At 37.8% G+C, this 69,447-nt stretch overlaps 1 protein-coding gene and 1 pseudogene across 1 annotated transcript in view; one reads left to right on the forward strand and one right to left on the reverse strand.

Moving 5' to 3' along the window:
* LOC109048314 (beta-1,4-galactosyltransferase 5-like) overlaps nt 1-16,301 on the reverse strand; it is a 24,920-nt gene extending 8,619 nt beyond the window's left edge. The window contains exons 1-4 of the mRNA XM_042712532.1: nt 15,921-16,301; nt 1,079-1,198; nt 668-781; nt 166-293 (exon numbers count right to left, since the gene is read on the reverse strand). Coding sequence (XP_042568466.1) covers nt 166-293; nt 668-781; nt 1,079-1,198; nt 15,921-16,026 — 468 coding nt within the window. The 5' untranslated portion in view covers nt 16,027-16,301. The remainder of the gene's footprint in view (nt 1-165; nt 294-667; nt 782-1,078; nt 1,199-15,920) is intronic.
* Nucleotides 16,302-18,686: 2,385 nt separating this feature from the next.
* Nucleotides 18,687-48,112, forward strand: LOC109091058 (annotated as a pseudogene).
* The last annotated feature ends 21,335 nt before the right edge of the window (nt 48,113-69,447 follow it).

Raw genomic sequence — 69,447 nt, forward strand, 5'->3', positions numbered from 1 at the left:
ACACTCACACACACACACACACACACACACACACACACACACACACACACACACACACACACACACACACACACACACACACACACACACACACACAGAAACAAGTAAGAGATAGCAGGGGTTTTTATTTTCAATGTGCGACAGCAGCAGCAGTAAGTGACGCACCTTCCAGCGTGGGAGACAGTCGTGCGGTTTCCAGTGGCCCCCGCGTGACAGACTTGGATCTGCCTGCTTGAGAAGTTTCTCAACCTCCTCTAGAGCCATCTCACTCATGTTCACCTTCAGCTGGCCCTCTGACGGACAGAAAGCACATTCACTGTAATTACAGCTAGCGACACCAGAAACAAATCTGTACAAGCTCTATTCCAAAACCACTTTCAAATTCTTCAAGTGCATTTATGTTTTATTTGGTAGCCATGTAATATTTAATGTCTGTTCCTTGTTGTGAAATAAACCCCTTCACGGTGACATGAGATGGTTCTGTTAATGGTTCTTCCACGGCTGCAGTCTTTCAGCAACAAATGCAAAGTGCAACTGGAGGATTCTCATTAATGAAATGACTCTTATGAGCTTTAACAAGTCACTCACTGACAGAACTGATTGCACAGTGCTTCTGAAGTGTGCTTCCCCAAAAGTACCGAAAGAAACATTACGTTCCTGCACTTACTCATGGAGGGCAGTTTCTCGGGGCAGACCTGATCAGGCATGTATGTGAAGCCCTCCGGGAGGTACGGAGTGCTGGGAACATCTGTCTCACTCGAGTTAAACTCATATGTATAGTCTAGAAAATAAGAGAATCAAACATTCACACAGTAATACATGACAGACACCCAACTGTCTTCCCGAGACTCAGCAGTTCTTTTCTGTCCATTGTTTTTTATTTTGTATATATATATATATATAGAGAGAGAGAGAGAGAGAAAGAGAGAGAGAGAGAGATGGTGGGTCTCAGAAGGATATAATGCCTTCATTTCCTGAGGATATGTCATTGCAGCTGACGGGATGTTCTATAGGAAGCGAGATAAGTAGACTCTGCTCTTCACAACAATGATGAGGATATATGAGGAGTATTTCGTACCTGTACTGTTGACGTTGTAGGCACTGCGCACCATCTGCTCAATAACCTGAGCTCCCATATTCCTCACATTCTCGCGGATCTGGATTCCACGGGCCTGAACCATGAACAGGTACTCATTAACTGAGAGAGGAAAAGAGAGAGCTATTATCCTCAGAATAACTGCATACATATTGACACAACACATAAGTATTATGGCCGTCAGTCTGCAGCTGATGTGAGACTGTAACAGTGGACCATCAGCACAGTATTCAGCTGAAAAAACAAGAAGAAGCATATTTCACAAAAATAAACAAAAAACTGGTAATTCCAGTTCTTTCTTATGTAGACCACAAGAAGTGATGTTAAGAAGGATGTTCATGCTGTTCTTTTGCATATAATGAAAGTGAACGGTGACTAGACGCTGTTAAAAAAATAAAAAAATCAATTCAATGTTTGACACTGTCAATTCCTAAGCGCTGGCTTAGCTTTCTTAGCTTCCTAAATGTATTTAGTTATAATAAAGAGTCAGAGAGAGAGAAATATTAATTTCGATCCTGTTGAGCCAACTGCAGTCACAATACTGTACAACATATATTCATGATGGACATATATCGCCATTTTTTTTTAACACATGGTGCAAAATGCAACAACTGCAGAGCTGAACAAATCTGTTAGCACAGTGGTGTTGGTTGGGTGAGAATCCCACAGGCCCTGTGTTCAGAAGATTTCACACACTTTAACATGCTGTAAAACAACAACCTTATTTTTCAGGCATTAATGTTTAATTTTTGCATCAACAAGATAAAATGTGTGCCAGCATACAGAGCAGGACTGCGTCCTTCACGAGTGTGTGTGTGTGTGTGTGTGTGTCCTGCACAGTCACAAGGCCGTGCTGATAAAGCAGAAAACAATGGCTCTTTATGTGCTGATAGGAGCGTCCCTCAGATAACCCACACATCTTTATGCTCACAGTCTAACTGAGTGTATGTGTGTGTCTTAGAACAGATTTATAAATATGCAATTTCTCCTTTAAAAACTACACCCATTTACTGTACATGACCACAAACCTCATTTCACACAGAAACAGTGGGGTAATCAGTGGTACATGAATGAGATTAATACAGGAGCCATCATACAAACAAAGACATGCTACAACAGGTTTGTTCATGTAGAGCACATCTAAAACCTTCTTAAGTCATATTTTCACCACATATATGAGCTGCTGTAAAAAAAAAAAAAAAAAAAAAAAAAAAAAACCCTCATTCTTTATGATTTATAAGGTTCTGTACCCATGGGGACCTCAATTTAGTCCCCATGAGTTGATAGTTAGAAACTTAGAAAGTTTCATTATATTCATGTTTAAGCCCCCACCAGTATAGAAAAACCTGTACACACACACACACACACACACACACACAAACTGCATGACTGGGTAATCAAATTTTAAGGTGGGCATACATTCCTAAGATTGTGTGTGTGTGTGTGTGTGTGTGTGTGTGTGTGTGTGTGTGTGTGTGACTAATGCAGCTCAATGGGAAACAACACTGAGTGGATTTTACGTAATACAGAATTTCCCCTTCAAACATTAAAGATGAATCATATTAGTACTGTATATAATAACATATATTGGGTGTTTCCCAAAATATTTTTAGCACTCATGTTCAAGTTCTTAAATTTAAATTAATTTTAAATTAAGTTTTATCAAACCAACTACTTGTTTTTCTTTTTTTTTTTTATTACAGTGGGTTATGCAGTATATTTACATGTTATACTCATATATCATAAAGATATATAAGTTATCGTTCTATATATATATATATATATATATATATATATGTTTATATATATTGAACGATGTAGTAAAAGAAGCTGGAGTCATTTAAAAAGAAATTGACTTTCTTTCTAGAAGGTAACTGTGTTTGTTAGTGCCTTCTTTTCAAAGCAGAACAGCACACTAAGCTTTTAGCTTAACATATCATGACCTACAAACTACAGTACTGAGCATCAATAAGCTTTTCATTAAGACCAGTTTATAGCACTAAAGCAACAATAAACATCCCCATAAATCTTTATGATTCTGATTGCCTCATCTCATAGCTCACGTATCCTGAATCCTGAAGACCTCGACCCAGCTTTGTGTCCTAACATTTGTGTAAAGCAATATAATTACATTCATGTAAGCATTGTGAGGAGATGTTTGAGTTATATCAGCATGAACTTTATTACTTTACGAGGGTAGATTCGACCGCTTCCATTGATCTATCCTCACATGAACCATCTGATGTGCTGTCAGCAGTATGCCAGCGTTTCAGACTCTCCAGACGGACATAAACTGCCTTGTGACCTCAGTAAGCTGTGATCACATGATCACGTGCGGCTGCAGGAAGAGGGAGCATTTCTGGAGAAAACCTTTAAAAATGTGCCAGCTCAGACTAAATATGGATCTAATGGTCTATTAATAAAAGCACTGCTTGAAAAAAAAAATGCTCAGATACACCACCATTCAAAATTTTGTGGTCAGTAAGATTTTTTAATTTCTCATAAGTCTAATATTGTCACTACGGCTGCATTTATTTGATCAAAAATACAGTAAAAACAGCAATATTATGAAATATTATTACAATTTAAAATAACTGATTTCTATTTTCATTTATTGCTAAATGTCATTTGTTTCTGTGATGGCAAAGCTGAATTTTCAGCATCATTACTCCAGTCCTTAGTGAACAGATTCATAATCATTTAAAATCATCTGATTCGTTGATTCAAAATGATCTGATTCATGTGAATCATTGACCCCAAACTTTTAAGCAGTCGTGTATGAAAAATGTAAAACAGAGACATATGCTAGCATTGACCTGATCTGAAGTGTGCACTAGATCACATGTGGTCATGGGTTACTCATAAGGCATTAGTGTAGCCCACCCGTGCACCACACACACACACACACTCCAATTACTCAGTAACAACACTCACATGGCCAGTGAGATTGATTAGTGGTGCTGAGGCATGCAACACTATAACTATTGTTCGTACTTGGGGGAAGTGATTGTTTTAGTGTGGTATAATGACAGAACGCAGTGGTGGAAGGTCTGGACTTCAGCCAAACAATCAAAGGAAGCCATCAAACAACATCATATTAACATATCAGCTCTTCACACATAGAGCTGCAGTGTGACCTCGAGTCATTCTGGCTCACATACTTACTAACATTACACAGCGCTTGGTAGTGTGTCTTCAAAGTAATGTGGTTTATCATATCACAGACAAAAAAAAAGGAAGCTTGTGTTCATTTCCTTGTTAGTAGTTTCCATTCTCACCCAATTTTCAAATAATTATAATTCTATAAACCGATCCTAACTCTCTCTCTCTCACACACACACACACACACACACACACACACTGTATGCTTGCTTAAGGTGGTTAAGGTGGTTTTATACATTCCAATAATTCCTGTGTATGTGTGTGTGCTTTTAGGTTAGAGCTCTGTGTGTGTGTGTGTGTGTGTGTGTGTGTGTGTGTGTGTGTGTGTGTGTGTGTGTGTGTGTGTGTGTGTCTGTGCTTGTCTTGAGTTATGATCAAAGATTAGAAGTTATTCTTTTTTCAGGTTTTTAATGGGTATGCGTTTGTATGCTGACTTTACCATATTTTGCTGGCAAATATGTTACCTGAAATTAGTTAAATCTGACGAAACCTCCCTTTGGGGACATCCTCATTAACAAAAAATAAATAAATAAATAAATAAATAAATAAAGAAAGAAAGAAAGAAAGAAAGAAATAATAAGCAAATAAAGATTTTTAAAACTGTTAAAATGCATAACGTATCTATAACTAGCTGTATAGGAAAACAATACAAGTCTATGGAATGTTTCCATTTGATAGCTAACATGTGTTTGTACAGGAAGAAGTTTTTTGACGCATGTTAGGAAGACAAAATCTCTTCCTGCTCCATTTTTTGTAGTTCTCATGCCTTCAAAACCACACGTGCTATTGTTCATTAATACGTGTTTATGGAGTAATACTTACAGTGCCTGGAAGGCCAGTATTGTATTGAAATGACTCCATTCAGACTTTGCAGTCTTAAATGTGCTATTCATTATTGGTTGTTATAAACTTTTCCAAGTTACACTTTCTAAGACGTTTAGTATTAATTAAGGCAATTTAATATTTGCTAAGAGAATTCTATATGAATCAATATAATTTCATTTCACAAGTGCCCTATGATGGGTTTTTGAAAATGACAGTGTATGCATTGTGTAATGTAGCTGAATGTGAATGTAAACAGTCTGCAAAGCTGAAAGTACATCATAAATAAAGTTACTGTGCCTCAAAAGAAAGGGTTGACTCTGAACCGCTGAAATGAGTAGTTTTAAATTCAAATCCCTTTCCACGAATTTCACACATCACAAGTTCTTACATTTGCATAATGCCCACTTACGTTCTGCTTGGACATCCTGTGAAAACAAACATCAAAAGGTGTAGCTGGTTCGTGTAGATAACGTAATGTCGAGAAGACGCTGTGAAAGTGAATTTGGTTTATTTTCATATAGAATGTCTGTTGTCTTGGAGTCATGATAAAGGATGGAGCAATACACTGGTTTACAAACTGCAGTGCTTCATCGGTACTCTGTTCGTCTAACGCATACACCATTATTGTTTGGGTCTTTGATGTGGGTCCAGTCCGCTAACAACTTTTCCCCCTCTAAATTTTTCTTTTTAAAACAGAGTGCAGCTCTATTATTATTATAATAGTGTGTATTATTGATAAGCCGTATTCAAGTATATGTTTTGTATATGATTTTTGTCAAGATTTTCAGTTCAATTTTTTTTTTACTGAAACTGAAAAACATGCATTTCTGTTTATAGTTTAATTATATTTTATGCTTTAAATTGAATTTAATTTGTGTCATTAGCTTAGCAAATTGCTAATCTTTTTTTTTTTTTTTTTGACAAATCTAAGAGACTCTCTTTTATGAAAAAATAAAATAAAATAAATAAAACATATTCATAATTAGAGGACATCACTTTAAAACAGTTTACATTATAAAACATTATCAAAAGTATTTAACTGGTTTATCTATTTTCTTTGCAGCCAAAAGGAAATGTAGGTTAGTAAGCTATAGCTCTGTACTTGTCTATATTCTGTTGTTTTTCATTGTGTTAAAGGACACTAGACACAGATCACAGTGGCGTGTGTGTGAGTTTGATAGTCTTCTTCCAGGCACAGGAATCTAACCAGACAACTGTAAAACCTGTCATTTCAACATATCTGTGACTCTCTCTCCCTCTCTCTCTCTCTCTCTCTCTCTCTCTCTCTCTCTCTCTCACTCTGTGTGTGTGTGTGTGTGTGTGTGTGCATGTGACAATTCAACTGAGACAAAGTAGCAAACTTATGTCTGTCCTCTACAGATACACTGACACATTGAAGTCCCTTATCTGTATCTCTTCCTCTTATGTTTGATATTGTCCACCCCACCAAACTAAGGTCTTCACACAGCTGCGCTTCTACTTTACAAGGTCCCCTTTTACAAGGTTTGTACGTCACCCCCCGCCCCCCGCCCGCCCCCTTTTTTCACACATTCACAGTGCAAAATTTCCCCCAGTCTAAACTATGAGGACGTCAATACATATGACTGTCCACATTGACATATTAACACTAATTCAGTTTTCAGAAACTTGTCCCAAACAGCTATGACAAATATTAGGGGTGCAGTAGAAAAAAAAAAAAAAAAAAAAAACACCACTTGAAAATTCTTGAAGTCGCTATTCACTGTATCAGACATCACATTCACACCGTACAAGTGAAACTTGAGAGTTATGTGAAAGGGCAAGATTTTCAGTGAATAATGACATATGAATTACTTTTGGCCTGTTAAACTCCAAGTAAAAGAATAAATGCAAATGAAAAACAAAATCAGTGTCCTCTTATCTGTGGCATACTTTATACAGTGCAGCTAGCATCAGGTTACCATGTTCTCAGATGGATACAATCAACTGGACAGTAAAACCTGATTTCTGCTGCTTTATTATGACACGACAGGCATGTGACACTGGCTGCCATGATGACAATATTAACAATTAGTGGTCCACCGATATTGACAGCCAATGCCGATGCCGATATCTTGGAAAGCAGGGGGGCCGATAGCCGATATAAAGCCGATATAATTAGTTTTTTTATTTTAATTAATATAAGAAATTTGAAATTATTTGACAATGGATTAAAAAATTAATGCGTAAAATAAACATACTTATACTTTAGATGACATGAAAGCATTTTTCACAAATAAATAAATATTTTAAAAATATATATATAACTAAAAGGGAAGTAAACACTGTAACCAACAGGGCACTTAGTACTCTGGGAAGTTTGTGTGTATTGGGAATCATATTTTTCAAATAAAGCCAGAGTAACACTCATTTTACATACAGCGCACAATATGGCAGTGGGGAAATGCTTAAAGCACAGCATAATTTGAAATCACGAGTTTAAAGTTTAAAGCATTCAATTCACACGGACCGGCCATCACACGGAGAACACACGATCACACTGGATAAAAATACACACTTCACAAGATCTCACAGCTGGATCTGACTAAGTTTGCAAGGTTTGTGAAATTAAATGTTCATTAGTCATTCAAAGATTTGTTTAAATGATATAAATGCGTATTTGGTTAATGCTGACAGCAAACGAGAAAGTATTATAATGTTTGCCTTTTTATTACTAATAATATGCAAACATTAAACAGTTTTATCTGATTATTAGACAGACTTCTATCCATATTAGACAGAACTGTTAACAACGACAGCGAACAAGAGGTAGAATATGAGCTGTGCGCTCAGGCGCTGCCTTTCTCAATGCCGTCAAAATAAAAGTCCCGCCTCGAACAGATCGGCCAAGCAGAAAAAACTTATCGGCCGATGCCAATATTTTAAAAATGGCAAATATCGGCTGATATATTAGCCTTGGCCAATCTGTCCACCACTATTAACAATATCAACAATATCCATATCCCAACTGCTGTAACAACACGACAAAGGTCTCTGCTTGGTAGATCTGCTTGGCAAGATACTGTGTTTAATTAGTCTTGCGCCCCTCCACGTTACCATCTGTGATGCAAATAACTCACCTAGTGTTGAGCAGACACTACAAGAGGGAAACATAAACATGTCAAAGCAAGAAAAAGCAAAGCAGAAGAACGCTATTCTTGCATCAGATGTTCAAAACCAAGCTTCCAGTGAGCAAATGAAAAACTAGATTTTTCCCCGCATAATTTGATCAAGACTTAAAAGCCAAGGTTATACCAACACACTCTCATAACACGTCACAGCTATGTTACATTTTTTGATGAATTAGTGGGAATTGCGGATGATTTCATTTGTAAATACTGCACCCCTCTGTGGGTTAAGTTTACAGGTGGACATTTATGTTTAGTTTTAGTTCATGTGAATCAAATCTTACCAGTTGAATTTACACAATAAAACAGGTTATTGCTTTTCCTTGTCATTTTCCTGTCATGGCACCGTAAACATCACACAGTTTATAGCTATACTGCAGGATGTAATCTTTTCTGTTTATTTAAGCTGAGTAAGCCATTGCAGTTTGCTAGCTGATCAAAGCAGGGCACCAGAGCGTAGCCCAGCCCTCGGTTTATTTTTAGAGAAGTTTATTTGAAAATGTTACTAAAAGGAATTATTTTAAAAAAGACAACTTCTGGTTGGAATATCCAATGTTTGGATCAGATGCACAAACTTACCCGGTATGCATACTCTGTACTAGAGTTTCCTCATTTCTGGATGCAACAGTGGCAGTGAAATAAGAGAAATGTTGCATGTCGCTGCAGGTGAACACCCACACATCTGCACTGAGAGGTGCACTGCCATCATAAACTACACCTCGTCTGTTGTGTAGTTTTCTACACTAAGTTTATGTAATTTTAAGAGAAAAACCTCCTGATTTCAACATACAATTGAATATTCATATGAGTTTGTACAATCTCATTTGTATGTTTCCATATGATATAGTTTTGCCCGAGCAAAACCAGCCAACAAGGAAGTGACTAAAACTGTAATTCATCGACTGGCCGCTTGAGGCTGGCTGCAGAAGGGAGTCAGTCCCATAGACTCCCCGTGTTAAAATGCCCAACTTTACAGCAGAAAAAAACATGTTTACAGCCTGGTGCAAAAAATTATTTTGGTCTATATAGCTAATTTTGCCCTTCATGATAACTGTGAGGGGGTGAATTTTTTTTATAACTCATCCGTTTAAATTATATTGAGCCTTAAAGTTCTGCATAATTAAGGGCGTGGCCACTTGAGTGACAGGTGGATTGCCGCTGCTGACAATGCCGTCGCGCTAGGTGGGCGTGGCTTCAGCAACCAGCTCCCGCCTTTTTGCCCATTTTCGATTGTCTGGGAGAGTCTCGCGGTGATGCGCTGCCAAGATGGCGACGGCCCGCTCTGCACACTTTGAGCTTCAAAAACGCTCTTCAGGAGCCTATGGGTGACGTCACGGACACTACGTCCATGTTTTTATACAGTCTATGGTTATGCCCCAGTGACAGTTCTGTTTAAAACCAGGCATACACTGTCAAATTTTCATCAAATTTAGTTGTACAACTCTTTTTTGAGTTGTACCAAATTTCAGGTCTGTGTGGCCACAGACAATTGCTCTCTCCTGATCCTTCCTGACTGATTTGTCTCTAGTTTTGTGTTTTTTCAGGATCCTTCTCACTATACTATTATACCATGAAGTAGTACCTGCAACCCAATCAGGTTGCACAGGTAGTCCAGCTCCTCCAGGATGGCACATCCATATGTGCCACCACAAGAAGGTTTGGTGTGTCTCCCAACAAAGTCTCAAGATCATGGAGGAGATACCGGGAGACAGGAGAGAGGCAAAATCCCAGCAGCAGGACAAGTATCGGCTCCTTTGTGCAAGGAGGAACACTGCCAGAGCTCCAGCAGGCTACTGGTATGCATGTTTCTGACCAAACTGTCAGACTCCATGAGGGCCGGACGTCCTGTAGTGGGACATGTGTCCACTGCCAAGCACTGTGCAGCTCAATTTGCATTTGCCAGAGAACACCAGAATTGGCAAGTCTGCCGGTGGCGCCCCGTTCTCTACACAGATGTGAGCAGGCTCACACTGGGCACATGTGACAGATGTGAAAGAGACTGGAGATGCCATGGGGAACATTGAGCTGCCTTCAACATCATCCAGCATGACCAACACCACAGACTGTCCAGGAGCTCACTGATGCCCTGATCCAGGTCTGGAAGGAGATCCCCCAGAGTTCTCAGCTAATTACACAATGTTTATAAGTAGGGATGCACTGAAATGAAAATTCTTGGCCAAAGCCTAAGCTGAACAAAATGAAACACTGGGCCGAAGGCCAAATACCGAACATGGTTTTTCACATCCATATGTAGGCATAATTTGTCATTTTGTTTTTTTCAACATTGAACCCTGACACCAGGAGCTTGTGCAGCGCTTTCAGAATACATGCAATTCATGCATGCATTAGAAAATCTAACATTCTGCATTTTATTCACTAATCTATGAGGTAATTTTGCGATTTCAATCATCATACAGTAACCTAACCACCAGCATCAGCCACCTCTTCTTCTCATCGGAGACGTGATGCAGCACTAAACAGTCTGTCTCTGTTAGTGCTTCATGCTTGTAATGATTTCTGCGTCTTTATCTGATAGTTTTAAATACTTTTACACTGCCGACATGTTTGCTGCATTAGTTCGTGCCTCTATTTGATCGGGTTAGTCATTGTTCGGTACATATTTATCATGCCTTTTCATTAATTGAATTTCAGTTGCCGAATATTCGGAGCATCACTATGTATAAGTAAAGATTTTCAACTTGAATATTTCATTCATTGAGATCAAGTGTGTAATTGAAGTGTTCCCTTATTTTTTTAGAGCAGTATACACACACACAAACACACACACACACACACACACACACTGTGTGTATATATATATATATATATATATATATATATATAGATTAGCTCAGTCATTTTTCACGTGGTTAGAAAAAAAAGGCTAAGAGGATAACATGTGGTACACATGACTGTCCTTGGACATGAGACGGTAGCTCCAGCTCTGTCTAACTGTAGGACATGCTTTCAATGTATGTACAATATGTGGTTAATAACACCCTAAGTCTGACAACTGTGAGTACTTCACAAAAGTAGCACAGGATATCACAGTCAAACTGATAATACAAGGGTTCATTCTTTCTAGATGCATCTGATGTATTTCCCAGAACAAATGACACTGCAAGATTTGTAAAAAAAAAAAAAAAAAAAAAAAAAAAAAGAATAAATATTCATAAAAATATTTTTTAAAAGTATAACATCATGAATTTCCATCTACTAGGGGATGTGTCATGTCTACTACAGTTCAGATTTCTCAGGATATTTACAGTTCACCCCAAGTAACTAATTGTTTAATTATTTTACATCCATGGACAGTTTGTTTTTCCTCTTTCTAACATGTTTACCAAACTATTACCTGTCACAAGATTAGACGGTAGATGCTTTTGCCCTTCTTTATTCCATGTTCCTTCTTGTTGCTTTTCCATGAGCCCTAATCTTCCGTAAACAAATGGCCATGCAAATATGACACTAACCAGAGATCAGCTGGAAAGCCCTGCCTCTAAGCAACTACTTTCCATTGTGTCGAGCTGGTCATAGACTTCACTGACTTATACAAAGATAAAACTATGCAGACGTGAGGTTGGTATGATCCTGCATTGTGTCCTCTTATAAACGTCCTCTCATGCCTCTACATGAAATATGTGAACAAACATCTCAGCATATGCTGTTTCAGCACGACTCTAGGTTAAAGGGTGCTTTGTAGCTTTGCAGCATTTGCATGTGTCTCCATGAGGGTTCATGTGAGTAGGTTTTTGGGAATCGTGGTGTTAAACTGCATGTGGTGGCCTACGTGGTTACAAAGTTTAAAGAGGAAAATAGCAAAACTCACGCATACTTGATTGCAAAAGCGTTAACCTTTCTTGCATGCATACTTTTTTTCCCTCCTGAATACACACCAAAAAATAGTAACAAATTATTCAAATAAAAATATATTATTTGATGTCAATTAATCAACCTAAGTACATTAATTTATACCAACAAACAAATTGGTATGGGTTAAATCAGGTAAAAACTGCTCTTTAAAGTAACAATTTCAGTTTACCACATAAGGTATCACTTAAGGTTGGAGCTGAACTCTGCAGTGGGTCTTCAGGGGCAGGGTTGAAGACCACTGGTGTAGGCCAGAATACCATTGAGTCATGGGGTGGGCCTGTTTGACTTGGGTCAGTGCGCAAGCATTTAGCAATCACGAAAAAACTCCCCAGCAACACCTTTACATTCACTTAGAAACCACTCAGAAAACACTGACAAATCCTGGGAAACTTCCCAAGCCAACTCAAAATCAGCGGTGGTGAGTTTTTGATATGTAATGCATTCTGTCTTTGCTGGCAGAGTAATAGAAAATAAACCTATGCAGTAAGTCTTTTCGGTTTGAATCGGGTCCGTTTTTGACCTGATATTCATACATGATGATAAAGATCATGCAATAATTTCAAGCCCACCTTTAAATAGTAACCAATGTACCTGTATGCGGTATGCACATAACCACGAGTCTGTCAGTCTGAACGACATTCTTCATGGAAATTATAGTAGCTTGTCATTTAGAAAGGCCATTGTATAATTTGGTGCAAGATCCTGTGCAGATGTGGTTTGATGAATTACCTTTATACAACCAGACAAAAGAAGGTCACCATATATTCTGTTAGCTGCTAAACATAAAGAAGAATCTGTTATGGTGTGGACCAGATGACTGATTCTTCCAGGGATGTGATCCTAGATCAAGAACATTTCTGTCAAATAACCCCAACCTTTAACTATCCCTAAAATCAAAGGGAAAAACAGACAAATAAACCCCAACACCTGTCCGAAGCCTTACTGTAATTCTAACCCAACAATCTGTGTGGTTTGAATGTTTTCCCAGGACCAACAAAGATGCTTGGCATAATCTCATATAGGAGTCATTGGATCTAATCCCATAACAATTTCAACAATAATTTCATGAACATCAGGATTATGTCAGATGTATTCCTCAGTTTCTCCAATCCCCAGATCTGACCCTTTTTGAACCTCGACTGCACATTCAGGACTGGATGGAAGGCAGTCCTGCAGAAAGACGGTTCCTCGTCCTCTTTCGTCTTCTGTCTGGCGTTCAGTGGTTTGCTCAGAGGACGAACGGAGGCACCTGGGTTTCCATGGGGTCTGCGTCTATAAATAGGATCTGTGTTCTAGTGAGCTCCAGCAGGATTTCTCTAGGTTTGATTCAATAAACTGCAGCAATCAGACACATCTGCGGCCCATGATCCCTCCCCTGAGCTGCGGCGCGTGTGAAATGAGCAGTAAGTGGTTTACTGTAGGTTTCGGTGACCTACGAACCTAATTCCCTTGACAAGCATTAAATACCCCTCAGGGGTAATAGAGCTGCTGCTGCTGCTGTTTCCATGGGGACACGAGACATGTGTCTCCATGGTTCCACTGCATTTCTCATTGGGATATATATAGAGACATACACAATACTCTTATTGTTTGTCTTTGACCAAATTGAGGTCAAGATCATCTACTGTAATTCCTGGCACACTGAATTGTGGATATTGTCCTTTTCAAACCCCTAAGGTAAAACCCTAAACCTAGTCGATATAACACTGATATATTGGCATGCAATAAAAATTCCCCCTTTATTTTTCTAAATGTATGTTATAGATCTTATTGTGAATGATGTATGTGAACAATGTAATGTTTAATTGGTAACCATTTAAAATAGGAAACACTTATTCACTATTAACTATGACTTTTTCCTCAATAAATTCCTAATTTGCTGCTTATTATTAGTCAGTAAGGTAGTTGTTAGTTTAGGTATTGGATTGGGGATGTAGAATAAGGCATAAATATGTGCTTAATAAGTACTAATAAATGGCTAATATTCTAGTAATATGCATGCTAATAAGCAGCTAGTTAAGAGACCCTAAAATAAAGTGTTACCGTTTAATAAAAATGTCATAACTGGATCTTCCTGTGAAACAACTGATTTTTTTTTTCTCTAGTGGCATAAACTGGACTTCTCTAATCATTCAGTCCTTTCCAGCTCACTTTTATCTGCCTCCACTTTTGATTGCATGCCCATATATCTCAACAATCAGTCAACAAGAACATAAAACCAAATCCCGAATGGTTTTACAGTTCTGAATGTCTGTCACAATACAAAATGTCTATTCAAAGCTTTTGTCTGCCAGTAATGTAATTTGAACTGGCGGCATTTGGGGATTTTTCTCAACAAATCTTAAAATCTTTTTTTTTATTATTATTATTAGTTTTTATTTGTGAATTCTCCACTTTGTTTTCTGTGTGAAGATAACCTAAATTCACTGGTTTCCAAAGAAGAGTTCATATGTTTAAGGCCAGAAATATGCCTCAGAATTACCAGAAGCACTATAGGGACTTGCCATTTCCTGTTTCCCTGAACAAAGACGTCTTCCAGATGATGGTATTCCCATTTCAGTCCCTTCACATGTCAATCACCTCCATCCAGGACAAACTTCTGCACAACTTTTCATTCATTATTAACACACTAGAATTACTATGTTCTTTTAAACATAGTACTATGAACCCCACGGCAGAAGGAACCTAAAATGGTTTTTAAAGCATCTTCATTAATAATTAAGCAAACTTACATAGCAATAAGCTGAAAAAATGCAGACAAAGGCTGCAGAGGAGAAATGGGTTGCCTCTAAATGATAAAGGAAAGTTAAGAAAACAAAATCAGGTAGAAGGCAACATATTCACAAGGCGGCAGACAGAAAAAAAAATACACTTGACCACACCAGGTTCCCCTCTAAAGGTGCAATACTTGATCTTGATCTGTTGTGACATAACCACAGCTTTGCAAAGCATCTAACTTTATCTCAATGTTCAGTACAAAGAATGTATTTATTGTTTTATATTATCGCTAACTTTTTCAGGCCTTTTTATTTATTATTTTTTTTTTTTTAACCTGTATATGTCATATGGCTTTAAAAATATGCAGTTTATGTTTCATGTCATTTGTAATTATGTCTGTGTATGTTAACAAATCTCTTATGACGTAGGCTACTATATTGTTGCTGAATGCTTGCTGTTGCTTTATTTAGGAATGAAATAAAGCTAGTGGAGAGTTCTTCGCGAATCAACATTAGGCTACAAATCCTTTTATAAGCTGTATTCAAATTCACGATTTAATAGTTCTTAACAACGCCAGCATATCCTAATAAAATATTCATCACCGAAGCCGTCTGTAACCGGGAAGGCGCGTCTTCGGGGCGGGACTTGATCACAAAAACTGTCCCGGAAAGGCGAAGATATAATATTAGCACAATTCATAATGCGATTGGAACACGCTCTGTAAACGAAGTTCAGAGTTTATAAAAATCAGAGCGCAGTTCAGTCCGAGAGGACTCGTTTATGCTGTGTGCCCGGAGATGTGAAGTCTGCTCTAGAAATGGAGGTTTTCTTCAAACATGCTGAGCACAGTAACATTACACGACATGGATTTGATGGGAAGTTTGACAGAATGCGGTCTCCAAACACAAACACCCGATCGCTCGTGTATTATATAACAATTCAAAACGAAACCAATGATTGGCATTCAATAGTCGCGTCCGTCGGGTGATCATCATCAGCTGACTATAACAGACCCGCCTAAATACCAGATTACAGATGTCACCCACATGTATATAGAGAATCGATGTTATTCATTCTTATTAAATGTCTCAGTGGCTTACCTATGCCAGGAGCTGAATAGATGAAGTACAGTGCAGAAGTGGAGAGCGAGAACAGAAATAAAAGCCCGAGAAATGACCTTCTCCGAAATCTCATATGTGTCGGCATTATACAGAGAGACGCAGATATTCTTCAATATGTCGGCAGATATTTGTCCGGTTAATAGACGCAGATGAGATTCGGGACGCAAACACGTTGATTCAGGTCCGATCCCGAAATTTATCCAACATAGAAGGTCCACTCGTCCTAGTAGAGTCCCATCATCTTCATCCCGTGTGTCTGTATGTGTTGGTCAGGGACGGAGCGCGCGCGCACACACACACACTCACACACACCCTCGCGCTGGTAATGAATGGAAGCGCATGTGGGACTGTGCGTACGCACATACTTGTATCAGGCCAATAATGGGGACTGGCTTTAAAGGAGGGACTGTGTGAAAATGACTGTACATGACTTACTGTACTACTTGATTACGTAACGCTGCATTCATGGTCCATTATGGAAGGATATTCCTGACTATTTTCAAAATGAATTGCAAATTGTATTTTCAATTGCAAACCTTGCATTAGGCTACCTTTTGCGACTGCCAGATTTCAAATGGAAAAGCAAAGTCCATTTGCAACTGTATTGCCCATGTCTTAGGAGTTATGAGGCTGTTACATTTAAATAGCAATATTAATTACCACATCTGCTTTTTCACTCTCTCTCCGTCGCGCATGTAACCTGCAAAACTCAAATGCATAGCATATACCTGTCAACAATTGTACCGAAATCCAGGAGACCTCAGAGCGGGAGTGTTTGGGGCAGTTCAGGGTATAGGCTATCAGCAGGATTTTTAAAATCAAATTTAAGAGTTTTTAAAAGACCTTTTTAAGACCTGCACAAGTAAAATTAATACCACACACACACACACACACACACACACACACACACACACACACACACACACACACACACACACACACACACAGACACACACACACACACAAAAGTCTTATTAAATGATGAACTTCACATTTCAGACTTTAAACTAAAGTAAGTAGGCTACTATATATAGCCTAAGTATTGTATTAGGCAATATATAGGCTAATATATATATATATATATATATATATATATATATATATATATATATATATATATATATATATACCAATTATTAGCAATCAATTATATTCATTTACACTTATATTTACATTTAGTCATTTAGCAGATGGTTTTAACCAAAGCGATTTACAAATGAGGACAATTTAGTAACATAAATATGTCGATCCGCCAGTTCACATCTGCGTGTTTTATGCTTAAAAATATGGGCCGAGTTTCATTTTAGTTCGAACAAAAAATAGTAAGGGCTTATTAAAAATGCAAATTCATTCTCTGCCAGCAGGAGGCACTTTTGGAGCGGCAGAAATACAGCCGATAGATGCGCATGAGCGAACAGATAGTGCAACCCGGGTTTCCTTATCCTTATTTTTCTGTAAGAGCGGGCACAGTCATTTGTAAATTTAATGTGTCTGGCTTCTGGTATCTTCCGCTTCCAGCTATTTTTAGCTGTACAAAACAGATTGTTTTGCTGCTTAATATTGAAACTGGTGTTTCGTACCATATTATTTAACGTATTAACACACTGGTTTGTAGTGCAAAGAGTTTTACCGTTTACTGGAATTTGTTTTTCTTCTCGTTCTTTCCCTACAGCAGCTAATGAACTGGAAGTCTCGCACATTCACAGAAAACGGCTTACTTCAGTGTTGAAAAATGAGGTGGATATTCTTGACAAAATAAATAATTATGTCACTTTTAGCCCAAATGCAGCGGCTATCCCCTAACAGCATGAGCCACAATATTGTAACATTGCACCTGTGCTCTTATTTGACTCTGTGCCCCCTTACCTTATATTGCATTCCTCTTTTCTAATACATAATGAAGCACACGGCACCTAAGCATTTGCACTTTTTGTCTGTTATTGCTCACATTGCCTACAGATCACTTCCTACAGTTGCAAATGTACTTTGCTTTTCTATTAGAAATTTGGCAGACATTGTGCGTTTGCAAAAGGGAAAATACAAACGGTGATGCAAGATTTACAATTGCCTTTAGATTATGTCACTATTAATGCTTCCACTTATGGAAAACATAATTGAAAATACAATTTGCAATTCATTTTGAAAATAGTCCAGAAAATGCTTCCATAGTTATTAATGCATTTGCATATATTTAGAGTATGAGTCCAGCTCAAGACCTTAAAATTCAAATGAGCAAATTAATCTTTCAGTCCTGATGAAAATTGTCACAGCCAATAGAATAGAATAGAGCTTCAAAAAAATACAATAATAATAATAATAATAAAAAAAAACTTGAAATAATGAACCTGAGTATAATAGAACAATGTATTGTTTTACCAGTGAATGTGGAGCTAATGCAAACTATATGTGGACTAAGTGGACAGCCTGTGTTTTCACCAGGATGTCATTCCAAATTGATGCATTACAGAACTGTGCATTGTAGACACGCCCACCTTATGTGAACTACAACTCCCAGCAACCATCACTCTAATGTGACGTCTGCACGTCATTTTTTTAAAACTGAAATTTACTTCTCCACAACCATAATTAACATATTTTGTAGATACTATAAAATTAATTAAACATATATGTAAATATAAAAACACGTTATCTACGTTTTATGCCTTTACTTTGACTAAAAATTACCCGAAGCGGGGAAACTACAAATCTTCGTCTCCCAGAAACTACATCTCCCAGGATGTCCGGGTAAGTAATGATGACGATGAATTTACTCTGCGAAACATGGATTGCGGCGACATGAGTAGTTTAGTTTTGTGTTTTTCCCCCTGTATGTCTAATGATTGTTTGTGTTTGTGAGCACGATGAGTTTGAGGAGTCGCGCTGCTGTGATCGCTGTGTTATCGGTTATATTGACGGCTGAACTCGGGCGGTGTGCGGCAGCAGATGATCAGAAACACAGTAAAAACGATAAAGATCCTGCCAATAATGAAGCTGTCATTGATTTACAGCATGAGAATACTGCTGATGGGCACGGAGAGCAGCTGAGCAGGTATTATTCAGCAGTTTAACAGCAGAAAGAGCGTGTGAAGTGGCGTACAGTGACGAATATATTTAATAATATATATATATATATATATATATATATATATATATATATATATATATATATATATATATATATATATATATATAATTTTTTTTTTTTTTTTTTTTTTTTTTTGCACATGTATATAGTAACCACTCAGTATTGCAGTGTATATATCAAAAATACCATGGTATTACTACCTGAATCCATCACTGTACCACGATACAGCCCCAGTATACACCTGTCTACAGTTATAGGCCTGAATATTATGATGTGAATATGATAATTCTTCTGCCTGGATCATGATCTAGCATTTAGAAATGCTATCTATAGCTGACTAAATTAATTCACAGCCTTGATATGAATGATTAATATATTTCCATTAGATAAACTGGGCCAATTTTTGTCACGGAGATGTATGCTTGTATTATGAAGTAAAATATAATCATATTTTATGCAATACAATATAAAATATATCCCTCTGACAGGTTAAATGACACGGAAAGCTCCAGCAATGACACGCTTCAATCCACCACACCTGTGCCCAAGCCCACGACCCCCGAGCCTCCCAAAGATGAGCCCATCCTGCCGGTGCAGACGGGCGTCAAGGCCCAGGAGGAGGAGCAGTCCAGCGGCATGAGCATTTTCTTCAGCCTGCTGGTCATCGGTGGGTAGAACCAGACGTTTTAAAGATAGACATGACCTACCTCAGTGTGAAACTGACAATGTGTTACATTAATCCTGTTTGTTTGATCTTTTTTTAATTAAAGTGGAAATCTGTTTACTAAATAATGTAAACTTGACTGACTGCTTCAGTTGCACTTTAAGGGAAACTGAATCTGCTAACTGGAGATGGTCAGTGTTTTGATCTTGGTGAGTGGGACACACAGGCCACACAAAACCAGCTGAAATTCCTCTCCAACTCATTTTCTGTTAATCATCTCGAGTCATTATCATGACTTTAAAGAGATGGTTGGCGACTCCGTTGCTAAGGTTCTGTTTTGTGTGATGTCGCAGTGAAACCTGTCGTTTGTGTTTTGTGTCATTTAAAGCTCAGAGGTTTCAGGTTACGTGTTGATGTTTTGGGATCGGCCCTCTGCGGTGATGCGTCTTCCTGTGATGTCATCAATGTTAGAGCTGGATTGTTTGTGATTGAATGAGCTCCACTCCTCCTGAGTGTAGTCAGGCTCTACATATGTTTTCAGCTCTGTTACCCTTGAATTAGTTCAGAATGTCTTGGATACTAGAGGTTTAATCTAGGTTGAAGTGTAATTATAAACCTGCACAACACATCACATCACTACGGGTCACAGTGACGCAGCACCATCGCATGCTCTCTTGTCTTTTTACCCTTTAGAGAACATAGACATATGATATTGTTTATTGAAAAGTCTTATTTATTTGTTATTTATTTATTGCATTTCTTTAATGATTTTAAACACAAAACATTTAAGAAAAAGGGACAAAAAGAGAAGACACTGAAGAAGCATATGTACAGACATGTAAATAAATGTGTAATAACATTAAAACAAAAAAAAGCATAAAGTTGTAATTATTACTCATATGATGCTGTTCAAACGTTGTAGGTCAGTAAGATTTTTTAAATATTTTTGAAAGAAATGCTCAGCAAGATCTCTTTTATTTGATAAAAAATGCAGTAAAATCTGATAAAAGAACAGATTTCTATGTGAATATCTGTTAAACTGTAATTTATTTCTGTGATGCGCAGCTGGATTTTTGAACTAAGTATTTAGTGCTGTACATGCTCATACTTTTCATGTTCATACTTTTCAGTTGGCCAAGATTTCTAAAAATCCTTTCTTTGTATTGGTCTTAAGTAATATTCTAATTTTTCTGAGATACTGAATTTGGGATTTTCATTAGTTGTCAGTTATAATCATCAAAATTAAAAGAAAAAAAACATTTGAAATATATCAGTCTGTGTGTAATTAATGAATATAATATACAAGTTTCACTTTTTGAATGGAATTAGTGAAATAAATAAACTTTTTGATGATATTCTAATTATATGACCAGCACCTGTATGTATTTTTTCTTTTATTTATTTTCTCAGGTATCTGTATTATATTGGTGCACCTGCTGATCAAATTCAAGCTGCACTTTTGCCTGAGAGTGTGGCTGTGGTTTCGCTGGGTAAGTGACTTTTTGATCTCATTCCTGTCAACTTTTACCAAGCAGTTGCGGTAACATTTTAAACTGTTCCATTCAATGCTGGTGAAGTATTTGATTTAGCCAGTCATAATGATAAAAACAGCATGTGTTCCTGTTGCATGTGACTAAACAGTGTGTCTTTAGAAATGAGATCACTCTGTTTTATGAGCAATCAATTAACTGATCAATAATGAATAGAGCTGCATAAGATACAGAGAGGACAAGAACGGGAGGGGACGACCGAAGTACACACACATATTCCATTCATGTGAAGCAGTAAAATAATTAGTCATCACTGAAAATAAACTGCTATCAGGTCAAGAGAAGGTGTGTATGTAACGATTTACGCTCCCCTGTCCTGTTTCACAATGTTGTGCAACCTGAGTCTGAATGAACACGAATCTAGTTCCTCTTAGATTGCATGTGGATTGATCAATTCCTCTTAGAGTGCAAGCCTGTTGATATTCACAGAGTAAACCAGTTAGTCCACCAAAACATCAAGATCCTCTCATCATTTACTCACCTTGAAGTCATTCTAAGCCTGCGTGACTTCCTTTCTTTTGTGGGAAGAAAGAACTGAACAGTTCTGGTTACCATTGACTTTCATAGACCTTAGTCACAGTATATGATGCATTGAATTTTACAAGTATGAAAACGAGGCCATGAGGGATAGACTTACAGACAGAATGGCACACACTGTATAAAGTTTCTAAATTGTGTGTAGTTTTCGAAAATCACAACTTTCAGAACTGTTTTTGTTTACTCAAGTTTTTTTCTGAACATTTGTCTTGTTGTTAAACTACAGAGCAATCCATTTAACACTCAGTTTAGTTCTATCCCTCACAGTTTCATCCCTGGCAGACATTAAAAATGGAGCTACCCTTTGATTTATGAAAGAAAAAAAATCTTAAATAACTTTTTTTTATGTTTCACAGAAAGATTTGGTATGGAATTGCATGATAAAAAATATAAATGAATTTAATTTTTTTAGGTGAACTATCTCTTTATATACAGTTGTGCTCATAAGTTTGCATAACCCTTGAAGAATATGCAAAATATTAATAATTTTCACAGAATAAGAGGGATCATGAAAATTGCGTGTTGTTTTTTTTATGTAGTACTGTCTTGAATAAGCCATTTCACGTAACATATGTTTGTATATACTCCACAAGATAAAATAACTAAAAATGACCCCGTTCAAAAGTTTACACACCCTTGAATCTTAATGCTGTGTGCGGTTGCCTGGATGATCCACGACTGTTTTTATGTTTTGTGTTAGTTGTTCAGGAGTCCCTTGTTTGTCCTGAACGGTTAAACTGCCTGTTATTCTCCAAGTCCTGCTCCTGCACATTCTTTGGTTTTCCAGCATCATCTGCATATCTGAACCCTCTCCAGCAGTGACTGTGTGATTTTGAGATCCATCTTTTCACACTGAGGACAATCAAGGAGCTCCTACATAACTATTACTAAAATTCAAAACATTTAATGATGCCCAAGAAGGAAACAGTGCACTAATAGCCGGGGTGGGGGGGAATATATGAACAGGATGATGATGATGATGATGATGTGTAAATTTTTCTTATTTTGATTAAAGATCATATATATATTTTTTTTTTTTACATTTAGCACTGCACTTCAGAAGCTACATAAATACATACATGTTTCCCAAAAAAACAAAATAAGGAGAATTTACCCTGAACACCCAATTCAAAACGTTTTCACCTTAAAGCATCGTGTTTCCTTCTGGAGCATCAGTGAATGTTTGAACCTTTTTAAATAGCTGTGTTTGAGTGCCTTAATTGTCCTCAGTGTGAAAAGATGGATCTCAAAATCACAGTCACTGCTGGAAAAGGTTCAGATATGCAGAAGATGCTGGAAAACCAAAGAATGTGCAGGAGCAGGAGGATTTTTCTGAAGAACAGCAGGCAGTTGAACTGTTCAGTACAAACAAGGGACTCAAGAACAACCATCACAAAACATAAAAACAGTCGTGGATCATCCATGAAACGACACAGATTATTAAGATTCAAGGGTATGTAAACTTTTGAAAAGGGTCATTTTTATAAATTCACTTATAATTTTGTCTTGTGGAGTATATGTAAACATCTGTTATGTGTAATAGCTTATTCAAGACAGTACTTAATAAAAAAATAACATGCTCAGGGCTCCAAACTAAAACGGTCGACCATAAATATTTATTTGCGAGTGCCGTTTTTGTTGAGGTCGCCACTGGTGTCTACCTGCGGAGGGCTCCTCAGGATTTAAGCCCAAAAAAATATTCTCAGGCGGCTGATTTGCTTCATTCTAGCAGCGCCCCGTCTGTGATAAAACGAGCTCGGGCCGAAGGTTAATACACACAACTACACCGAGTGTGGACCTGCCGCGTGTACAGCAGCTTTCAGACGAGATCGGCCCATAGAGAAAAAGCCGTCTGTCAGCCAGAAGTGTTTTGTAGAGTCGGCGCGGCTCTGGCCCATTATCTTGTGTGTGTTGACACTTTTTAATAAACAAAGTGCCAGCTTTAAAATGATTCCAAATTCACTACGAAATTCAAACAATAAATACAGTTTTGGCGCTCTTTAATGTGGCAGGCGGGGTTGCTTTAGCGTACCTTCTATCATACCTTGCTCTTTACTACTGTAGTACATAATGAACATGAATTAACATCAAAAGGTAGGCTATTTTATAAGAGAGCCTACAGTACAACTTACTGAAATTTCTCATGTAAAAGCTCATTCAGTGTTTCAAACTGCAGAAAATGTGTAAAGCTACATTGCAACGTATTATACGTTTACCTCAGAATAACCATTCAGTGTCCATGAGCTCATCAGTCAGCTAGAAAAATAACTATAAAGAGGAGCATTTTGCTATATCTATGTGCTATTACATATGAATATTTTTACTTAACCTGTTGTCTACATGATTCAACTCCTCCTATAAAATTGCATTTTACTAATTAAAAAAACAGACTGAAAGTGTGAAAGACATACTCTTAAAAATAAAGGTGCTTAAAAGGTTCTTCACGGAACCATTTTTGGTTCCTCAAAGAAGCATTCAGTCAAAGGTTCTTTAAAGAACCATCCCTTTCTCAACTTTTTTATAATCTGAAGAACCTTCTTTTGCCGCAAAGAACCTTTTGTGAAATGTAAAGGTTCTTTATAATACCATTTAGACAAAAAAGGTTCTTCTATGGCATTATAAAGCAACTTTATTGTTAAGCGTGTATGACAACATTTAAAGGATGCATTGAGGAGGAGCCCAAACTACACTCAGTGGCCAACTGATGCTTATGGTCCATAATACTGGTACAGATTCTGTGTAATAAACAGTGCGTGACTGTATATTTCAAGTTGGAAAATGCATTTAGTTCCCACTTTAAGTGAACCTTAGTTCCCAAGTCATCTACATTATGGATTAAAATGCTGATAAAGTCAAGAAAAGATGAAACATAAACACATGACAGTATGATTGAAATGTTAAAATGTAAATAAATAAATAAATAATAATAATAGTAAAATAAATAAAACACGTTTATTCTGTTGCACCTAAAAAAATATTTTTTTCTTATAGGAGCCAATGGATCCTTACTCGATTTTTTTTTTTTTTTTTTTTTTTTTTGGAGCCCTGAATGCTATTTTCATGATTCATAACATTTTGCATATTATGCAAGGGGTATGTAAACTTATGAGCACAACTGTATGTTTGGCTAGCATTGTCACAAACAACAAATTGATGTTCCTCTTGGTTCATTTAGCCTTTTCTTTTGTATATAATTCATATAGCAGCTAATTTCTTGATCACAGGGTAGTTTGTATTTGGCTTTTGTTTTGCAGGGATTCTGATGGGAGCGTTTATCAAGATCATCGAGTCGCAGCAGTTGGCCAACTGGAAGGTAGGATCATCTCGTCATCACTATAAACCACAAGCGATGCTGTTAGCTCTGTCTGAAGGTTTGGTTTTTGCCCTGTTCATTCCTGGTATTAACATCAGCCTTTGGTGATCCAATCACAAGTGTGGCTTTAGACCTGCTCCCATCTCCTGTGATCACTTGTGATGGGATTTCAGCAGGTTGTGGAGGATCTTTTCTTACTAAGCCAGTGTGTTTTTGCATGTTGATGCAAGATTTGTTGACAATGTGCTATGAAGTTTTGTTCATGTACACTACTGTGCAAAACTGTATTTTTTCAATGCTTCAGAGTGCATTCAGATTATTAAAAGTGACAGTAAAGACTTTTACAAATGCAATGCACTCTGTGATAAGCATCAAACTTCCCCTACTAATGGCAACCTTATGCACTCAAATATGAAACAGTGATGAACTATATCTGTTAATGGGAGTGGAGATCAGTTCAAATACACTGAGGAGTGGCCAGTGAGTCATTACCGTTGTGGCCTTGCCTTGGTCTAGACATCGAACCTCTGGTTGACGCATGGGAATGGTATCTGTAAGATAAATATGAGCATGAATATGTTATGTAACATATGATTAGGAAAATAAATATTTGCAGTATAATGACCGCTATGATGTGCATTTTACCATAGTAAACACATTCCATTTGTAGATTGCAAATATGTATTTGTCAGGTATGGCCCACAAATATAAACTAGGGATAATAAGGCTGAATTTCTTAATAATAAAAATAACAATAATTGTTATAATAAGTTGTCCAGCCATTGTCCAGTTCACATGATCAAAGATATATTTATTGATATTTAGAATTACCATGGAAAATAACCATTCTTGACATAGTAACGAGATACATTCATTTATTCTAATGTAACCTGCGCGTTTTAATGAGATTTTCCTAAACATGTTGGAACATTAGTTTTGCAAGCAGAGGAAGTCATTCCATGTGCTTCCCCCTTCCCTTCCTCTCTTTTTTCATTCTCTTTCTGTCTCTTGTTTCGTTCTCTCCACATCACAGTGTCTTTGTTTCTTTCTCTAGCTCTAGTTTTCCTCTCATGCCTGCCTCTCTTTTCTCTTCCTCTCTCCACCTTTTCATCTCTCTCTCTGTTTCGGGCCTTAATTAACATTTTTGGCTGGAATGTGAGGTGATGCCGGGCTCTGTGAGTACAGAGCTTCCTTTTGTTTCAGGAAGTCTAAAGGTCGAGAGGGCCCCTCAGTTCTCAGTGTTTGGGTAACCAGAGACCCTCTCGATGAACCACTCAACTGGAGCGTGTCTCTGCTTCATTCCCTCTAAACTGTGCTTCAACTCTTTATAGAGCACTGATTCTAGAGATGTAGCGTGAGCAGGTGTTTCTAGTCAGCACATAATGTACAAAGCTACATATTTTAAAAACAGACTATCGTTTCAGGCAGCCAACTAGTCGGTTTTGAAAATATGAAATTTTGCAAGACCGTATGTAAATTTGGCTCATCTGAGCACAGCCAGGTGCTTATCTCAGGGCACCGTCACATTAGACATGTTCTTGTGTTCAGGAGCAGCTGGATGGAGAGAGATGGAATGAAACGATGCGGATGATTATTTTTTTAAAAAAAAGTGGAATTATTTGTAACTTTCTATGTACACACTTTCTGAAAAGTGCAATCCTCATGGTATAAGTGACGCAATTTGCCAAAGACTTCCATCTTTTTTATATCTTTGCTTCACAGGGCATCAATGTATAGCTGCAGCTCTCTTTGGGAGAGTTTTACCGTGAACACTGTCTAGCTGCTTAAGCACAGCTGGCTCTTAAAACATCACAACAAACAAAAGAAAAAACACTAAGACTGCTTTTGCAAATTGACTAATTGGCCACTGTAGCTGACAATCATGACCCATCTCCAGCTGCTAGCTAATAATAGGATCTACATTACCACAATTTTGGGGCCTAGTACTCGACCCCCTAATGACTCCAAACCCGTATATTATATAGTACCTCAAATACAGGATTTTTTTTTAAAACCCCATGATATTTCTCCGTTGTTGTTGGTGAATTTTATTTGAATATATGTCAACTAGACTTCAGATTGGAACCTGAAGGCTGACATTGATTTTTCCTGATTTTAAAATGTTTTCATAAATATCGGACCCTTATCTGACCATTTTGAGAACACAAATGAATATATTTTCAATGAAACCTGAAAGATTTCTATCCCTCCTTTGAAAGTCCATTATACCAAAACTTCCAAAAAAGTTCACGAAGACATAATAAAAATAAACTATGAATCCAAATGTGTGTTGTTCAAAGTTTATATGTGAATAATAATCAAAATTAAACTTGTTCATTATATAAAGTTATGGTGTTTCTACAGAAGACTTGGATTAAACCCCTCGATTCATATGCATTTCTTTTAAGGTTTCAGTCACACTTTATTCAAAGGTCCAATTATCTCTATTAACAAACCATTAACTACGACTTTTGCCTCAATAAACTCCTTATTTGTTGATTATTAAAGGGGTCATATGATGTTGCTAAAAAGAACATTATTTTGGGTATTTGGTGTAATGAAATGTGTTTGTGGTTTAAGGTTAAAAAACACATTATTTTCCACATACTGTACATTATTGTTTCTCCTCTATGCCCCGCCTTCTGAAACGTGTTGATTTTTACAAGGCTCATCGCTCTGAAAAGCGAGGTGTGCTCTGATTGGCCAGCTATCCAGTGCGTTGTGATTGGCTGAATGTTTCAAGCGTCTGACGGAAATGTTACGCCCCTCAACATATACTGTTATGTGTCCTGGTCAGAACAATGGCAAGACAGGACAAAAACAATAAAACCCATTACCACGAGGCAGTTGTTGCATCCAGTGGGGACATAATTACTGATTATAATGATTTATACTCTCTTTTTACGTGTTACGTTGCATATCGTGCTGTGTAAACATAAAACCATGTCTGCATTTGTGATCTGAGAAATGGCAAACTACAAGCGCTAACTTACTCTACACTGCTCAAAATTCGCGTTTGAATCATCAGTGACAAATCCTTTACATATGTAAACCTACTTACATACCTTGAGTCAGAAGCGCCAGACTGTCCTTGCAAAGAGTGAGGAATGGCGTAGCGGCTTGAGTGAGGAACAGCCAGGGGCTAGAGTGAGGAACAGCTGGGGGCTTGAGTAAGGAACGGCCCTCGGCTTGAGTGAGGAACGGCCAGTGAGGAACAGCCGGGGACTTGAGTAAGGAACAGCCCTCGGCTTGAGTGAGGAACAGCCGGGGGCTTGAGTAAGGAACGGCCCGCGGCTTGAGTGAGGAACGGCCCGCAGCTTGAGTAAGGAACGGCCCACAGCTTGAGTAAGGAACGGCCCACAGCTTGAGTGAGGAACAGTCAGGGGCTTGAGTGAGGAACAGCCGGGGGCTTGAGTAAGGAACGGCCCGCAGCTTGAGTGAGGAACAGCCGGGGGCTTGAGTGAGGAACAGCCCGTGAGGAACAGTCGGGGGCTTGGGTGAGGAACAGTCGGGGGCTTGAGTGAGGAACAGTCGGGGGCTTGAGTGAGGAACAGTCGGGGGCTTGGGTGAGGAACAGCTGGGGGCTTGAGTAAGAAACAGCCCGCAGCTTGAGTGAGGAACAGCCGGGGGCTTGAGTGAAGAACAGCCCGTGAGGAACAGCCGGGGGCTTGAGTAAGGAATGGCCCTTGGCTTGAGTGAGGAACAGTCGGGGGCTTGGGTGAGGAACAGTCGGGGGCTTGGGTGAGGAACAGCCGGGGGCTTGAGTGAGGAACAGTCGGGGGCTTGGGTGAGGAACAGTCGGGGGCTTGAGTAAGGAACGGCCGGCAGCTTGAGTGTTTAAACGAGGCATTTAGGAGGGCGTGGATGAGGCTTAACTTTTATAAAGAATATCTCTTTGGATTTGAGACTTTAGTCTTTGCAACTTCACAGATCTTCTTTATGCACCAAGAGCTTGTAACACTCCAAAGAGTAAGGAAAACTTGAACTCGCATCATATGACCCCTTTAATAGTTAGTAAGGTAGTTGTTAAGTTTAGGTATTGTGTAGGATTAGGGATGTAGAATATGATATGCAGAAAAAGTACTAATAAACAAACAATATGTTAATAATAGACATGCTAATAAGCAACTAGTTAATCATCAGAATTGGTCCCTATACTAAAGTGTTATCAAGATTTCTTAATTTTGAATTAATTTGATAAATATTTATTTTTGAAGCATCAAAGTTTTGGTGCAATGGACTTTCAATGGAGGAATAAATCTCTCTCAGGATTCATTACAAAGATAATTTCTTTTTTCCCCCAGAGATGACCAAAAGTATTATAGGATTGAAATGACATGAAGATGAGTAATTGGTGTCAGAATTTTCACTTCTGGGTACACTATCCCTTTAAAACACGAACTCTGTATTGTTGGCAGCGTTGTTTTTTTCCGTTAAAGCACATGAACATGTTGAAAGCTTTATTTTGTTTCATAGGTGTGGATAGACCTCTCAGCGACAGTTTTCTATTTAGCCCGGCCCCTTGATGTTAATAATCTTTCCCAAATGTTTTGTTCCACTTTTTTTTTTTAAGTCAGATGTTAAACTAAAAACTTGATAAGTAAGCACAAAAAAATGTTGGGTGAAATAAAAACACTTCCATCCAATTAAAAATCAATTATGTCAGCATTGTTCAGATTGTACAGAACATTTCTACAGAGCCTGTAGCAGTGCATCCTGGGATTGCCCTGGGCTCCAGGAGCGGTTTAAAACCCACTGGTTTGCAGTAATTTCCAGCTCTGAGAATGCAATGTGCGTTCAGAAAAGTGTCAGGCACATTTTTCTCAGCTCAGTCTTGCATAGCTAAAAGTGTTTGCATTCACATACTTGCGTAGACAGTGTTTGTGACTTTATCCATGAAGATTAATGCTTCTGATTGCAGCAATCTTATAAAGCAGTATCATTTTGCTGTCCTCTGATTGTAACAGCTTTGGCATCAGAAGCTTTCCTATCATGCTTAAATATGTTGCTGCAGTCACAACAAAGATTTAGAGATGCGAACAGAAGTGCTATATTATCACTGATTGTTGCAACGTGCTGGAGCTGCTTGGTTAGCAGCCACCAACCGCTTACTTTAGCTCTCACACAGAGCCTTAGGTTTATGTGCTACACGCCTACACAAATCCTAATTCCTCTAATGTTTCTGTGCTGTTCTCAAAACTGGTCCCATGAATTGTTTGAAACTGTTATGAACCAAATAGTAGCTTTTTCCTCCCTCAGTGATTGGCAAAAGTGTTTAAACATTGTGGAACTGAAAGAGAATGTGGCAGAGCAAGGCCTCCCTGCACAGGAACTTGAAGAAAGAGAGCATGCAAATAATGAAATGTGGTTCACTGGTGGTTACATGCATGAAGTGTGTCTTTATGCCTGCATTATTTTCACAGAAACACAGTTCTGCTTTGTACTCAAGTATAATGTATGCATTTACATGCACATGCATCTAATTTGTTTTAATTTAAAATGATAATGTAAAAATAATGAAATTTGAAAAAAATGACAAACTCGCCGTGTCTAGGACTCTATGAGTCATGATAAAGATTTATAACGTTATACATTTCTATTTCAGCAGGCAACTATTTTTACAGCTACATTACTGGTCCAGCCAATTGTATGTATATACAATTACAAATGATTATATATAAATCGTTACTTTGTTGTTTTACATACATGCACACAGATATTTTTTCATACACGACATAGTCGTGAGATGCAAGAAACATATGGCAAGAAATCTGTAGACTCGTCCTTAACAACAAAGACAATACTTTATTGAACCTTTTCTAGTAAGAAGTGTGCGCTGCAAACACAAGTTTCTGTCCAGTCCGCTCATTTTATCACATTTAACCACAGCTGTCATCGTTTTTTTTGTCTTGATGTTGATTTCTGTCAAGTCCGCTCATTCTAATTTGAGGCTGTATTATGCAGATTCTGGCACCCAACATCACAACAAGATGATATTTTAAGCTCCTTACGTAGCCGAATCTGTGCTGGTTTGAATGGGCCGCCTCCAGTTTCCTCTTTGTTTTGCTGCCTCCAGCTAGCGCTGTGACGTCGGCTGACCCTAGTTACCTGTGGTTGCCTGGCCATGCGTCACTCAGAAAACAACAGGCCAATCAGAAGAGAGGCTCATGAATATTAATTAGACAGGCCAAAATAGACCTGTTCTCAGCAGAGCTCCTGAGAGAGGAGCTGTACAAATATATTGAGATGGTTTTTCGGTACTTATTCCACAAATATATATTCTTAAGGACATCAAAACCTAAAATAAAACTCCAGAAAGGTGTACAATATGTGACCTTTAACCACTGATTTCTAGTTGTGTCCTCTTTAGTCTTTTCAGAATGAAGCATCATATGTGAGTCTGTTTGTTCAAGTACACTTGGTCATTTTTCTTTCTTTCTTTCTTTCTTTCGCAGGAAGAAGAGATGTTTCGTCCAAATATGTTTTTCCTGTTACTTCTACCGCCAATCATTTTTGAGTCTGGATACTCATTACATAAGGTAAAAAATACTGTAATTTTAAACATTTTCAAAAAACAACAACAACAAAAAAAAAACAACCATAAATAAGAGAAGAGAGAATCTGAATTTAATGTAATAAAAAGAAAGAAAGAGTAGCAAGAAAGCGTATTTTTCTGTGGCTTTCTCCTCATGGGCTGCACATGAGAGCAAACACACAGCTTGACAAGAGTTTTTCAGTTCACTGCAAATTACTGTGCTCAACCGGTCTTTCAATAAATCAAGTTCATTACAGAAGTTTGTTGGGAAGACTAATTAAATAAAATGGTAACACTTTATTTTAAGAACCTATTCTCGCTATTAATTAGTTGCAAGCATATTGTCTGTTTGTTAGTACTTCTAAAGCACATATTAATGCCTTACTCTGCATGACTTTATTCTAGATCCCTTCATCCATTCCATCCCTAAACTAAACAACTACCTTACTGACTATTAATTAGCAGCAAACTAGGCGTTTATTGAGGGAAAAGTCATGGTTAAAAGTGAACTAGTGTTCCCTATTCTGAAGTGTTACTTGTTAATGGTTTTGTGGTAGTATTGGTTGCCCTCAAGCAATCAACTTCTGAGTCTGTATTCAGAGACATACAGCGATACACATAGAACGGAGATATGAATTGATCAAATTCTTATTCCACAGGGGAATTTCTTCCAAAACATAGGCTCGATCACGTTATTTGCCGTCTTTGGAACAGCGATCTCAGCCTTCATCGTGGGAGGGGGAATCTATTTCCTGGGACAGGTATCTTCTTACTGTTTTGTTAGGCATCAGCTGCGTATTCTCATGTCTTTACATGTAAACAGACGTGTAGTGAGTTCATTAAGTGGTTTATCTAGTTAGACTAGTTGGCACACCTTAACAGCTCCTTTGGTATGATTTCTTAACAATCATGACTGTTATGTTTCCGTGTGTCTCTTGAATAGGCTGATGTTATTTACAAGATGACAATGACAGACAGGTGAGAATATTGCTTGTGCAATTTTGAGCAAAACTATTAGAGGCTGTGTCTTCACCCCCCCCCCCTTATTTCCCCCTCCAGTTTTGCGTTTGGGTCTCTGATCTCCGCTGTGGATCCGGTCGCCACTATCGCCATATTTAACGCTCTGAACGTGGATCCTGTGCTCAATATGCTGGTGTTTGGAGAGAGCATCCTAAATGACGCGGTGTCCATCGTTTTAACAAAGTACGCCTCACTAAATCATCAAAACTCTTCTTCTGTCTTCCAGAAAGTCTTTTAGACGATTTTACAACCCCTGGTGCTGAAACCTAAAAGCAGTCTCATCCTCATTCTACATGTTTCCACTGAAAGAAAAATAGCTCTAGGCAGAAAAATCTGCTCTGCACCGGCCTCTAAAACCTGCTGGTCTCGAACCAGGAGCTGTAAACTACTGTTATTGGCCACAGGTAGTTAATGTCCCCAGAAAACAAAGCGGGTAACACTTTATTTTAAGGACACATTTTTGCTATTGATTAGTTGCTTATTAGCATGCATATTACTAGTATATTGTCTGTTTATTAGTTCTTATAAAGGACATATTAATGCCTTATTCTGCATGACCATTTTTTAGATCCCTTAATCCACTCCATACCTAAAATTAACAACTACCTCAATAACTATTAATAAGCAGCAGATTAGGAGTTAATAATGAATATGTGTTCCCTAATCTAAAGTGTTACCACAAAATCTCAAATGACCTCAGAACGTTGTCAATTCAAATGCAGACTGGTTCAAAAGAGGTTTGTAGACACTGTTTTGAAGTACTTCTGTGTGCTCACAGTCAGGGAAATTAAAGCATTTTAGTTTTCTCCGTGGAAAAGTCATAGAAAGAAATGAATTCTTAAAGGTTTAAGGAAATATTTTTGGATTACTAATATACCAGTAATAGCCTCTAGCCATGCGTGTGGAGTCCCACTCTTACAAGTTCTGTGTGTTACAGACGTTTGTAGGGAGCACTAATTAAATAAAAACACTTAATAGTTTGATAGGGTAGCAAACCATTTGTGAAGAATATCTGTTTTGTATTTGAATTTGAATTAGTTGCCCTCAAGCCATCAGCTTTTGAGTTTGTACTCAGAGATTGTGATTGTTATATAAACAGTCTGATGAATAATGTTCTTATTCTGCAGGGTAAATTTGTTTTTCATAAACATAGGCTTGACCATGTTATTCGCCGTATGTTTGACAAATATTTTGTTCTTTTTTTTTTTTCTTTTCTTTCTCACTTGGCAGCACTAAAACCACCAGAGCATATATTTACTTCTGGCAACCAGCCAAAATAAAAGCTTGCTGATTTAAGGTTTGAAAATGATAACAAAACAAAAAAAATCATATTAAATAAAATAATACTATTAAGGAAAATGTAAATTCAGCATTGTGTTTTAAATGTACTATAAAATAATATTTTTAATACTCACTTTTTAATTTAAAATATAGTATTATTACACTTTGTTGTTTTTTTATGAACAAATTTAACAAAGTGCAATAATATTTTTATTACTATTATTATTTTTTTTTTTTACAGTTTCAGTTGGGGTCAAAAGTTCCTTGAGACATTGCAGAATCTGCAAAATGTTAAAGTCGGCATGAAACAGAAGTTGAGATTGTCCTTTTTTCCCTATTGTGACTTATATCTGAGTGAAATGGATTCTGGAATGAGAAAAAAAATGTAGGCTGGGGCTTGATTTTGTTCTTCGGGAATTGATTGGATGGTTGGAAGTTGGGCGTTAACCAAATGGAGGCAGAAACGAGACAGACCACGATGGCCCCGCCCTCATGCCACAGCACATGACAGGAAGAGAAGAGAAGTCATTCCGAGGGGGGAGGGAAGGTTAACATATTTGATTAAAGATTACACTACAGAAGATACTTGCATGTTTCCAAGAAAACAAAATAAGTTCAATTTACCCTGATTTTCAAATTCAAAAAGTTTTCACCCCGGCTCTGAATGCATCTTGTTTCCTTCTGGAGCGTCAGTGACTGTTTGAACCTTCTGTAATAGTTGTGATTGAGTGCCTCAGTTGTCCTCAGTGTGAAAAGATGGTTCTCAAAATCACAGTCACTGCTGGGAGGGTTCAAATACACAAAAATGCTGCAAAACCAAAGAATTTGTGTGAGCTGAAGGATTTTTCTGAAGAACAGCAGGCAGTTGAACTGTTTAGGACAAACTCCTGAACAAAACAAAACAGCTGTAGATCTTCCAGGTTACAAGATTCAAGCGTATGTAAACTCGTGAACGGGGTAAATTCAACTATTATTTTCTCTTGTGGACTATATGTAAACGTATCTTATGTGAAATATCTTGTTCAGGTCACTAATAAATAAAAAAGAACATGCATTTTGTATGATCACTCTTATTTTTGTAAGATATTTAACATTTTGCAGATTCTGCAAGGTGTATGCAAACTTTTGACCTCAACTGACTAATTAGTGAGTGTGAGCACCAAACCAAATCAACAGGCGTTCTCATCAGAACCAGAAAAACTAATGTGCACCCTTGTCCATTACATTGAGTTAGTTACTAGGATTAAATGTCTTGAATACAATTTTTACAGTGCAAAATAGAGATAATGCACTTTATTATTTTAGTTGTTGTTGTTGTATTTTATTGATGTATTTATGATATTGAAGTGAAATCTGATGGCCTTAAAGAGATCTGCATGCCAGCCGATCATAACAGGTGTTATTTGCATATAGAACTTGCGTTTCAAGTAGCAAAAGCAGCAATTAAATGCAGACTGGTTTAAAAGAGGTCCACAGAGACTCCGGCTGAGCTGCGACCAGCAGCATTTTGGAGAAACTGTTGTGTGACAGGAGTTGGTTGCAATCTCCCTCATCTCATACATTAATTGGTCACACATTGTATTTCAGCAGGCTTCCTTGTAAGTGTGTCAGACACTTTTTTTGTTTTCTGGTTTGTGGCCAAGCTGCCTTTGGCCTTGTGGGCTGCAGACATCCTCATTCTGTCAGTTTTAGCCTTCTGTTCATTTTCTGCCTACACTTCCGGTGATTTATGGATGAAAAGTAAAAGTGTGTGATAAATGCATTAGGATTCAGGCTCTCTGGTCTCAGCTCTTGTGGCGAAACCGGTCTCTTGGGTGAACATGAACCATCCTGTTAGCGTGTGAGAGGCAAATCTACTTTAACCTGCAGAAATACCCATATTAAAATGCTCAAAACTACATATCCGGTACTGTGCAAATGCTTTAGGTGCTTTTTAAAAAATCTTTATTTATATTTTTTGCTTTAAAGAGCCGGAAATATCATTTTTAGGTTCCTTTAGCAAACTCCAAGGAGGCCTAAAACTGAGTTTGGAAATGAATATCTTTTACTGGCACACTAAAGCAAAAGAAAAGTCTTTGTAAAACATCTCTGTGCCTTAGTTGTTTCACAGCACTTGATTTTCACAAGAACTGAGGAATTGTTTGGTCTTCAGGGCTCGCTGTATAATTGGGCTTATTCAGATTGCCACGTTCAGTGAGTTCTTGAGAAGCACACAGTTCTCTAGAACATCATTGTGTGGTGTAGTCTTCACTGGAAAAGCCAAAGCCATTCATTAGAAGGAGGTGTCCACACACTCTTGGCCGTGTAGTTGATAGAAATGCATGGGTGTTTCTTTAGTCCTCTTCATTATTCCACACAGCATCAGCAAGAACTCACTTTATTCTCAGATACTATAAATATTCATTAAAGGTGACCTCATGATACTTTTTTTAATTATTCTGCATATTCCATATATTTGTATTTTATTTTAATTTTCTACACTTCAGATTTTGAGGTGAAATCTAACAGTGTTGAGGCCAGCCAATCATAACAGTCATTTACACAAAGAAATCATACATTTCAAGTAGAAAAACAGGATTTTACATCCACTTTCATCAGAGAGGGTGGAAGAAAACAAACAAACATTACAACAGATTATAAAAACCAAATATATGATGATTCAGGTGTTATAACAGAGCTTTGTGCTTAGTCATTTAGCACTCTATTGTGGAGGTCTCGCCCCATGAATTATTTACGAGCCCTGTTCTTAAATTAGCCATTAGATCCACTTACAGGACACATTGTAGGAAATTACAAGAAGTGACTAATCCATGGAACTGAACACCTTTAGTTGTCAAAACTCTTTTCTTGTTTGGACACGTCAAGCTCGTTCAAGGAGCTCCAGGAAACATGGTTCCTTTCTAATAATGTGCGGTCAGCTCCTTTCCTCCCAGCTCTTGCATGATGGGAGATTATGACTGTGGATTTGGATCAGGGTGGCCGGGCCAATCCTGAATTTGCTGAGCACCACTAAATCAGATCCATATATAACATGAGCTTTTCTATCTTTATAGCCGGCTCATACGCATGTGTGCATCTATTCAGTGTCACATCTCCATTAAGCACTATTTGAAATGACTTTTTTTATTTTTGTGCTTGTGTAGTTTCACATACATGATTAAAATCAGTCAGAGGGAGAGGTAATGTGGGAGGAGTTCTTGGCCTTACGTACTGGACGTGTTTGTAATGTTCTTAAATGTTTTACAGAGCATTTGTGGATGGGACACTTTGCCCTCATGTTACCTGTGTTTTGGTAGACTGACACAGGTGTTCTCGGTATGAATGTGACAGAACATGACAGCTTCATGTATGTGGATGAAGTCATGTTACAAACGAGTTGAACAGGAATGGTGAGACGTGTGGTCACATACTGAAGCTCATGTGTCTTTAGTCGCTCATTGTGGCTTTGCAGTGGCTATATCATGTGTTCTTGACCTTTGTAGTCTCCATCTGTCTATTCTTGTCTCCTCTCTGTCTCGTCTCATTTCATATAGCTGCATCTCTTTTTATTTGTCTCTCTTTTCTGGTCTCACGTCTCGTTTGCTGACTCATCGTCTCTACTCTCATCTCTTGTGTCTGTTTTCATTTGGTCTCATCTCAGCTTGTCTCTCTTCACTTTTCAAGTCATCTCTTTTCTCTTTTTCTTTCTTATTGTTTATTCTCTCTTCTCGTCTCTTCTATTCTAGTCTCGTCTCATGTCTTTCTCATCTAGTCTCTTTTGCTTTGTAAATGTCTTCTATTCTCGTCTTTTGTCTCATTCCTGTCCCTTGTCTGTCTTGTCTTTCCTCATCTAGTCTCTTTCCCGTTCCTCATCTCAACTTGTCTCTCGTTTGGTCTCTTCTCATACAGCTTGTCTTCCCTTGTCCCCTCTTGTCTCTCGTCTCTCGTCTCCTCTCAGCTCAGCTCGAGTGTATGCTCTGGCTGTTTCTCGTGGTCATTGTGAGTGTGTCTCCTGAGTGTTGTCTGGTAAAATGATCTCATTCTTAATTGATGAGTCTGCAGGGCAGCTGTTTGTGTGTTTCCTAGAAAGCAGTAATTCCTCTCTGGGTGTAGTTTTACACTCGTGGGCCAAACAGTCCTGCACGATAAGATATTTGTTGATATTTATAATCAGCTATAATCAGTACAAATTGTATATATATAGCTGATGTTTTGTTGTTGCTAAAATAGTAGTCTAAGTACAAAATACAACTAGGTTTGCATATGCAGTAAATAACTAACATATCCCTTTATGATCTTCCATTTTCAGTTCAACACAAACTCTTCCAAAAGCACTAATTCATGATCATATATACAGTACAGACCAAAAGTTTGGAAACATTACTATTTTTAATGTTTTTGAAAGAAGTCTCTTCTGCTCATCAAGCCTGAATTTATTTGATCAAAAATACAGAAAAAAAAATGTAATATTGTGATATATTATTACAACTTAAAAAATAATTGTTTTTAAATTTATTATACTTTAAATTATCATTTATTTCTGTGATGCAAAGCTGAATTTTAGGATCATTATCACATGATCCTTTAGAAATCATTCTAATATTGATGATTCATTATCAAAGTTGGAAACAGTTCTGCTGTTTAATATTTTTTCAGAACGTGATACTTTTTTAGGATACTTTGATGAATAAAAAGTAAAAAAAAAAAGAAGAAGCTTTTTTTAAAATATAAATATTTTGTAATAACAATATACACTACTGGTCAGTAATTTGGGGTCAGTAATTTTTTTTTCTTTCTTTTTTTAAATAAAATCAATACTTTTATTCAGCAAGGATGTGTTAAATTGATAAAAAGTGATAGTAAAGAAAATATATTATTAGAATATATATTATTAGAATTTTTTTATTTTTATTTTGAATAAATGCAGTTCTTTTTAACCTTTTATTCATCAAATATATTAGACAGCAGAACTGTTTCCAACACTCATAATAAATCAGAATATTAGAATGATTTCTAAATGATCATGTGATAGACTGGATGTTACATGTGACACTGAAGGCTGGAGTAATGATGCTGAAAATTCAGCTTTGCATCACAGGAATAAATAATTTTTTTAAAAGTATATTCAAATAGAAAACTATTATTTTAAGTTGTAATAATATTTTACAATATTACTGTTTTTTTCTGTATTTTTGATCAAATAAATGCAGGCTTGATGAGCAGAAGAGACTTCTTTCAAAAACATTAAAAATAGTAATGTTTCCAAACTTTTGGTCTGTACTGTATATGTATGTATGTATGTATATATGTGTGTATATATATATATAGCTGATGTTGCATTGTTGCTAAAATGGTATTCTCAGTACAAAGTAAGACCAGGTTTGCATATGCAGTAAATAACTAACAGTCTGACAGACGTATTCCTTTTATGATCTTCCATTTTCAGTTCAACACAAACTCTTCCAAAAGCACTTATTCATGATCATATATATATATATATATATGAATTCAATTCTATCACTTTTGCTATCTATGGGTCATTTGCCTTGTCATAATATAAAGGGATCGTTCACCCAAGAAAGAAAATTTTGTCATCATTTATTCATGATGGTAGCCATTGACTTGCATAGTATGTAAAAAAAAAAAAAAATTAACTATGGAAGTCAATGGCTACCGGCAATTGTTTGGTTCCCCATATTCTTAAAAATATCTTCTTTGATCTAGATGTGCATTGATCTACATCATAAGCCTAGCTGATAAAGTCAAGTTAGTTATGAAACACTGAAGAAAATATGGATAAGTGGATTTAAAAGAATCTTACCTGCTACTCACCCTTGTGGTTTTATTATCATTTTGTGTTGTAATTTGTTCAGTATTTTTGTTCCTAGCTGTTAAATGAGCAGAGACATCTGAATGCCAGCTCATTTGATATTGGATGCTCAGGCTGCCAACATAAAACAGTTTGGAAGCTGTTAAATGGACACTCCCATGTTTGAAATGTGTTGGCACCTGTGTACTGTATGTACAGTAGATGAGAGATGTGATTGTGACTCTACTGCCCCCTGCTGACCGAATGCGAGCTATTTGTTAAAGGTCAGGACGATCGGTGGGCCTGTCAGACAAATAAATAATCAGAGGATGGTACAAACAAGATGCACATAATTCAGTTAATCATTTAACAAGACAGCATTCAGTTTTGTGGATTTAAAATATTTACAAACTCTAATTGAAAATGTTATTGTTCTAGTACCAAGCAAATATTGTGTACAGGATGTACAGGCCGTGATTTAACAATTCAGTCCCATTCTGCTCTAAATGTCAGTCTGATGTGTGTGTGTGTTGTGTATTTCAGTACAGCGGAGGGCTTTGTGGGCTCAGATGTCTCTACAGGCTGGGAAACCTTCATGCAGGCGCTCGGCTACTTCCTGAAGATGTTCTTTGGGTCGGCTGCTTTGGGCACACTCACTGGTCTCATCTCTGCTGTCGTATCCTTATGATTTAATGTGTGTGTGTTTTTGGTTTAGTGGTTTTAGTTGTATTAATACATTTTATTAATATAATTATTTATATTGCATAATTAATGACATAATCATTAAGGGATTAATATGTGCTTCATAAGTACTAATAAACAGTCAATATTCTAGTAATACGCATGTTAATAAGCACCTAGGTAATAGTGAATAGTTTTTACTTTCATATCTTTTGTACATAGTCCTGTGAGATTATGTTTCTGAACGAGAGCACGCAGGCTCTGAAACACTTCGACCTGAGGAAGACTCCGTCTCTGGAGTTTGGGATGATGATTATATTTGCATACCTCCCGTATGGTCTTGCTGAGGGCATCAAACTCTCCGGTGAGTTAAAAGCACATCCTGATGAGTTTAACCGTGTAATACTGTGTTATCAGTAAGATGTTGTGATTTCAGGATCAGGGTTAATTCAGCAGAATGGTTTCTTTTTCTGTCTGTAGGTATCATGGCCATTCTGTTCTCAGGTATTGTCATGTCTCATTACACTCATCATAACTTATCGCCAGTCACTCAGATTCTCATGCAGCAGACGCTCCGAACCGTGGCCTTCATGTGCGGTGAGTGCCTCACACAACACTCCCAAACCTTCTGCTGTTAACAGGAACCTTACTCTTTTCTGTTTTGATTCCACAGAAACCTGTGTGTTTGCCTTCCTGGGGCTGTCCATCTTCAGTTTCCCTCATAAGTTCGAGCTGTCTTTTGTCATCTGGTGTATAGTATGTGTCCACACAATGCTTGTTTCTACTTGTTTGTCTCGCTCCAGAGCATTATTACTCTCTCTGCTCTTCAGTATCTGATAAAACATGAATAATTGCTGAACACTGGCTCTTTGGAATGGTATCTGATGTCACAAGTTGATGAATATAATGTATATCAGTTGTAAAAGTGGCTTTCTCATGAAGTGCTCTCCTGTCACAGGTTCTGGTTCTCGTCGGTCGGGCTGTGAATATCTTCCCCCTCTCCTTTCTGCTCAACTTCTTCAGAGATCATAAAATCACTCCCAAAATGATGTTCATCATGTGGTTCAGCGGTAAGATGAATGTTAGTTTCCATGTGGTTTGAAAGCTTGACGTGAGTTTCTTTTTTTCTCTTTTAGTCTTATAATAGAAACTGGGGGAAATTCTTATGCTTTCACATTTTTATGCTTCAAATATTTACTTTATCCGACGTCATCTTTACATACAGCAATTAGTCACTATTCCTTCTTCACCATTTTAAAAGACATTTTAGTTTTTTAGTAGTTCATGTCAATTGTTTTATGATAATGTGTACATTTTTAGAGTCGTAACAGAGAGCAGACGTCTTCTGTGCTGATGTGCTCAGGTCTGCGGGGTGCGATCCCGTACGCCCTCAGTCTTCATCTGGGTCTGGAGCCCATAGAGAAGCGGCAGCTGATCGGCACCACCACCATAGTCATCGTGCTCTTCACCATCCTGCTGCTGGGGGGCGGGACCATGCCCCTCATCCGCATCATGGACATCGAGGAGAGCCAATCACGGCGCAAGAACAAAAAAGACATCAACTTGAGCAAAACTCAGAAAATGGTGAGAGAACGCTTATCCTTGTAATTTTCTTTTCACAAGTGGAAAGCCTTGATTTAAAGGTGTCATGACATGGGTTTTTTTATTTTATTATTATGGTCCCCTAGGTGCAATTATAGTATTACTACAGTTTTTAAAAAAAAAAAAAAACTTTTAAAATGTAGTGAATTATGACATTTTCCCACCCTGTTTCTCATCCTTTGATTCAAACAGTCTGTTTTTGGGTTATTTCCCCTTTAAGAGTTCAGTGTTAACGCCCGCTGTTATGATTGGCTAACGATAGTGCCTATGGAACCAATTATTAACATCCCCAGCCAGAACATTTGTGGATTGAGCGTAACTGTTTAGTAGCGGGTGATGCATTCGAAGCGATGGCTCTTGCAATGATGAAACCTTATATGTTTGAGCACATCTGCGTGGCATTGTAATTTTCCTGTACACAGACCCACTCGCTGTCCGTCGACTGAACACTTGTGAGACGCGCGGCGCGACAACGATACGAAATGAGCGTAGTTGTCTTGTGCTGGAGGCGGTCATATGCAAATGGTTGGAACCTCACTTCGCACCATGACGTCACTTCTTACCATGGATCCAGAACGAGCTGTATTTAGAGCTTGATTAAATAAATGGCTCGTTTATAATGGGGAGGACGTCTTAAGCTATGAAACTTGCAGGACGTTTTAATGGTACAAAAACCTCTTATATTCCAAAAGATCAAGGCAAATTTGGTTTCTCATTTCATGACCCCATTAAGGACAGTGGATCCTATTGATGAAATTTAGGAGTAAATTCAGAGTAATTTACATGTAAAAGGAACCTTTTTAAAAAAATCCACCAGATTTACAAAAGTTTTGTGTATGCTCATTCAGTTTGTCAGGTGTGACATTAATTTTTTAAAATAAGAAAAAAAAAAAACGACACAAAAAGTGGGTGAAATATGAGAGCCCAGAGCAGTGGCGGTGTTTCACGAAAACCTGGGGTAGGGCGTAATTCCCTGTGGCCATGCATACAACAACAACATTCCTGAACGATAAACCCACATTAGACCTAAACAAAGTGCATGATGCACTATTAAATCAAATTCACAGTGAACAGCTTTAAATATAAAAACAGAAATCTTACCTCATCTGTGCAGATAATTGAAGCAATAAACTGCGACTGCGCACGCGCCACACAAAAAGTTATTGTTTTTTCTAATAATGCATATATGTATACATTTATATTATTTTGTAAAATGGAATTCTATGTTGTTAAAATAATAATAATAATAATAAAAAGGAAACTTTTTAATCCTGAAAGGGGTGGTTGATCAGCTTTTTTCGAAAGCTTGATTGTGTTTATGGGGTGCAGTGTAACACGTGTTCAAGCTTCGTTATAAAAAAAAAATAATAAAAATAACATATTTTACCTTTTATTTTTCACCACAGTTTCCATTCTCATCAAACCGGTCTGTTGAGTTCCTGGTTCTATGAAGCCCTTCCCTCAGAAATAGGCAATGGGCTCTGATTGGTTAGTGGGCTCAGTGTGTTTGTGAATTTGCTAACCGCCTAGTGCACGTTATCCGGAAACGTCATGCCCCCTTACAATTACGGGTAGTTGCATGTTCCCGGGGGCGGGGTTCATGTAAACATCTGGGTTAGTGATGTCACAAACCCAGGAAGAAGCTCGTTGCAGTCCCTACCAGCCATTTTTTGTAGTCCTTAAAGGGGTGATATGATGCGATTTTAAATTTTTCTTTTTTTCTCTTTGGAGTGTTACAAGCTCTTGGTGCATGAAGAAGATCTGTGAAGTTGCAAAGACTAAAGTCTCAAATCCAAAGAGATATTCTTTATAAAAGTTAAGACTGTGCCACGCCCTCCTAAAACACCTTGTTTAAACACACCCCCACGTCTCTACGTCACTATGTGGAAATATTTGGGTAATGCTGCCCAAATGTTCACGCAAAGAAAGAAGGCGTGGTTTCAGTAACTGCAGTTAGTGTTGAACAAGCTTCATCACTGTGTCTGCATGCGACTCCTTTCCCCTTTCAGACTTGAACTGATGGTAAAACTAAGGACATTACTAACAGTCTTTACATTTATTTTGAAAGAAGAAGCTCACGATTATGGAAAGGGGCATTACATTTCCGACGAGTGCTTGCGGTGTTCGGCCAATCACGATGCACTGGGTCAGTTGGCCAATCAGAGCAAACTGCGCTTGTCAGAAGCAGGTACTTTGTAGAAAACGACATGTTGGAGAGAGGCGGGGCATAGAGGACCTACAATAATGTACAGTATTTGAAAAAGAATGTGTTTTTTGAACATTAAAGCATGTCAACATATCCTGTTACACCAAATACATAAAAATAATGATCTTTAAAATAATGATCTTTAAAAAAGCATCATATGACCCCTTTAAACAGCGTTTGTGATATCATATAGATCATATAGAAACACAGGGCACATGCATTTTCCCATGAATTCTTCTTCAGGCCCCAGCTGACATGAGACTCTGGGTTTCTCTGTCTTCTTTAAAGCTCCCTATGACATAACAGGAGAGAAAGTACTGTCGAGTTTAACAGTATGATGAATAAATATTAACATCAAAATGTGGTTATTGCCAATACCGATATATCGTCACACCCTTAACTAACACGATGTCGATATTTCATGATTTGAATATCACGGTTATCGTCAATACCGGTATATCGCGACAGCCCTACCCGAACAGCATCATTAAATATTAACTAAAGTTCAAAAAGTGAAATCATAATCACCCACCCCTTGAATCCTGAAGCGGGATCCAGTCAGAGAAGTTGCCGTTGTCATCGTGACACAGCCCGCTACAAGCAACTGACACTATCAGAAACCTCGGCCTAGCAATGTTCAGGTTTGTTCTTCTGAAAGTATTTGGATTATCTAACGAGCATCAAGAATAAAGTTCAACATAAGCCTATACTGATTAAACACCAGTGTTTGATAAACATGTCACAATATAACACTAAGATTACACAAAAAGAGTTTTTACTCTTATAAAACACTGGCACAACTGAAAGTTGTCAGAATAAACACACAACACATCATCCTCGTTTCTATAAGTTTATATGGGCAAACAAACTCGTGAACGATTATGGTAAATATTGTGATCAAAATTCAGTATCATCACTGAAACAAAAACAAAGTGTTTGGGTGTTCTTTAGCACTGTTAATGCATGCTTGGGAGCAACGTTTGAAAATATGAACACTCACAAATCAGCAAATTTATCTCAAATCAAGTCACCTTTATTTGTATAGCACTTTATACAATATAGATTGTGTCAAAGCAGCTGTACAGAGTCAAACAGGAAAAAAGTTTGTCAAAAAAATGGAGGTGAAAAATAGTGACGGCTTTATGAGCAATTTACACAAAAATTAATTCTGCTCATGGTTCATGAATGAGGCCCATGCAAATGCAGAATAAAGGCGATTCTGGTTATAACTATTGGTATTAACACTCTAAAACATGAATTAATAAATCCAGAAAGAAAGGGAAACATGATTGTTTCAAATGAATTAATATAGTATAATAATTATTTTTTTTTTAGATTTTTTTTTTTTTTTGAGAGAGGCTTTGGTGTAGCCCCTCTTCATGAGGTGATAAGAGCAGAAGATCGTCAGCGTACAGGAGACATTTGATTTCTGTGCCCTCGAGGGTCAGACCAGGACAAGAGGACTTCTCCAGTGCTGATGCCAGTTCGTTAATATAGATATTAAACAGAGTCGGGCTGAGGCTGCAGCCTTGACGCACTCCTGTGTTCTGACTGAAATAATCAGTCCGTCTGTCGTTGATCTTGACACAGCATTTGTTCCCGTTGTATATGTCCTTTATGATGTCATATGTCTTTCCTCCTATTCCGCTTTGAATTAGTTTTAGAAAGAGTCCATTTTGCCATACTGAATCGAAGGCTTTTTTAAAATCAATGAAGCAGCCAAAAAATTTTCCTTGTTTTGTTTGATGAACATATTTTTGTATGAGTGTGTGGAGTGTGTAAATGTGATTTGAAGTTCTCTGTTTTGGCATAAATCCAATTTGACAATTGTTTAAAATCCTGTGTTCTTGGATGAACTGAATTAATCTGTCATTAATGATGGAGCAGAATAGTTTTCCGAGGTTACTGCTCATTGTGATGCCTCTATAATCATTTGGGTCGTACTTCTCACCTTGTTTAAAAATCGGGGTTATCACGTTCTCTTTCCAGATCTCAGGAAAGTGTGTAGATTTTAATAAGAGATTGAATAATGTTAGGATAGCGAGTCTCAGTTTGGGGCTGCTGTGTTTCAGCATTTCATTAGAAATTCCGTCTAAGCCACTTGATTTCTTATTTTTTAGGGATTTCATCTTCTCTGTCAGTTCAGTTAATTCTATGGGTATGTCTAAATGATTTAGCCAGTCTTTTGTAGTGTATTCCAGGTTATTTAGTTGGGAGGTCAGATGTTTTTGGGCGAGGGTTGGTTTGTTTTCTGAAATGTTCAGATATTTGGGTCGTAGATGGGAAGGTGTTTGGCCTCTTTGGATTTGTCTAAATTGTTCCATAACTCCCAAAAATAATTTTGATCGATTGCTTTTTCAATTCTGTTTATTTTTATTTTAATGTGATCAGTTTTCTTCTGTATTAATAGTGACTTGTATAGTTTAAGGGTTTGTTGATATGTGGCTCATATTTGTTGGTTTGCAGGGTCTCTGTGTTTTTTATTTGATAATGATCTTAATTCTTTTCTTAGTTTTTGGCATTCTTTATCAAACCAAGCATCTTTAGCGGTTTCTTTTTTACATCTCTCTATTTTTTTTCGCTCTCTACTCTCCTCTTCTGAGGGCTCCGACCCCTCTCTCTCCCTCTCCCCTCATCCTCTCCCCTCTCTCTCTTCTGACCCTCTCTCTCTCTCTCTCTCTCTCCCTCTCTCTCTCCCTCCCTCTCTCTCTCTCTCCTCTCTCTCTCTCTCTCTCTCTCTCCCCCTCTCTCCTCTCTCTCTCTCTCTCTCCCTTCTCTCTCTCTCTCCTCTCTGTCTCTCCTCTCTCCTCTGCCTCTACTCATCTCCTCCTCTCTCTCTCTCTCTCTCCCTCCCTCTCTCCTCTCCCTCTCCTCCCTCCTTCTCCTCCTCTCTATCCCTCTCTCTCTCTCTCTCTCTCTCTCTCTATCTCAGGGTGGTGATGTTGTTTATTATGATCTTTTGTAGTTGTTGGAGGAGGAGTATTATGATGCTAATTTTTTTGAGGGGGGGTATGTAGGGTTTCCTGTGGCTTGATGCCAAGTATCTGAACCCTTTCTTCACCCGTAGACTCACACAAGAGGTTAGACTGCTCATGCTCCTAACCTTCATACACATTAATCCAGTTATACAAAAAAAAAAAAATAGGGTTCGTAATCTGTTATTCTTCCTTCCTCTGTAAGACCTGCTGCATGGGCGGATCCAGATGAAGACGCTCACTAATAAGTGGTACGAGGAGGTGCGTCAGGGTCCGTCTGGCTCTGAGGATGAGGACGATGAGGCAGAACTGCTCTGAGACAATCTTATGAGGAGAGATGTGGCTGAATCTCACATCATGTGGCACCAAGTATACGGACTGAACCGCACTGGGATGGGCCTCTTTGGTTTCACACAGGAATAAACGAGGAAAAGAACGGTTATGTGTGGTGCAAAAAGCCTGAGATTGTTATATATAACAAAAGAATAAAGATTGAAGGCTGAAGAGAATTTGAGGCAGAAAGCAAAAAAATAAAAAATAAACCGCAATATTGGACACATTTCTGTCATTTTTTCATAAGTTGAAGAACCGTAATGTAACACAAGATTCTAGCACTACATTTGTTTTGGTGGTTTGGTTTCACATACAGGCAACTGACAATGAATGTTTGTGTTCGGTAATTAATTTAACAAACATAACCTATTTTTCTTTCTATGAAATATTTATTTGTGTTGTCTTTATAAATGGGAGTAAAAGAGTATTTTACAATGTTTCTCCACACTGTATTTTGTAGCAGACTTGAGTTTATAATTAATTCTAATGAAGTTATGAATGAAGGACTTGTATATGTGCATAATTTATGTGTTGTATGCACAAAGCTGCAGTGGGAAAGTGATGTAAAAAAAACATGTGAATAAATGATGGATTCCAGTAACTTGTGTGTGGTCCAACACTGTCCAGTCCTTTATACATTTGCTCCTAAATGTAGAAGCACAACAGACATCAGGTGGGGCACACTGTAACATCTGAGCGACACGTAACAAAGCTTAGAATCTGATTTAATGAAAAAAAAAAAATTATATATATATATATATATATATATATATATATATATATATATATATACACACACACACAAAACAAACTAAAATATTTTTGAAATAAAATAATGGCATTTTTTTAAGGATTAAAAATAAACAAATTTTGGAGTTTGACAATAACACAAGACAGACGAGCAAAAATGATTTATTTCTTAAAATAATTTCTGTACTAATAATTTAACATACAGAACACAGCTGTTACAGCAGGAGCAACTTCATTTACATTAAGGGCAGTAAACTGTAAGTGTATAAAAGGTTTGAGCTTAGGATGTTCGGGTTCATTCTGCCTCTGGGTAACCAAAGGTACAACATGTACTTTATCACTGCCTTGCTGTAAAAAACATTTTCATTGAGATCGTCAGCGTCCTCATAGTTTTTTCTTACTATAGCATAGTTTAATAATAGCAGGGCACATTGTAACCAAGCGGCAACCTCCTGCTCTCTCTTAAGCAAACAAGGAAATGACTAAAACTGCAATTCGTCAATTATTTTGGTCTATATAGCTAATTTTGCCCTTCATGACAACTGTGAGGGGGTGAATGTTTTTATAACTCATCAAATTATATTAAGCCTTAAAGTTCTGCATAATTAAGGGCGTGGCCACTTGAGTGACATGTGGATTGCCGCTCCTGACACTGCGGGCGTGGTTTCAGCAGCCAGCTCCCGTCTTTTTGCCCATTTTCGATGATCCGGGAGTGACGCGCTGTCAAGATGGAGACGGCCCGCTCCGCCCACTTTGAGCTTCAAAAACGTTCCCAATCTGTGCAACTGGAATTTGAAACTGGTTAGTTTCTTCTGCTAGTAAGGAAAGCATTAAAGAAACTGCTAAACTGCTAAATAACAGATTGGAGATTAAAATAAGATTTGTCTCATTTTAAATAAACGCTAAAAATTGAGACAAAAAAATTACTTCAGTCAGAAATGTACTTTTGCTATGGTAAAATAAATGTTTGGTGATATCTTCAAAAGATTTTTGAATTTTGGCCACTGATCTATATATGACTGGATCGCTCATCGCGCTCAACAGGCAGTGAAGCCCCCAGAAGTGATCGATCCGCCATCATACTAATCAAACGGGAATCAGTTTTTATGTTATGTGTATGCAAATTCATTTTCACTTCAGATGTTATCTGCAATGTTTATGGTCTTATTGGGAAGGATAAGCAATATATCCAACACAAAATATAGCCTATTTCTTTATCTACGTAATTATTCAGGAATTATTAAACATGAACGTATTAGTATCAGAAATTGATTTGAATATACAATAAATAATATAATAGCCTCTGTTATTATATTGCTCTATACTGAAATTAAAAGCTTAACTTACCATCTTGAAATAAAGCGTCATGTCCATACTGTATGTAGTCAGTTATTTGTCTGAATTAATTATAATGTGTATAATATAAATGTCCTGATTGAGCAACATCCATTTCAGACTCTCCAAGATGTTTACTAGCATAACCGTTTCCATGTAAAATGTTGTATGCTAAATTAATAATTCATTTAACCACCTTTTAAATCATTACCAGCTTCAAAATGAATGCTGTTAATGAAATCATTATTGAAACATTTGTAGTTAGCGACTACTGTACGAATAAAAACACTAATAAAAGTTAAATAAACAACGAATAACTGTACAAGGCGAATAAAGGTATATGTGTATACAAAGCATAAATCTTTCTTCAGATTTCAGAATAAGCACTTTGTCTTTTGTTACATTTATGTTGAGGTTGTGTCCATGAACATAGCTTTTTAATAAGTAGGGGAAATTCCCAACATTAAAAAATAACTGTTTACATGTCTAGGGTGTTTGTATTGTAAGAATGTATAGGGATACTTAATATTTAAAAACGCTGACATGTTAGGTGATGTTTTCTCTTTAAAATTATACAATTTCCTATTAATTCAATTCATTTAATAGAATGTTTACGCACACTAGGGATTACCAATATGGCGGCACGGCAGCTTCACTTTCATGATGTCATGAGCAATCCAGCGCTCTATTATAGATCAGTGATTTTGGCACATTTTCCTTTATAAAGTGTTGATATGGCAACTAGTTTTGTCATGCTAGCATGCGTGGAAATGTTTAAACCATGTGTGTTACAACTAACCCTGTGTTAATTTGGCCAAAGAAAACTTGTAAAATCAGCACTTTTCTAGCATTTTGGATATGTTTATTAAAGGTGCAAAAAGTCATAACCAAAAATCTGAAAAGAAGTCAATATTTAACTTTTACAGGCAGCATTTTGTGTGTACGGTTCTAATTTCAATTTTGGCTTTAAACATACAATAGCATTTAAAAACACAACAACCATATATATTTTTTTTTTTGTCATGGTTTAAATGAATTGATGCAGAAGTACACAGACCCTGGAGTCTGTATTTTTTTTCCATTTCCTCTCCACTTGTCTCAATTTTTAGTAATCGACTGCATTTATTGATATTAATAAGCATGTTTAGCAAATACAAGTCAAAGCAACTAATGACAAATCAGTTCAGACTGCTGTCTGTTCAGAGTTAAACTCTGTGAGAGTTTGTTTTGTCTGAGTGCTGAGATTCTCTCTGCAGACCAGCACACACAGGAGAGGCTCTGAAATCACCGTCAAACTCAACAAACAGTAAGACATCACTTTCAAAGACACTGGGAGGTCAAAAAAGAGATCTGCCCATATCTGCACACAGTGGACCAGCACACATGGTAAATAAAGCACACATACAGTAAAAATGTTAACAAGAATCAACGATGAGCCTGGTCTGTTGTGAGTGACAGGTGTGCTGGCAGGAGTGGGCGGAGCTTTGTAGGTGATTATGCCTGTGACAACCAATAAACACACAGGTGCCAGAACTGAGCCTAAACCAAGACTCACACCAATAAGGCCACGATTAGGGCCACCAAAAACCAATAACAATACAAACATTAAAGAAAAAAGAAGTATAATGATTGAGATTATGACGTAACAGGGGGATGAGAAAATATGAGCAGAGATCTGTGGATATTTCAGTGTCAGAACCCCCTCCAGAGCCACCAGCTGTTGCAGGTGAAGGCTACAGATTTTCAGACAAAAAATTACAACCACTATAAAAATCAAGTTAAAGCCAGGGAAAAAATGTAAAGAAAGAAGTGCTGGCACTATAAATACAGGATACAGGAGCAGTTGCAACAGGTCACTGAGGAGGAGGAGGATGATGAAGGCTGAGATCCGGCCTCTGGTCTTTCTCTGAAGGTGCACAAAATAAAAAGCCCAAATCAGACATGGCAGCCCCACACAAACAGCAGGGATGAAGAAGATGGACAGTCTGATTATATAAAAATAATAGAGTGGATGAGAATGTATTCCACAGTCAAAGCAAAGCATATCAGCTGACATGTCAGAGATGATGAGATCACTGTAGTAATTTTTATCCTCTATGGTCTGATTTTGCCTGCCGAACTCTGATTTCCTGAAAGAAAGAAAGAAAGAAAAAAAACTTGAATGTTGAAGAACTGATTAAACCAGCCTAAGGTAGTAATCTGGTCACCCAGCCTGGCCAAGCAGGGCTGAGATACCAGCTAGAGCATACGGCCGATGAACAAGCTCAAAACCCTTGTGCTCAAACAAAAACAAAACACACAAGAACATGAATGACTGTCTGGATCCAGACCCCATGCCCCAAACACACAACAAACACCATGGACAGGAGACTGAGAACCAAGAACAACACGAAACCTCACACTCACACGAAGATAAGACAATACACCACCAAGTGTCAGAATCCTGTGGCCTAACTAAGAACAAGAGCGACCAAAGGGACGGGATCCTGACAGCTCCAGCACACCTGCCTGTAATATATCATTAACCCTGAACACACTGTCCACATCCAAAATGGCATACTCTCTGGCTATGTTTGTCATTTTGAGTACTTAGCTTGCAACCATTAAAAAAGCACCTAGTATGAATATAATACGAACTACATTCGTCATGTTGTCATTGTCATGCGACCTGCAAGAGTTACTTCATTGCATTCATAAATCCTTTCCCATGGCCTGATGGGACAGTGTCCACTGGTTGCACATTTCAGAGTCTTGCCAAAATATGAAGGTCACTCTGGTTTTTTTTTTTTTATAACTTTGTTATTATTATTATTAATTATAATTATTAGTATATTTTTACCTTACAACCCCATTTCCAGAAATGTTTTGTAAAATACAATAAAAGACTAAAATTCGGGATTTGTTGATGCTCTTTAACCTTTTTTTCTTTTATTAGATCTTTCCAAAGGAAAGATCGCCAATGTTTTCACAGAACAACTTCATAGCATTTTGTAAATATAAACAAATTTCTGTTTTGATGCCTACAACACACTCCAGAAAAGTTGGGACAGAGGCATGTTTACAACTGTGCTGCATCACCGTTCCTTTTAATTTATCTTTTTAATGGTTTCTAAACTGAGGACTCAAATTGCTGCAGTTTTGGAAGTGGAAGTTTTGCCCAATCTCACTTGATAAAAGACTTCACCTGCTCAACAGTCTGGGGTCATCATCGTCTTATTCTTCTCTTCATGATGGACCATACATTCGGAGTAGGAGACAGATCTGGACTGCAGCCAGGCCAGTCAAGCACAATCACTTTGTTTGTATGAAACCACACTGTTGTAGCACATGCAGAATGATAATGATTGATAATGAATAATCTGGGGCTTCCTGGAAAAACGTAATTTTGATGGCATCAAATGTCTTCAATATATGGCTCACCTGCACACGTATGTAAGTCACCCATGCCGTGGGCACTGATGTACCCCCATATGATGACAGATGAAGCTTTTGCACCTGTCACTGATAAAAGTCTGGATGTTCCCTTTTGTCTTTTTGTCTTTTCACTGATGGTTTCTCATGCAATGCCTCAAGCTAATGCACATTTAACACACAAAACCTTTCCTCTTACAGACTGAGATTTCTCCAGATTCCTGAGTCTTTTCACAATATTATGTATGGTAGATGGTTAAAAAATGAATCTTTTTGCAAATTTGCACCGAGAAATGTCATTTTTGAACAGTTTGACAAAGACTGAGACTTTGGTTGATTCTTTTCTTTTCTTTTCTTTTCTTTTCTTTTCTTTTCTTTTCTTTTCTTTTCTTTTCTTTTCTTTTCTTTTCTTTTCTTTTCTTTTCTTTTCTTTTCTTTTCTTTTCTTTTCCAAAATCATAACAAAATAACTAAATCATGATGATACCTTCACCCACTACCAATTGCTTTGTTCATTGTTGAATGTTTTAAAAACATTTTAACTATTACAATCTTTTCGTTTTTATTTTTCCTCCATCCCATTTTTTTTTTTTTTTTTTTTTTTTTTTTTTTGAGCTTTGCAGCCATAAAAAAAATCAAAATTAGTTTATATTTACAAATTAAAACTTAGTTGGTCAGTGAAAACATTGGAGATCTTTCTCTTTGTAGTTTTGTAAATTATATAAAGATCAAAGAGAATTAACAAATCACAGATTTTTTAAAAAATTTTATTAGAAATGGGGTTGTATTAATACTAGAATCCTAGAGAATAATTCATATGTACTACTTTCAAGTACTCTTTTTCCTCTACCAAGTAGTATATGCAGTATATATAGCCAGATTTGCTGGTTCAGGTGTGATTGATTAGGGTTTGGAACTAAACTCTTCATGATGGTAGGCCTTCAGGAACAGGGTGTCTACCCCTGATCTAGACCAATCAAGTGACCTAAAGGTCAAGGGTTAAATTTCCAGGGAATGCAAAAAAACAAACAAACAAACATATATAGTAGTTGCTATAGTAAGTAATTCTTACATTCAACATTAACAGCAAGACAAAAGGGGTAAGCTTTCAAATGTATAGGCTAGCATATACATTTTAGATGCTTATAAATGCTTGTGCATGCAATGAAAACACGTTATTGAATGATGTTTTTTCTTTTTCTTTTCTTTTAGAGCATTAAAACTGCTCAGGTAATTTCAGTGGTAGGCTATGATACATATTTGTGTATTAAACTCCTCATAACTCGCAAATATTTTTGCCCGTTATCACTCGTCGTCATCCTCTGCTTTTCTGCAACAGACTGAATGAATTCAGCGTGCATGAATTCAGCGTGCCTTACATTCAGCTAATAAAATAATATGCTGCAGTTTTCTGGAGTTATTTTATGATTGTTTGGGCAGTCTTAAGCTATAGCTTAAACTTCTCAAAATACAGTCGGCTTAAAAATATCTAATTCTGATTGGGTGGGCAATCTAATTCAGAAGTCGTTGCCTAGTGGTTAGAGAGTTTGACTCCTAACCCTAAGGTTGTGGGTTCGAGTCTCGGGCTGGCAGTACCACGACTGAGGTGCCCTTGAGCAAGGCATCGAACCCCCAACTGCTCCCTGGGCGCCGCAGCATAAATGATACCCACTGCTCCGGGTGTGTGTTCACGGTGTGTGTGTGTTCACTGCTCTGTGTGTGTTAAATGGGTTAAATGCAGAGCACGAATTCTGAGTATGGGTCACCATATTTGGCTGTATGTCACGTCACTCAAGACAATCATTTGCCCATGCCTGGAGCCGGCCCTGGTGCACACTCAAATCTCTCTGTGCTCATGCGCTATAGATATCAATTCTTTTCGCACCTGAAGTAAATGTTGTCAAAAGTTATCAACCAATCAACCAACCAGATTTCAAAGATGGATCTGTAATTTGTTTACGATTTAATACTACTTTGCATTAATATTAGAAATGAATCGGGTGTTTGGATGATTTGTATAACCTAGTTTAAAAGTTTGGTCAAACCCTTCTAAACAATTTATCTTAACAAACAAAAAAGCATATGATTCTTAAAGTCCATGTGGTCATAAAGGCCTATATATATTGTGTGCTTGGATTAAAACATATATATATATATATATACTCTGATTTAAGACACAATTAATTAGATATGGGTCAGAGGCACTATTCCCTAAACCTAGACTTAAGATCTGGAGACTAAATATAACACTATAATGAATTTTTCATATTTGCCATAACATTACTTCATTATATTCTATTGGTTTAATGCATTTGCAGACAATGTAATTACATGTAACTATCATATAACTGTATGTTCACTGTTTTAGAAAAGAGTGCCATTGAATGTATAGCTAATATTAAGTGAGACACTTGTGCGTACATGTGAGACACTTGCACATACATGTGAGACACTTGCGTGTACATGTGAGACACTTGCGTGTACATGTGAGACACTTGCCCGTACATGTGAGACACTTGCACGTACATGTGAGACACTTGCAGGTACATGTGAGATACTTGCGCGTTCATGTGAGACACTTGCCCGTACATGTGAGACACTTGCACGTACATGTGAGACACTTGCACGTACATGTGAGACACTTGCGCGTACATGTGAGACACTTGCGCGTTCATGTGAGACACTTGCCCGTACATGTGAGACACTTGCGCGTTCATGTGAGACACTTGCACGTACATGTGAGACACTTGCCCGTACATGTGAGACACTTGCCCGTACATGTGAGACACTTGCGCGTTCATGTGAGACACTTGCCGTACATTTGAGACACCTGCGCGTTCATGTGAGACACTTGCACGTACATGTGAGACACTTGCGCGTACATGTGAATCACTTGCACGTACATGTGAGACACTTGCGCGTTCATGTGAGACACTTGCCCATACATGTGAGACACTTGCACGTACATGTGAGACACTTGCACGTACATGTGAGACACTTGCGCGTTCATGTAAGACACTTGCCCATACATGTGAGACACTTGCGCGTTCATGTGAGACACTTGCCCGTACATGTGAATCACTTGCACATACATGTGAGACACTTGCACGTACATGTGAGACACTTGCGCGTTCATGTGAGACACTTGCCCGTACATGTGAGACACTTGCGCATTCATGTGAGACACTTGCGCGTACATGTGAATCACTTGCACGTACATGTGAGACACTTGCACGTACATGTGAGACACTTGCGCGTTCATGTGAGACACTTGCCCGTACATGTGAGACACTTGCGCAGTCATGTGAGACACTTGCCCGTACATGTGAGACACTTGCCCGTACATGTGAGACACTTGCGCGTTCATGTGAATCACTTGCACGTACATGTGAGACACTTGCACGTACATGTGAGACACTTGCGCGTTCATGTGAGACACTTGCCCATACATGTGAGACACTTGCCCGTACATGTGAGACACTTGCCCGTACATGTGAGACACTTGCGCGTACATGTGAGACACTTGCGCGTTCATGTGAGACACTTGCACGTACATGTGAGACACTTGCGCGTACATGTGAGACACTTGCCCGTACATGTGAGACACTTGCGCGTACATGTGAGACACTTGCGCGTTCATGTGAGACACTTGCGCATTCATGTGAGACACTTGCACGTACATGTGAGACACTTGCGCGTACATGTGAATCACTTGCACGTACATGTGAGACACTTGCCCGTACATGTGAGACACTTGCCCGTACATGTGAGACACTTGCCCGTACATGTGAGACACTTGCCCGTACATGTGAGACACTTGCCCGTACATGTGAGACACTTGCGCGTACATGTAAGACACTTGCGCGTTCATGTGAGACACTTGCGCGTTCATGTGAGACACTTGCACGTACATGTGAGACACTTGCGCGTACATGTGAATCACTTGCACGTACATGTGAGACACTTGCCCGTACATGTGAGACACTTGCCCGTACATGTGAGACACTTGCCCGTACATGTGAGACACTTGCGCGTTCATGTGAGACACTTGCACGTACATGTGAGACACTTGCGCGTACATGTGAATCGCTTGCACGTACATGTGAGACACTTGCCCGTACATGTGAGACACTTGCCCGTACATGTGAGACACTTGCGCGTTCATGTGAGACACTTGCCCGTACATGTGAGACACTTGCGCATTCATGTGAGACACTTGCCCGTACATGTGAGACACTTGCCCGTACATGTGAGACACTTGCCCGTACATGTGAGACACTTGCGCGTACATGTGAGACACTTGCCCGTACATGTGAAACACTTGCGCGTACATGTGAGACACTTGCCCGTACATGTGAGACACTTGCCCGTACATGTGAGACACTTGCGCGTACATGTGAGACATGTGCGTACATGTGAATCACTTGCTCATACATGTGAAACACTATATATCTGTGCATATATATGAAAGACATGCGGTTACATAGAAATTTTTTGCATAAACCGCGCTTCTGTTTCCAAGTGAGCTAAACTTCCGGTTGCAATGAAATGACTTCCGGACACACTAAAAATGTTTATGCTCTCTCACACGCGAGAACGTTTGAAAGTGCAGTCTTTGTGCAGGTACAACAGTATGTGGGCGATTACAGGGTATATGCAAAGAGTTTCTATGTAACCGCATGTCTTTCATATATATGCACAGATATATAGTTTCCCATGTACGCGCAAGTGTTTCCCATGTATGCGCAAGTGTTTCACATGTGTATCGCAAGTTTTCAGTGTGTATTGCAAGTGTTTCAATGGGTTTTGTCTCAAACGGCCTCCCATACTTTCACGCTACAATAATGCGCTCTCGACATTTGTCAGTAAAATAATGTTTGCATATTTACTGACCTGACTGAAAATATCTATCTTAGTTCATAACTTGCGAATTTCACACAGAAGGCGGTCCATTTAATTGAAAACAATCCAAATATATCCAATTATCCCAATAATAAGTGCGCACACTCTGTCCGGGCGAGAGCAGCATATATCTGAGCACGCGCGTCCGGTTTTGTGCCAGAGCAAAGGAAATTTGCGCGCTAGCAGAGAGATTCGTGCTCGCGCATTGTATTAATGTGCTTTCGTGCTACAATAAGGCGCTCTCGACATTTGTAAGTAAAATAAAGCCATAACAACAAAATAATAATAATAAAAAAAAACAGCAAAAAAGAGGAAGAAAAAAACTGCTGGACTGCAAAATACAGCACATTAATTGTTAAACTGAGATTCTGACTTCCTGTAATTATTATTAATTCTACAGTGTTTCTTGAGACGAGTAGTGATCTTCCTCTGTTCATCATTCTCTGTTAATCGACAAGGCAGGCAAAGTTATTTCTCAGTATCTCAAAATGCCCAAATGTTTGCATATTTACTGCACTGGCTGAAAATATCTATCTTTTTTCATAACTTGTGAATTTCATGGCGGTCCATTTAATTGAAAACAATCCAAATATATCTAATTATCCCAGTAGTTTGACACTCTTAGTCCTAGTTCTGTCAAATAGCTCCAGTCACTACCATTCTCCTATTAGACACGGGACATATATACGTGGCACTACTGCTCGGTAAGTTTGCTCAAATGGCTCGCAACCCTCCCCCCCTCCCCATTATAAGCATGAGCATATTACCGTGCACCATCTGGTTGTCGTCTTCTTTGTTTCAGATCACTAAGGCTTTCAAGTCCTGGCTGGTATGGACCTCACGGCTAAGAGACACTCGTCTTCATAACTAAGCTACAGGACAGACATCCCACTGCCACATCTACAAAATTACCACTGTTCGCTTTTAAAGACATTTTTAAGTGTCTTAATTGTCATGTATTTCCAAGCTGATGGTTCCGGGGGTTAATGTTTAAGCCCTTGTATGTTCAATTAATTTGGGAGCAAGAACCCCCATGAGGAACCATATCGCCAAAGATAAATTGTGTTCAATAAACTCAAGTAACTTGCCAAAGTGGTCCTGTCTGAAATAATAAAAAAAAGTATGTTTAACATGCAGACTCATAATTTAACACAGCAAAGCCAGTTTTTTTGACAGCATACAAAACCAAATAATTGTTATACATTGTATTTGAAAACATGCTGATTGTAAATCAGTCAATACATTAAATGAAACAATATATTATTGTTGTTCTGCAAAGTAATGAAAGCTTACCAGAACAACACTGAAATGTGTTCCACTGTCCGTCCACTTGCCTGTCTGTGTGTATTAGATTAAATCTTATCTGATATTGACCCTTATCATCAACCCCAGTGGTGTCCGGTTGCTGCGCAGGCCTGGGAGACTGAATGAGCAGATGCAGAGAGTTGGTGCACTACCAAAGCATTCTCAACTTTATTCAGGAAGATAGGTCATATTTATGAAAACAACATCAGCCCAGACATCCAATCAAAGTATTCAGGAGTTATATGTTACCTTATATGGATAGGAAAGAAATATAATCGTTGATTATAAGGTGTTAGTAAGGCGTTAGTAAGATATTCATATGTATTTGTCTAGCTATTTAGGGTAGGTTTCAGTTCCTCCCCAAAACAGCATCAGGTTATGCTGAGGCTGTTTTCTACTTTGTGCTTTATCTCGGTTCTTAGTCTGCTCTGTCGTGTTGGCCCAGAATAACTAATCAGCTTTTGTACCCCTGATATTTTCTTTCCTACTCAATCTAAACATCCTCCTTAGCATTCAGTCTACTGGCATGTATCCACTATGGTTGAAGGTCAGTCCATATTACCTGCTGGTTGGAGACAAACAAATGATTTTCTGGGGAGAGAGGAAACAGGGTTTCTACAGACATGAACAAGTTAAATTTAAGACTTTTAAGACCTTTTTAATACCACCTTATATGAAATTTAAGACCTAAACCTGTAATGGACATTTTTTTTTTTACGTACATATATGCAATATTTAAAGGGATACTCTACCCCAATTGTGGATTAATATATAACCCAGATTGCACGTCTGATGGCAGATGGAGTATTCTGACCACGACTTTCATACCTTCTATGGACCTTGACACTGTTATATACTTGGCAGTCTATGGGACAGTCTCAAGCCTCCCGGTTTTCATCCAAAATATCATAAACTGTTTTCCGAAGATTAACAAAGCTTTTACGGGTTTGGAACGACATTTTACGGGTTTGGAACGGGGTAAGTGATTAATGACAAAATTTTCATTTTGGGGTGGAGTATCCCTTTAAGGTGTTTAAATTAACATCACTGTAATAAATGATATTTAGTCGATGAATGTTAGTCTTTGCACAGGCTAAAGATGAGTCCAAAACCAACTTGGTTGTCTTGTGGACATCTGCTATGCAATATAAGGCACTGATCGCCTGTGCTGTCTTTGCAGCGCTAGTGTATGACAGGCCATGATAATGACTCACCAGTAGCACAAGTGTCATTTTTGGCAGGCCTATTTCCCTTCTGGGTGACTAAAATTTCCCTGCTTTTCATGTCCAAAATTTCAAGTCAGCCTCAGTTAACTATGTTAACAAAAACATAAATTGTTTTTAGTAAGCTTGATTTATATTTTTGTGATGTAATTTTGATTTCTATATTTTTGGATTTTTGTTTTTTTATTTTTAGGAATCTTGTTTCACCTGTTACAAAAACAGCATTCGTCCATCCTAGAAAAATCGACAAACTAAGAAACATTTTACCTGTTTTTGATGCAGAACAGCTAGTACATGCATTCAAGACCTCTAGACTGGACTACTGTAATGCCCTGCTAGGTGGTTGTACTGCATCTTCAATAAAGAAGCTACAGATCCAAAATGTAGCTGCTAGAGTCTTTACCAGTCTTTACTAAGAAAATATGATTATATTACCCCAATTTTACAAACTCTAAACTGGCTACCTATTAAGTTCTTTAACAGTTACAAAATATTACTACTTACGGTCTTATATTACTACTTATAAGGTCTTAAATGGTTTAAAATGACCTAACCAGTCATCTAGCACACTACAATCCATCGCGCTCCCTAAAGCCACAAAACTCTGGACATTTGGTAGTACCTAGGATAGCTGCTTATGGTTACCTGGAGGGGAAATGCACCTTAAGGGACTTTATGGGCTATGTTCTTTTACTAACTGGCTCTGAATTCACTGTGGGTTACACAGAGGAGAAACTTGCTACACCGGATCCTCTCCATATCATAGGCACCATTCAAGAGCCTCTCCATAAAATAGCTGCCAGTTCAGAGTCACTCCTCAAGATGACTGCTAGTCACCACAATTTTGACGCTCTCAAGAAACTTGATTTTAGTGCTCTCAAGCAACGTGATTTCAACGCTCTCAAGCGATGTGATTTCAATGCTCTGAAGCAACTTGGCTGCTATGCACTCAAGCATGATGGTCTCAGCACTCATAGACCTGCAAACCTTGCCACTCTGTAGTGTACCGGTCACAGCACCTTCTGACTCAGAGATAGATGTGGTACTCTCTGTCCTGCCTGTGTTTGGGCCGCACACACCGCCGTAGTTTCCGCTGCAGAACCTTCTAAACCAGTCGCGCCCACTCTAGTACCAGAGTCTGCTCCCGAATCCACTCCAGTCACTGAGTCTGCTCCAGAGCTCAATCCAGTCCCTGAGTCTGTTCCAGAGTTCGCTCTAGTCCCTGAGTCTGCTCCAGAGCCTTCTCCAGAGCCCACTCCAGCTAACGATATCACTCCTGAGCTTGCTTCAGTTCCCGAGTCTGCTCCAGTTCCCCCTGCGGAATTAACGTGATGCCTTCCAATGATTTCAGTGCCCAGTAAGGTCTTTAATCGGGTCATCCTCAGCCATCTTCAGGAAACTGTAGACAAGAAGCTTCGGGACCAGCAAGCAGGATTCAGGAAAGATCGCTCATGCACAGACCACATCGCAACACTACGCATCATCATTGAACAGTCTATTGAATGGAACACATCCCTGTACATGAATTTCATTGACTTTGAAAAAGCTTTTGATAGCTTAGACCGGACAACACTATGGCAACTAATGGAACACTATGGAATCCTCACCAAGATCAAAAACCTTATCAATAACTCGTATGATGGCTCCGTGTGTAAAGTCATGCATGCAGGCCAGCTTTCCCAGAGCTTCAAAGTCAAGACAGGTGTCAAACAGGGATGTCTTCTCTCACCATTCCACTTCCTTCTTGCAAATGACCGGGTCATGAGGGAAACAACTGAGGGGAAGCGAAATGGAATCCTGTGGACAATGTGGGAGCAGCTGGATGATCTGGAATTTGCAGATGATATAGTTCTCCTCTCACATACACAAATGCAAGAGAAGACAGACAGACTTTCACAAACTGCAATAAAACTTGGTCTCACTCCCAATACAACAAAAGCACAAGTGATTAAGATCCACTCCAAAACCAGAAATCCAATTTTCTTGAACAGCACTGCTCTAGAGAAGGTAGAAGCTTCCATCCTTACAAGAACACCCTTACGAAAATTAACCATGGTTTTACTACAAAAAAAAAAAAAAAAAAAAAAAAACCATGGTTACTATAGTTTAACCATAGTAACCACAAATTAACCATGGTTTTGCTACACTAACCATAGATTAACCATGGTATTTGAAGTTAAACTGTGGCTATACAAATGGTAACCAATACACCAAAAAAACATGGTTTTACTACAGTCAAGTTTTGTAAGGGAAACGTTTAAAACAGAATTGAAAAGTGCAAGATTTCTAATAAAAATAATCAATAGAGTATAATATATAGGCTACAACTAGGTTTGATCTGGCCACAGAGGAACCCAACCGGGTTGCCTGTTATAAAGAGACATAATCCCCGACACAGAACTTCACACTTGTAAACATATAGAATATTTGATAATTGTGTTACTTATTTTAGTCAACCTGGCTACCATGTGCACACACTCTCCGCTGTGGATAAAAGCGCTGGCTTTCTGAAAGCACAGGTAAGCTTGCAGATTAGTGATCTTCACTTTGATATTCTATTCTCAGAAAAGTGTAATTCATCAAGTGTTCATTTACAAGAAAGAGAGAGAGAGAGAGGAATGAGAGAGAGAAAGAGAGAGAGAGAGTTTTGAATTTTAAATGCCATTTTATTTCAATTCAATTAAAAACATAGTTTCACAAGAGTATATATTCTCTACCAAGAGAGTGGGAAAAAAAAGAAAAAAAACCCAACAAACTGTTGAAAATCCAAACATCATCAATAACAGGGGCGGACTTGAGAATTAGGCAAAGGTAGGAGAATGCCTTGTGCCCCCAAAAGCCAAGGGCCCCCTAATGCTTTTCATATAGGAGATGCGCATTAAGCGCGGACACGCGAACGGTTGCTGTTTACGGTGTTTATGCACGACAATCGTCTGCGCGTCCGAGTTGAACGTGCTTCTTGTGTATCCAGCTTGTAGCAAAATAAATTTTTATGCATCTAAAGCTGACTGTCGCACGAGCGCGAGGTCCCTCTTTCCCAGCGCGCGCACACTTCTCTCTCTGCGTTCAGCGCGCGGCTGAAAGGAGCTGCGCTTTCAGTTAAAACACTGATATGTTGCTTCTCTAATTTTACATATAAGTATAGCTGAAATCACACCACAGCTATTGTCTTCAAGCTTTTCTGTAGCCTATTTGATTTTTATCAGACGACGGCACGATTATATATTTTTGTGCAGATTAAATTCTCGGAAGGGAGAGCTAGTCTTAATGGGTCGCGTTTCAGTCACTATTTCATATTCATCCCGTTGTCTGACAACAAACAGTCGAATGTATCAATGAAAACAGTTTTGAGAATTTAGCTGCATCAAAATACAGTATGTGGCACAGAGAGGCAAACAAATGTAATAATAAATAATAAATGTACATTTTGCATGTTCAGAAGTGAGCTGCCCTGTCATGCGAAAATGCAAACAGGTTTGTGTAAAGTGCTCAGTGCAAAGAAAGAGAAAGTAATAGGAAGCTAGTATTTCTGTTTTTTGTTTTTTTTCATGTGTCTAATTGACATGAACAAGTTCTTTGAAAAACATCTATGACCTATGAAACATGTCTACTCTTCATGCTCTGTTAACTGGTTTCACTAATAATAAACATTTATTGCATAAATTAATTTTTGCATTACAAAAATGCCTTAAAAGAAAGTGTTACAGGTGTGCATATTGACACAGAACAATAAGTTTTAAGTTATGTCAGAGCAAGATATTTTCAGTTGAGACAGCTCAAACAATGCATTTTAGTCTGGGACTAGCTTAAGCCTTGTCTGTGAAACCATGGGGAAAATATTCATTTAAGGTACATTTAGAACAGATAAAAATGTGCAATTAAGTTGCGATTATTCACAAGTTAACTCATGACAATCATGCCATTAATTGTGATTATATATTTTAATTGATTGACAGCCCTAAGTTAAAATGACTAAAATAAAATGTAGGCTTACGCTGGTAACTCACATTTTCATTTTACCTGATAAAGTACCATTTATGAGCTGAGCTGTTTTGTTTAGAGCTGTTACGGGGGAAACCACTATATTTCTGACTGCAAAAGCACCTCCTACTGGCAGAGAATGAATGTGCATTTTCAATAATCCAGTCTGCAGTTTTTGTTCAGACCAATGTGAATATTCACTCACATAAATCTGGTTTTAAATAATATAATAATTTATACTTCTGACTCATCCCAGAAATATAAAGTTTCAGTTGTGAGGTTTATCATTTTATAATTTATTTTGTTGTATGTTAAAACTAAAAAAACGGTAAATCAATTGCTATTTCGTGGTCTACAACATGAAATAATAAAAGTATCTGCTAAATGAATAAATGTAAATTAAAGAATCCCATTAGAACATGTACATAAAAAATGTAGAAACTAGGGCTGTCAAATGATTAATCACGATTAATCACATCCAAAATAAAAGTTTTGTTTACATAATATATGTATGTGTACAGGGTATATTTATTATGTATATATAAATACACACACATAAATTATATATTTAGAAAATATTTACATGTATATACATTTATATATTTATATTCTTATATTTTATATTATATATAAATATATTTAATATATAAACATAACATATTCTTCTTAAATATATACATGCATGTGTGTGTATTTATATATACATAATAAATATACACAGTATACACACATATATTATGTAAACAAAACTTTTATTTTGGATGTGATTAATCGTGATTAATCATTTGACAGCCCTAGTAGAAACATTGGACACAACAATCTGGCACCATTGTGCAGCAGCAAGCATCACGACAAAAAAGGACCTCGAGGATTGATCTAGAAAAATGTGTGCAAATGTATAGGGCCCCATTCCTATATTTGCCTGGGGCCCCTAATTCACTAAATCCGCCCCTGATCAATAATATATTATTATCAAATAACATTTTTTTACACACATCTTTGTTCAAAATACATCATATTTTTGTTTCTTTATAATAAAGTCAATTAGAATTCTTGACTTTACCAAGATTGAAAAAAATCATTGTTACATCTTTATCAGAATTCCCCTCCATTTTTCTTTTCCAACTCACAAATATAGCCATTTTTGCTTTACCCAACAAGAAATTAAATAAATGACATTTAAAGGAACGTTTTCTGGAATACTTAAAACCACAAATAAAAATCTCCATAGAAAACACTTCATCAAACAATTTAAACAGATCTTGTAAAATAGAAAACAAAGGTCTTAATCTATTACAATGCATAAAAGCATGAAACACTGTTTCTCTTTGTAAACAAAAAAGACATTCTTGACTGACTTCACAATTCATTGAAACAGCTGCATTAACAGTTATAATTTTGTGCAAAACTCTCCATTATAAATCCTGTTTTTTTACTTAGTGGTGACTTCCAAGTAAAACATAGAGTGCCCTCCATTCCATTCTTGCATTTTCACTCAAGTGTAGAACATTACGCCAAGGTGTGTCTATTTTTCCATCAACCTTTTTTTGTTGAAAACTTTAACACAACACCTATACATAGCTTTACTTGATGCTTTCGCTTTCCCTGACAAAACTAAATTATTACAACTTAAAAGAAACCCATTACACATTTCCAAATCAGGTATCAAATACAAATTTGGAAAAAAAATCATCTTTCTCAGGCCCGCCCTTCTGCAAAGTCTTTGACCATATTAAGTTTTTCTTCAGTAATGTTTTCTTTCCACTTAGTCAACAGCTGAGTTGTTCCAAACTAAAGACTTGTCCAAGCCAAAACCTTCTTCTTTTTTTTTTTTTTTAAATAATAGAAACAGTCAAACTCCAATTTTGTATCAATGAACCTTTGTACAAATGTTATCCTAAAATCAGACCTTGTCCCCCTTCATCTTTAGACAAAAAAAAAAAAAAAACCCTTTGTGGAAGCCAGTGTAAATTATCACAAAAGAAATGAACTAAAATAGATTGAACTTTTTTTAAATAAAAGTGGTGGTGGATCAGTACAAGTTAACCAACGCCAAAGAGTAGAGGCTGACAAATTGTTGATAATTAAAACCCGTCCTCTATAAGAGATATTGGAAAGTAAAAACTTCCATTTATTCATCTCATTTGTCACCAGTAAAATATGGAGTGCCACGAGGATCTGTCCTTGGTCCTCTACTATTTTCAATATACAGGTGCATCTCAATAAATTAGAAAGTCGTTGAAAAGTTAATTTATTTCAGTAATTCAACTCAAATTGTGAAACTTGTGTATTAAATAAATTCAATGCACACAGACCGAAGTAGTTTAAGTCTTTGGTTCTTTTAACTGTGATGATTTTGGCTCACATTTAACAAAAACCCACCAATTCACAACAAATTAGAATATGGTGACATGCCAATCAGATAATCAACTCAAAACACCTGCAAAGGTTTCCTGAGCCTTCAAAATGGTCTCTCAGTTTGGTTCACTAGGCCACACAATCATGAGGAAGACTGCTGATCTGACAGTTGTCCAGAAGACAATCACTGACACCCTTCACAAGGAAGGTAACCCACAAACATTCATTGCCAAAGAAGCTGGCTGTTCACAGAGTGCTGTATCCAAGCATGTTAACAGAAAGTTGAGTGGAAGGAAAAAGTGTGGAAGAAAAAGATAACCAACCGAGAGAACCGCAGCCTTATGAGGATTGTCAAGCAAAAACGATTCAAGAATTTGAGTGAACTTCACAAGGAATGGACTGAGGCTGGGGTCAAGGCATCGAGAGCCACCACACACAGACGTGTCAAGGAATTTGGCTACAGTTGTCGTATTCCTCTTGTTAAGCCACTCCTGAAGCACAGACAACGTCAGAGGCGTCTTACCTGGACTAAGAAGAAGAACTGGACTGTTGCCCAGTGGTCCAAAGTCCTCTTTTCAGATGAGAGCAAGTTTTGTATTTCATTTGGAAACCAAGGTCCTAGAGTCTGGAGGAAGGGTGGAGAAGCTCATAGCCCAAGTTGCTTGAAGTCCAGTGTTAAGTTTCCACAGTCTGTGATGATTTGGGGTGCAATGTCATCTGCTGGTGTTGGTCCATTGTGTTTTTTGAAAACCAAAGTCACTGCACACGTTTACCAAGACATTTTGGAGCACTTCACGCTTTCTTCTGCTGACCAGCTTTTTGAAGATGCTGATTTCATTTTCCAGCAGGATTTGGCACCTGCCCACACTGCCAAAAGCACCAAAAGTTGGTTAAATGACCATGGTGCTGGTGTGCTTGAATGGCCAGCAAACTCACCAGACCTGAACCCCAGAGAGAATCTATGGAGTATTGTCAAGAGGAAAATGAGAAACAAGAGACCAAAAAATGCAGATGAGCTGAAGGCCACTGTCAAAGAAACCTGGGCTTTCATACCACCTCAGCAGTGCCACAAACTGAACACCTCCAGTTGAGAAAAAAAACATATGTGTAACAATTAGATCTGTGCATGAGGTCTTAAAGAGACAGCAACCTAAATAAACCTGTCTGTCATTAATATTTATTTATACATTGAAGTCCAACCAGTGTAATTTTAAAGTTTCACTGGCTGCCTGCTTTCATGTTGTAATGTTTTTTTGTGAACACGTGGCTTATGAGGGTTCAAGCACATGGCTTGTGATTGTTTTGCTGGCCATATGCTTGTGTTTTTGTTTTGTGTGTACACATGACTTTCCTTGTTTGTTTCTGTGTGCCATGTGCTCTCATGTCTTGTCTAACCCCACCCACCTTGTTACCTGATTATTGGTTCATTTGCTCCACTTGTCCTCCCTTGTTACCGGCCTTGTTTGCTCTCTGTTTAGTCTCCTTTGCTGCGTCCCAATGTGCCTACTTATACTACTAAGGCCCTGTCCACATGGACGCTTTTTTTTTTTTAAAAACATTAGCATTTTCTACGCAGTTTGGCCGTTCGTCCACACATAAACGCAGCACCAGGTCACTGAAACTGAACATTTTTGAAAACGCCTGCCAGGGTGAAGACTTTGAAAAAGAAGAAAAACTACATACTTTTGAGTGTGTAGTAGAAGAGTAGGCAAGGTTTGGGACAAACTATCACGTCATACAGATTAAGATCCTCCACATTTCATTTCTTATAACTTCCTACCATATCGGAGAGAAAACAAGTAGCATGTTGATCTGCCAGTCATGGGTCTCTCATGCAGAGACTCTGCTCATATTTTTTGCATAATGATGCATTTAAAAGTTAATGGCCAAATGGATGTTTATAAAAGTTCACATTGTTGTTGTAGATGCAATATCCTAACACAGACAACATTAAATAAACAAATGTACAGGTTAAATGTTGATTATTAGTAACTGAAATCCCTTCATCTAACATTATTTTATGGTCAGTGAACTCACCTTCAAATGAAAGTTTTTTTTTCTTCATATTTTGATGGTTTAAGTGAAATGTGGGGTCAGAGTAAAAAAAATCCACGCATCACGTTTGGCCACTGTTGTGTTTGGTGGGGTTAGTGCCACAATATGTAATTGCTGCATTTTTCCAATTTTTCAGCCAGAAAATGTAATTGCTATTTTAATTTCTGCAGTTAGAAAATTGACTTAGAGTGGCATAGTGTGGAAGAGGTTATTAAATTTCTTACTTTTTCAGTTACAAAAACAAATTGATTATCTTGACAATCAAGTTTGTATCATTTTATCAACTCCATATCTCCATATAACTCCAATATGCCATATCTTCGTTGGGTAGTGTTTGTCTCCTCCTTTTTGCTGCCGGCTTGTTACTCCTAACTAGGTTAGGAGACCTCTCCAGCTCTCTTAAATAATTTAAGATGAGACCTAGTCTTAACACTTAGGAACCTTTATGAGTCACTCTTATTCTTAAGTCTATGAATAAGAGTCAAATTAAGTCATTCTTAGAATTTTGACACACTTAAGACTAAACTTTTACTCTGACCGGCTTTATACATACGGCCCTGGTTTCTTTCTTTCTCATAGTTCATATATGAACCACTCACAAGATGGCAGCAAAAACA

This window comes from Cyprinus carpio, chromosome A23 (assembly GCF_018340385.1).
Source record: "Cyprinus carpio isolate SPL01 chromosome A23, ASM1834038v1, whole genome shotgun sequence".
Lineage (NCBI taxonomy): Eukaryota > Metazoa > Chordata > Actinopteri > Cypriniformes > Cyprinidae > Cyprinus > Cyprinus carpio.